Raw genomic sequence first — 72089 nt, 5'->3', positions numbered from 1 at the left:
TTGTCAGCGACTAAGTTACTGCTGTAAAGATAGGTTAAGCTTTGCCATATGACATATTTTGACCAATGGAATGTGACCAGACACAACACCTAGTATGTTCAGATAAGCCATCAGGATGCCGTTGTGAGCTTTGCCATGGTCTCTTTCCTCTGACACAAGAATGCAAAGCCATAGATGGGGGCTGTGCTTTCATTTTGGTTATAAGACTGAGGAAACATGCAGAGCAAAGCTACATGCTCTGTTCACCCAGAGCCAACATTCCAGAGAGTGAGAAACAATCTTTATTGTAAGCACTCATGTTTAGCGGTTGTTACCACAACTTACTGAGAGAAAGAAAACTGTCCTGTTCAGTCTTCTACCCACGGGGAGAACCTCCCTCCGCCACCTTTCATGGTCACCCACAAGGAGCGTGATAAGTTTCTCCACAGTCCGCTTCTAGCTGCCAACATCACTGTGGTGAAGAACTGTCTGTAAGTCAAGCTTACATCTTTCCCTCCCCAGAGGAAACTCCCGGAGGCCGTCAGCGAGGGTTGAGGAAGAAGTGGCAGGAGGAGGCCCGAGTGAGTCCTCAGCGAGTGCAAACTGCTCCCGCAGTCAGGTCAGTGCCTGTAAGATCTGTCTCAGTTGGTTCTCTCTCTCTCTCTCTCTCTCTCTCTCTCTCTCTGTCTCTCTTAATATTTATAGAGATAAATGTGTCTATATTTGATTTCTGTCAGTATATCAGTGTATATCAATCATTTGATCACGGTTTGTTGAATATGCCTGAGTTTATGGCGATGCTACTGATTAGACAACACTTAATGTGTAATGTTACAGGGAGAAGTTACATGGTCAATGGGTGTCCCATGGTGAGGTACTGAATCTTCACTGGGCCCAAGAGCAAACCAAGAGATGTTTTTCAAAAGTACAATAGCTTGAAAAGGGCATGTTTGTCCCCCAGCCCTAGAGGTTGCCACTCGAATGTTACAGAAGTCCCCACAGAGTAATAATCTGTCACAGGCCCGTCAAGTCCCATTGCATCCGCTAGATCATAAGAGTCAAGGTTTAGGGCTGCCTGCAACATGGCGTGGACCAGCTGGAGAACCTCCACTTGCCCTTAGCCTCACTTAAGTTGACAGCCATTGGAGTCAACAGGAAATGGGTTTGGTAAGTGCACGAAAATGTGGTGGATGCGCCTCTAAAATCCCAAGAGGGCCACTAAACATTGTGACTTTTTCTTCAAGGGGCAGCAAGTTTCTGCCACTCGGAGGGAATGTCTCGTTCTGCCCCAGAGACTAGTTCCCAGAACCTTCCCTGGAGAGCCAGCCCCTGCCTGTCCATGAAATTTCCTGTCCTCAGTCTCGAATGCGTGTGTCTAAGGAATCTGGGACACTTACTACTTTCTGTTCTCCAGGCCCCCATAGAGTGAACCAGAGGCTTACCATGTTTTTAAAATAATTTTCAGTGAAATTTTTGGCAGATGTTTTGCTATTATCCAATGGCTCTGATGGTTATAAAATACTGTTTAGGAGGTGTAGGCTTCACTTGTAATTTTCTTTAAGCCATGTATGATTTCTCGTAGGCATGAAATAAGAAAAGTGAAAGAGAGGTGTTCAGTGTGCAGCTTGACTAAGAAGTCAGGAAGAAGACAGGTAAGTTATGTGTGGCTCTGACAGGATTAGTAGCTTTTCTAAAGAAGCAATCTTGGGTATATGTGCTTATGGCTTGGGCTGTCAACACACAAAATCCAAGTAGACTATTTAATCTGTGACTGTGATCTCAGTATTTAGGGGGGTCTTGGAACCCTATACAAATCTAATTAAATCTGTAAACCCCCTACCCAGAAATTTTACAAACTTAAAACTCTTTAAACAAATATAAGGATTTAATCAATTTGCTGAAGGTCTTCATAGAGGTCTGAGGATCCAAATTAGAATCCATGTTCCATGAGGCTGACAGAGGTACCTATTTGAATGGGAAAGGCTGTGGGTGGCTTTATAAAGCTTGGCTTAGGAGGCTAGAAATCATTCATTCTCTTGATGATTAAGGCTGCTTATTTCTCTCAAAGGTATTACTTTTTATCACTGTCAACATTTTGCCCATGGGTCCTTCTTTCTTCCCTTAAATTTGATTATTGTAATTCTTCATTATGTACACACTCTTCGGGAACAAAATACCTTAGGTTAATTCTTTAAATGAAGCCAGATACTTTTTATTTAGAACCTGACAGATAAAAAACTTTAGTTCAATTATGGAAAAATAAAATATTTATTTCCCTTTTGGCTAGTTAATATTGAGTACACAAAGTCATTGTGATTTCTGGAAGCCAAGCTGGGTGGTATGATACCAATATTGCTCACAAAAGTTTTGAGAAAATTTGGTATGGCTAAAACTGGGTTGGAATTCATCCTAAAGGGACAAAGTGAACAATTTTTCTCTTCTTTTGCCAGTAGTCACATACAAAATCCCTGGAAAATAGCAATATTTTAACATTTCATTTATTAGTGGGGATAGGCTGGTTATTCAGATAATTTAATTTCAATAAATATTGACTGAAAACTTATTATGAGGTTTATGGTTCAGGTAAGTTCATCAGAATCTTGATGAAAGGCAAAATTGACTTTTCAACAACACAAGGAAGTTGTGGTCACATAAGCAGCAAAGTGAAATGTATCAGGGTTTGAGCAATTAGGGCATGAGGGAGGGAGGAGGAAGGACAGAAAACTTGGTTGACCTTGTCACTAGGAGCTTTGCTCTTGAAGTGGCGCAGAGATTATTATGTTGCAATCTCAGGAAAGAAAATTTTGCCGTAGTTTGCTACCTAGCTATGCTATGAACAACTGAGTAATAGTAATGGAAATATTGTCTGTTGGTTTTCAACACTGAGAGTTAACCTATAGACTAAGTGCAAAAATATAAATTTTCAGGACAGAATATAAATATTGTCAACCTTGACAATTGAAAAGTCAAAATATTCCTAATTGTAGCTGAGAAAAAGAAAGAGGGAGAAAATGTGGAAGGAAGATAGGGTTGCTAAGATCCATATCTTACAAATGTAGGGAGTAAAGAGATTCTATCTCTAGTTGGTGGAAAAAGAACTATATATATTAATGAGCTAAACTTATAAAGGTAACCCAGTAAAAAAACAAAAAATAATGACATAAGCATCAACGTCTTTGAAGTTTGGGGTCAGGAAATGATATCTAGATTTGATAAATGAAGATTTAGTGGTATCAATGTATTATTTAAAATGTGGAGGCAATCTTTAGAAGAACTCAAAACATAAACTGTTGAAAGTAGTTCACTCTGTCGAGTGGGGCAGTAGACTACTGCTTTTTTGGTCATTAATATTTGGGGTATTTAACTTTGTGCATGCTTTAATTTGATGAAAAGGTAGAATATTTTTAAAATAAACTAGTAGTGAGGAGAGATCTGAACTAGGTTGTTATTATTTAAAATATTATTTGTAATCCCTGGAGCAACCACTAAGAAAATAACTTTAAAAATATATCGTAGGGACTTCCCTGGTGACACAGTGGTTAAGGCTCCACGCTCCCAATGCAGGGGTCCCAGGTTCAATTCCTGGTCAGGGAACTAGATACCACATGTATGCTACAACTGAGAGTTTGCATGCCACAACTAAGGAGCCCATGTGCCACAACTAAGACCAGCACAACCAAATAAATAAATAAATATTAAAAATATGTATTGTAAAAAAACCAAGGGTATTAAAATGGTACACTAGAAAATATCTATTTAACACTAAATGAGACAGTAATAGAGGAACAGAGGAACAAAACAATCATAATACATATAGAAAACTAATAACAAAACAGCAGATATGAATTCTATCTTATTAATAATTACATTAAATATAAATGGATTAAGCACTCCAATCAAAAGGCAGAGTGTGACAGAACGGATAAAAAAATGATCCGTTATATTCTGTCTACAAGAGACATGCTTCATATTCAAAGACACAAATAGGTTGAAAGTAGAAGAATAGATAAAGGTATATCATGCAAACAATATGCAAAATAGAGCTAGGGTAGTCATGCTATTATTAGAAAAAAATAGACTTTAAGACAAAAATTGTTACTAGAGAAAAAGAAGCGTATTTTAAAAGATACAAGATCTATCCATCAAGAGAAGATAACAATTATAAACATGTATTCACATAACAACAAAGCCCCAAAATACATGAAACAAAAACTGACACAATTGTAGGAAGAAATAGACAATTTAAAAGTAATAGTTGGAAAATTCAAGATCCCATTTTCAATAATGGATAGAACAACTAGACATAAGATTAACAAGGAAATAGAAGGCTTGAACAATACAATAAACCAACTAGTCCTAATAGAAATGAATAGATCACTGCACTCAACAATAGCAGTATACACATCCTTCTCAAGTGCACATGGGACATTCTCTAGGATAGACCATATGTTGGATCATAAAAAATAATGACTCAATAAATCTAAAGAGGTTGAAGTCATGTAGTGTATGTTCTTTGAACACAATGGAATAAAATTATAACTCAGTAACAGAAGGAAATTTGGGAAATTCACAAATATGTGGAAGTCAAACACACACTCCTAAACAACCAATGGATCAAAGAAGAAATCAAAAGGAAATTAGAAAATAAGATGAGTGCAAGTGAAAACACAAAATACCAGAAGTTTTGGAATAGAGCTTAGCAATGGTGCTTAGAGAGAAATTTATAGCTGTAAATGTTTATATTAAATAAAGAAGAAAGATCTCAAATCAGTAATCTGATCTTTTACCTTAGGAAACTAGAAAAAGAAGAACAAACTAAACCCAAAGTAAGCAGTAGAAAGGAAATAATACAGATTAGAGAGAAAATAAATGAAATAGGTAATAGAAATACAATGGAGAAAACCAAAAGTTGATCCTTTGAAAAGATCAACACAATTGTCAAAACTTTAGCTAGACTGACAAAGAAAAAAGAGAGAAGATTCAAATTAGTAAAGTCAGGAGTAAAAGAGGCAACATCCCAGAAATAAAAAGGCCTAAAAGTAAATACTATGAACAATTGTATGCCAAAAAATTAGATAACCTAGATAAAATGGACAAATTCCTGGAAAGTCACATCTTTCAAAACTGATTTAAGAAGACAGAAATACTGTATGCAGAAAAACTGTTTGGGCCTATAATGAGTAAAGAAATTGAATTAGTAATAAAAAAAACTACACACAAAGAAAAGGTCAGGATTAGATGGTGAATTTGCTAGAGAATTCTACCAGATGTTTAAAGAAGAATTAACACCTATCTTTCACAGACTCTTCCAAAAAATAGAAGGGGAGGGAACATTTCCCAAACCATCTCTATAAGGTCACTATTACTTTTATACCAAAACAAGACCAAGATATCACAAGGAAAAAAAAACTATGTTATGAATATAGAAAGAATATAAATTATAAATTTAGAAGCAAAAATCCTCAACAAAGTACCAGAAAATCAAATCCAACAAGATATAAAAAGAATGACAAAGTGGGTTATTCCAGAAATGCAAGCTTGTTTCAAGATATAAAAAAATCAATCAATGTAACACACCAATTAATAAAGATAAAAATAATACGAACTTCTCAATTGATACAGAAAAGGTATTAATATTTAACAAAATCCAACACCATGTTATGATAAAAACATTCAACCAACTTGTAGAAGGAAATATCCTCAACTGATAAAGTGCACCTATGAAAAACGCACTGCTAACATCATACTTAAACGTGAAGGATTGAAAGCTTTTCTGCTAAGATTAAGAAGAAGGCAAGGATGTCTACTCTCACCACTTTTATTCAGTATTGTACTGGAGGCTCTGGCCAGGGCAGTTGGGCAAGAAAAAGAAATAAAACCATTCATATCAGAGAAGAATTAAAACTATCTCTATTCACAGATGACATGATTTTGCATATAGAAAATCCTTAGGAATTCACAGACAAAAAAACTGTTACAGCTAATAAACAGTACAGCAGAGTTGCAGAATACATGATCAGTGTACAAAAATCAGTTATATTTCTATACGATAGCAACGAACAACCCCAAACAATAATTACAAAAAATAATTCCTTACATAAAAAAACCCAGTTAGGAATAAATTTAATAAAATAACTGTAAGACTTGTACACGAAAAACAACAACACATCTTTGAAAGAAATTTAAAACTACCTAAATAGGAACTTCTCTGGTGGTGCAGTGGTTAAGGATCCGCCTGTTGGGACTCCCCTGATGGTGCAGTGGTTAAGAATCTGCCTGCCAATGCAGAGGACATGGGTTTGAGCCCTAGTCTGTGAAGATCCCACATGCCATGGAGCAACTAAGCCCGTGCACCACAACTACTGAGCCTGTGCTCTAGAGCCTGTGAGCCACAACTACTGAAGCCCATGTGCCTAGAGCTCATGCTCCGCAACAAGAGAAGCCACCACAATGAGAAGTCCACGCACCGCAATGAAGAGTAGCCGCTGCTCGCTGCAGCTAGAGAAAACCCATGCACAGCAACAAAGACCCAATGCAGCCAAAAATAAATAAGTAAATAAAATCTCTGTAAAACAAAAAAAGAAGAATCTACCTGCCAATGCAGCGGACACCAGTTTGATCCCTGGTCCGGGAAGATCCCACATGCCGCGGAGCAACTAAGCCCATGCACCACAACTACTGAGCCTGTGCTCTATAGCCCACAAGCCACAACTACCGAGCCCACATGCCACAACTACCGAAGCCCACGTGCCTAGAGCCTGTGCTTCAAAAGAATAGAAGCCACAGCAATGAGAAGCCCCCGCACCGCATCGAAGAGTAGCCCCCGCTTGCCGCAACTAGAGAAAGCCTGCACATAGCAATGAAGACCCAACGCAGCCAAAAATAAATTTAAAAAATAAATAAATAAATGGAAATAATAAACATCCCAATTTCATGGTTTGAAAGATTTAATATGGTTAAAATGGAATAATCCCCGAATTGGTCTATGGATTCAATATGGATCCATTGCAATCCCTTTTTAAATCATAGCTGCTTTTTTTTTGTTTTCCAGAAATGGGTAAGCTGGCCATAAAATTCATCTGGAAATGCATGAGACCCAGATTAGACAAAACATTCTTGAACAACAATAAAGTTGGAGGACCCACACTTCCCACTTTCAAAACTTACTGCAAAGCTACAAGATCAAGATTGTGTGGTACTGGCATAAAGATAGACATACAGATCAATTGAGTAGAATTATGAGTGCATTAACAAACCCTTACATTTAATGACCGTTTGGTTTTTGACAGTGGTGCCAAGACAATTCAGTGGGGGAAAGAATAGTATTTGCAATAAATGATGATAACTGAATATTGACATGCAAAATAGTGAAGTTAGACACTTAGCAAACATCATACACAAAAATTAGCTCAAAATGGACCAAAGACCTAAATGTAAAAGGTAAAACTATAAAAATTGTGGAAGAAAACATAGGTAAAAATCTTTGCATCCTTGGATTAGGCAATGGTTTCTTAGAAATGATATCAAAAATACATGCAGCTAAAGAACAAAAAATCTGTAAGTTTGACTTCACCATAATCAAAAACATTTGTGCTTCAAAGGACAATATCAAGAAAGTGGAAAGATAATCCACAGAATGGGAGAAAATACCTGCAAATTATGTATCTATGAGGGACTAACATTCAAAATATATAAATAACTCTTGCAACTCAACAATAAAAGGACAAAAAATCCAGTTAAAATCTGGGCAAATGATTTAAATTGATATTTATCTAAAGAAGATTTAGAAGAGGCCATTAAGCACATGGAAAGGAGCTCAGCATCATTTATCATTAAAGAAACGCAAATGAAAACAAAAATGACATGCTGCTTCACATCTACTCAGATGGCTGTAATTTAAAAAGATGGAACAATAGCAAGTGTTGGTGAGGATGTGAAGCCACCATTGGTGCCAGGGTTAGTGGATTGATTAGAATTTCTTTTCCTTCCTTTCTTTCTTTTTTTTTTTGTTCATGGCATTGTAAGGAGGACCAGTCCCCTTTGGGTACTAAGACAATTCTGGATGGTGATGGGGGACCTAAGAAAGGAATGTATACTTCCTGATAAAGCAGGTGAGGGTTTGACTGATTATTTGAAGGAACCCAAGATGTCCTAATTGTACTCCAAGTTGATGAATATAGGGTCAAAGTGATTGCAGGGAGTAGAATTGGAACATTAAAAGATGGTGGTAGGACATTAATAAATCCTCTGCTCAGAAAACTGCAACAAAGATGCACAAGATACATGGCATTACCAAATGGCACAAGATACACGGTGTTAAATGGCCTAATACCCTATTTTCATGTAAATCAGTTTCTTTGTCGTGATAATTTATTCAAACTAGTTAAAGTGGAGATAGAGGATTTTGGTATAGAAGCTGGTGAGGGCGTCATTTCTGGTCTAACACCCATGTAGTTCGCTGACTGTCAGTCTGGTACCAGACTGTTCCCTTTATTTTTCATAATGTCAGAGCCAGATATACCATTTGAGTGCATGTGTAAACATACATAGAAACCACTTCCGCTGGCAAAGGTGTGATGAATCAGATGGCATTAATAGTTTGGGAGAGTATTCTTTTCTTTTTCTACCTATGTCCTTCCTTTTGAGAAACTGCAGACAATTTTGAAATCAGAGACTGTCACACAACCCAGCAGCTTCAGCACCTTTTCCTCTTTTCCTGGCAGACAAACCTCAGAGCTCTGGGGGCACCTGCTTTTGTGGTGCCAGTTGCAATTACAGCAGACACATCAAGTGCAGAAGGAAATGCCTGACCTTGAACAAAGACCTCTGATTGTGTGGTAAAAAACAAGGCTGCAATTTTATCTCTTCTAAAGGCCAGTGATAAGGTCTTTTGTTCCTTTGTGGTTTCTAGAGATTTTCTGGGAGGAGAATTTATGGCAAATGCTACCCGAGGATTATAGGACATTTTAAGGACACAGTGATTTTCACATAGGCTTGTAAGTAGGTGGTGAAATTTTTGCAGAGATCTTTTCACATACTTATAACTAATTTTTTTTAGTTCATTTTCAATACTGACTTACCCTGGCTCTTTCCCAAATCTAGTATAGTATCAGAAGGAATATTGATCTACAGCAAAGGTTTTTACATAATTAAACATTGGGAGAGCTTGAAACGGGTTGATTAAAGTGGATTGATCAGTGGATTTTCTAACCGTTATTCAACTGATTTTAATATCTATAACTTTTGCAATAACTGTTGCATGTTTTCCTTTGTGGAAAGCTGCAGTAGCTGAATTCCCTGACGTCATGTCCCATGGTAGGAACTTGGAGTGGTGCTTTGCCCTATACCAGGATTGGTGGACCCAGCCTGTCACAAAACATGTCAGTTTATTTTATCTATTTAATATTTATTTATTTATTTGGTTGCACTGGGTCTTCATTGCAGCAAATGGGCTCCTTAGTTGCAGCTCAAGGTCTCCTTAGTTGCGGCATGCATGTGGGATCTAGTTCCCCAATGAGGGATCGAACGTGGGGCCCCCCCTCATCGGGAGCTCGGAGTCTTATCCACTGTGCCACCAGGGAAATCCCATCATATCAGTTTAGAATAGTTCTCCCTAAAGGCTGTCCAAACCGGGGACTGAGGGCTCAACTTAAAGGAATAGTAAGTGCTTTTCCGCCTCCCCCTTTCTTTGTTATTCTGCCAATCTTCACCACTGTAGCATTTTTTTTTTTTAGAATCTCATTCTATAAATTGATGCCTTGAAGCTGCCTTTATCTCCTTCATGTCATTTGTAAAAAAGACAAGCAGTAGATTTTTGTGCAGAGGAGTAATCAGCATGGTTATTACGGATGTTTTTGTAGTTTGTCCTTCCTATGGCCCCAAATCAATAATGTACACAGGCAAAACCCAGCTTCAACACATATCCTTCAAGCTGAGGCCTCTCTCAAAGTGCTCCTTAGCTTCTGTTGACAAGGATGCTTACGTGTGTGTAGCTGTTAGATATCAACTAGAGTGTTCCTCCTCCTTCAGATCTGGGAGAGATTGGTCCAGCTCTCAAATAGCTTATCCTACAGCAGTCTACAAGGTTCCTGCAGATCTCCAGGTCTTTCACTCTGTAAAAATCCTGACTTTGAACGTCTCTGACCCTCTCTTTGTGGACAGCGTGCTATCCCACAGGTGCCTCCCTGTTTTCTACATGTGGACCCAGGCACGGATCTCTGTGCTTGTCTTGATTTCCACAAAAGCTTCTTTCCACGAAGCAATTTCTGTGCCTAGTAGACTTAAGTGAGGCTTGGGGAGTGGGAATGGTTGTGGGGATTCGGAATTGGGGTACGTGTCTCAGCAACACAGCTTCCAGTAGAAGGTTACCTGCTGGCTTTCCCCCTCCTCCTCCCCCCTCCCTCCCTCTCCCCTCTGTCCCCTCCAGGCAGGAGCAAAACCATTTTCTTCCTGTTTTTAAACATTCATAGCTTTAGGTGTCACCTACTTCTCCAAGTGTCACGTTGCAAATAAAGACACTTTCCTTGAAAGAAGTTTTTGTATCGACTGTTAAGATAAGATATGGTTTTCCAGATCTCACCCAAACAACCAGGTTTCCTTGGAGGTAATTATTAGAAGGGTAAAGCCCTCTGAGTGGTGCCTGTGTAACTTTGGTGAACATCAGAATCCCTTGGGGAGGTTGTCAAGCATACAGACGCCCAACTCCTGGTACAGCCAGACATAACCAGCATCATTTCTGAACATGATATGCAATATAATTTCACTGAAGGTCAAGTGCCAGTGAACCCACTACGATATCTTTCTGCTCACTTTTTGTTTCCTCCCAAGAACAGGAAGTTATCTGAGAACTAATCTTTTGGTTGATCAATTTCTTGGATTTTTCCCCTTGTGAAACATAGTCTATCTAAAAAGTGACCTCACACAGGTATTTGCATCTTACATCTTTTGACTCAATGGGTTAAAGTCCCATCCCCCACCCCCACAGTCAGGTAAAGGGATTTCTAGGCATTCAGAAGAAGATGGAGAAATAGAAATTAACTTATTAATGGGCAGTTTGAAATCATACCAGACCTACTCTCTTGGCCTTGAAAATAAACCTTATGTGTATATTTACATATACATATTTTATTAGGTGGTTGGGCAAAGAAATAACTACTGAGATAGTCCCAGGTCTGTAAATTCTGGGAAGGCCGCAGGGCTTAGTCCTTGAAGATAAAGAAGGAACTGGCATTCATTGGTAACCAGGTTCTTTCAGGAGCCAGAGCTGACCTTGCTCTAGGATGGGTCTAGCTGGGTATCACCTCAAGACCCTCTCCACACCCTGCCCACTGTTAATTTATCCCAGAGTTCCCAAATTATATTGACTGGCATAGTTATCAGCCTATAAATTAATATAATGATGCTTTATATGGTGGCCTACCCACGTCCCCTTACAGTCTAGAATATATTTGGTATCTCTAATGAAAAGCTTATAAAAGGGCACACTGCATGGAGCTGACCTAAGACTTGTTAATGATCTTATGAAATAAACCATACATTTACTGAGCTTTTATTTTGCAGGGACTGTGCTACATGCTACTTTTTTTAGAGAAGTTTTAGATTCATAGCAAAACTGAGGGGAAAGTAGAGAGAGTTTCTGTCTATCCCTTTCCCCACACAGGCAGAGCCTCACCGACCATCAGCAGCTGGCACATCTGTTATAATCACTGAACCTACACTGACATGTCATTATCACTCAAAGCCCATAGTTTACATTAGGGTTTAGTTTTAGTGTACATTGGTTGGTTTTGATAAACGTACAATAACACGTATTCACTGTTATAGTATCATGCAGAATAGTTCCACTGCCCTAAAAGGCCCCCGAGTTCTGCCTTTTCATCCCTCCCTCCTCCCAAACATGACAACCACTCATCTTTCTACCCTCTCCGTAGTTTTGCTTTTTCCACAGTGTCATATAATTGGAATCATACAGTATGTAGCTTTTACAGACTGACTTCTTTCACTTAGTAATATACATTTAATATGCATTTAAGTTTCCTGTGTGTCTTTTTGTGGCCTGGTACTTCATTTCTGTTTTTGCTCCGAGTAGTACTGTATGGATGTACTACTGTTTATTTATTTATCCACTCACTGAATGAGAAGGCGATTCACCTATGGAAGGGCATTTTGGTTGCTTCCAAGTTTTGGCAAATTTGAATAAAGATGCTCTAAACAACTGTGTGCAGGTTTTTGTGTGGACATAAGTTTTTAATTTCTTTGGGTAAATACCAAGGGGTGTTGATCATTATTGGTTTTCTGTGTCCTACTTAAGAAAAGTTAATCTACCCCAGGCAAATATTCTCCCATGTAATCTAGAACTTTCATAGTTTTAGCTTTTACATTTAGGCTTATGATCAATTCTGAGTCAATTTTTAGTATAGGGTGAGGTAGAGATTAAGGTTTATTTTTTCCATATGGATATCTAGCTCTGGAAAAATTTTCCTACCTTCATTAGATTGATTAGGTGCACTTGTCAAAAATTAAATGACTGTACTTGTGAGGTTTGTCTAGGCTCTCAGTTCTGTTTTATTAATCTATTTGTCTATCTTGATGCCAGTTCCACACAGTTTGAAAACTGTAATTTCAGAATAAATCTGGAAGGCAGGTAGTGTAAGTATAAGTGTTTTTCCTTTTCAAATTGTTTTTAGATATTCTAGGTCATTTGCAGTTCTACCTCAATTTTAGAATCAACTTGTCAATTTCAACAGAAAACCTGCTGCCTTGTGATTTGGGCTGTATTGATGCATAGATTGATTACTTATAAGGCAGAGGCAACTGACTTTTCCATTCCATCAACATGTTATGTAGCTCACTGTTTACAATGTTGCATAGTTTCAGCATAGAGGTCTTATATGTCTTTGGTTAACTTTATTCCTAAGTATATTATGTTTTTTGATGGTATTGCAGAAAATTTGTTTTAAAAATTTCATTTTCCCATTTTCGATGCTAGCATATATAATTTGAATGTTAACCTTATATGTCGTGGCATTGATCAGTTCAGGTATTAGTTTTACTAGTAATTTTATTGATTCTTTAGGAATTGCTATATAAAAATTCATGTCATCTGCAAATAGAGACAATTTTACCTCTTCCTTTCTGATCCTTATGCCTTTTATTTCTTTTTCTTGACTTTTTGCACTGAAGATCTCATCTTAAAATGCAGAGCTGATAGCGTCATTTTTTTCTCAAAAACTTTTGAAGGTCCCACCATTGTCCCCCAAATCGAGTATAAACTCTTGCTCCCAGACCTATCTCTTGCTTTCATGCCCCTGCACAATATTGCTTCCTCTGTCATACTTGACTTTCCTTGATATCATGATACACCTTTCTTTTTTTACTTCATCCACTCAAAGTGAGTTGCATTTCAAACTTGATCTGTACATTTAATGTGTTAACTTCCAACTCCTGTTTTGTTGATCATGAATCTAATGTTAAAGGCGAGAAGAAATGTAATAAATCCTCAGCCTTCCTGGTATATGGCAGGTACATCCACATACCTGTGAGGTTTTGTGAAACCACTTCATCAACCTGGAATGTCTCTTTTACAGATGTGCCTGTTGAAATTCTGCTCATTCTTCAAGGACCATTCAAGGTCACAACTTTTTCTGAAGTCACTCTTCTGGTAGGTTGGAATTAATCTCCTGTTCCCTTATCTTTTGATAATCATTTTTTTAACCTTATTGTAATACTTATCAATTTTGCTTTGCAAATGTTGTGTTACATGTCTTATTGATCTCTATATCCTTGTTGTTATCTGGCGTAGCACATGTAGATACTGGGTGATTGTTTCCTAAATCCCACTGCCAATGATTCATTGATTTCAGTGTCTGGTGGAATATAGTCTCAATGTTAATATATTGACCTATTGTGTTAATAAATTGGGTGTGTGAGGCCGTTTAATCAAATGATCATTTGAATTACTAATTATCTCTAGGCCCAGAGGATCCAATGGACCATGACAGGAACTTGGGGGGTGAACCTTGAATCCTCCTTTTCCCTCAGCCCCTTATCCAATCAGTCTTTAGTTCTAATTCCTGTCTCTCAGATCTATCCATTTATCTCCATTTTACAACCCTGCGTTCAGCCCCCCTGAACATAACAGCGCCCTGGATTATTGTAACAGATGCTCTGCTTTCAGGCCAGTCTTTCTTCAATCCCCTTTTTCCATGCTTCCAGATGGATGTTTCTATAGTTCAAATCTGACCATGTCACTGTCTTGCTTAAAGCCACTTAATGTGCCTGGATCCCAAGGGTCATTTTGACAATAGCTTTCCAGCCGTGGAAACTCCATAAAAGACCCAGTCTTTCCAGATTTCTTGCTCATTTTGGATACAGGGTGGAGTGTTTTTCTTTTTTGGTGACAGGGAGATCTGGTGATGGAAATAAGATGAAGACAGACGAGGGGGAAAGGGATACCATCACTAACGCTGTGTCTGCCCTGCAGAGTCTAGTTTCTGGCAAGGCAGTTAGCATGCAGATCAGCTGCATGGGGTCCTGCAGGCCTTGGCAATTGAACACCAGCTTTCCAAGCCCTTCTCTGCTTCTTCACAAATTCACATACCTTCTGGCTGCTCTCACACAGCCCCTGTTCAGAATCCATTAACTGAAGATTTAGTCCATGAACAAAAAATGATTCTGCATGCTTATGATTAATGAGAAAGCTGTTTCAAAATCACAAGGCGCCATATTGGCTAACCACTATTAATTATTTTTATCCTCATAATACTGAGAAACTGTTTCATCATGCCAGAAACAGTCGTTCAAGTTGACTTGCTTGGATAGAAAAGGCACGGTGTATCATTTTGTAAAGCAAGGATTTTCTGATGTCTTTGATTTATGAAAATAATCCTAATAACCATAGCCAACTGTGTGTGCTTATAGTAAGTACTGCATTGCAGCAAGTTATTTGTATGTCTTTTTTTTTTTTTTTTTTTTGCGGTACGCGGGCCTCTCCCGTTGCGGAGCACAGGCTCTGGACGTGCAGGCTCAGCGGCCATGGCTCACGGGCCCAGCCGCTCTGCGGCATGTGGGATCTTCCCGGACCGGGGCACGAACCCATGTCCCCTGCATCGGCAGGCGGACTCTCAACCACTGAGCCACCAGGGAAGCCCTATTTGTATGTCTTAATTTATTTAATCCTCACAACCATGATATGAGTAGATATGGTTACTATCTCTAGTTTGTAGATGAGAAAACTGAGACTCAGAGGTCAGGTCCTGCATAGGTGGTAACAGGTAGAGCCTAGATTAAAACAGGTAATCACATGCCAGAGCCCACACTTGAACACTCACCCTATACTGTGTTAGGAGAGGAAGCTACTTGTTAAGAAGGCTTTTATTGTCATAGTTAGGAACACCTTGGGCCAAGCTGTACATTGAGAACTTCTAGTGGGGCAGATGGATTGAGTGATATTATGCTCTGCAGGGTTGCAGGAAAGAGCCAGGGCAATATATCCTACCCCCGTCTAGGATGAAATTAGCAGTTAATATTATGATCAGGAAAGTTTAGTGAAATCTAGTTAACTTTGGAACTTTCCAAGGGTCTCATTTGAGGGAGGGAGCGTGCAAGGATGGTAATGAGGTTACCAGCAAACAAAGTTTCTCCCAGAAGGAAAGTGAGAGCACCAGGAGCAGGGGCCTGAGGGGACTTGGCTTCGGTAGACAGCACCGTGGTCAGTGTGCTGGGGTTGGGAGTCACACAGAACAGAGATCTATGTCCTGGCTCAGCCATGTACACTGTGGAGTTGAGCAAGTTCCTTCACTACTTCAAACTTCAGTTTCCTCATCTGTAAAAAGAGGTTAAATCTCCCTGCCTGAAAGGGTTATTGTGTGGACTAAAGGAGATGAAGTATATAAAGTATCCAGCACAATCCGAAGCAGGAAGTAGGCACTTCTCAGTTGAAAGTGACTTAACAGCAATGAAGGTGACGATGATGGAGATGATGAAATACTGGATCCCCAGTTGACTGGCTTGGGTTTCAAGCCTGGATCTCAATCCCGAAGTAGAAGCAGTGTAGGTATTGTTAAGGGGTATGGCAAAAGGCCAGGCAGGCAAACCTAGTGGACATGGGTTGCATGTCCATCTGAGGGTTGCACCCTGACCTCCCATAGGCATCCCAGGGCCCCAACTCCATCTCCATCTCCATCAGCATAAGCAAGATGGCAGGTTCTGTGTAGGTACTGGCCACCACTGGAGGAATATCACCTCTGATACTGTCAAGCAGTGCTTGGTTCACGAGCTGGGTTGTGTTTTCAACTCTGTACAGTCACCACACCCTTCTGTGTCTGGGGTATATGTTTCCCCAAATCCTTCTTCCTTTAGAGTTCTGGATTAGAGTTTACCACTGAGAGGAACTTGCAGAGAGTCGGAAAGAAGAACAAGGGAGAAGCTCTCACCGTTGGTGGTCAGGAGATACTGTCTTGAAGGATGTGGCAGCTTTGCAGACCTTTCCACCTGCTTCCTGCCTGAGGTCATGCATCCAGATGTAGTGGTACCTCAGAGACCTCCATGAGCTCCATTCTCTCCAGCGCCTCCAGTACTTCAAGTTGAAGCCCATAGTGGCTGTTTTCTTAATCCTCTGGCTATACCCTCCCGATCTTCCCTCATCCAGCTCCTTTCTCATTCTCGTAAGCCTTGATTCATGTATCAAACTCTCTATTATCACAGTATGACAGTAGCTCCGTTTTGCTGATCAGACATAGAATGAGACCATGTCTGTTACATAATGATACTATGTCTGATACATAGCCTGTTACTCATTTAGTGTCTGCCTGTTGCTTGATTACCCAGAGAGGGGTTGGGAAACTTTATCTTAAATGACAATAGTAAATACTTCAGCTTTTGTGGGCCATTTGGCCTCCACTGCAGCTACTCAGTCTGCTGTTGTAGTATGAAAAGAGCCAGAAAATACATGATGAATGAGTGTGTCTGTGGTCCAGTAAAACTTTATTGGCGCTGAAATTTGAAATGTATGTGATTTTTATGTGTCCTAAAAGACTATTCTTTTTCTTCTTCTTCTACTATTTAAAAACATAAAATCCATTCTTAATTTGTAGGCTATATAAAAACAAATGGAGAGCTGGTTTGGGCTGTAACTTGCCACCCACTAATCTGGAGGAGGGGATGGAGTCAGCCAGATCTGCACGTAAACCTTTGCTCGCCACTTCCTATGTGGTGTTGGGGAATATATTTAATCTCTGGGCCTCACTTCTAAAATGGGGACATTTACATGAACATGTTAGAGTGGGGTTGTTGTGAAGATGAGATAAGATAGTGGATGGGAGGGTGGGGTTAGCAGATGGAAGCTATAATATACAGGATGGATAAACAGCAAGGCCCTGCTGTATAGCACAGAGAACTACATTCAGTATCCTGTGATAAACCATCATGGAACAGAATATAAAAATCAGTATATGTATGTATAACTGAATCACTTTTCTGTACAGCAGAAATTAACACAACGTTGTGAATCATCTGTACTTCAGTTAAAAAATAATAACGTATGTAAAATCTTGAGTTGGCTGCTGGGCATGTATCTCATGGTCAGTCATTTGTCACCTCTACTGTGGTGATGCGGTGTTTGTAGTTCACTCACACAGTTAAAGGGGAACTGAGGGGTTTTACAGCCAATGGGACTCATACTGGTTTTTCCACAGGCAAGGTGAAATGATATCTGGACAAAAGAGCAATGAGAGAACTCCAGAGGCTTTGCAAATTATCCACATACTTGAATTAAGAATATAAGAATATTGGTAAAGGGTCAGTAATGAAATCATCCGTCAGATTGTTACTCGTGATTCTCTCTGGTGCAGCAGCGGGAATTAGCCACAGGAACAGAGAGACCGGAAGGATGGGAGCAGAAAAATGGAGAACTTGAACTTCATTATGTCATTGTGTGTATGTCATGGGATATGGGTGATATTTAACTTCTTAGTGTTATAAAATATATAAGCCCATTAAGAAATATATAAAAAACATTCTAAAGTGTTCAAAGTAGTTTGGCTACTACTTATCTTTCAGTTTTCATCTGAAATGTCACCTTCCATAACAGGATTTTCTTGATCTAGCAGCAGCATGGATGCAACTAGAGATGATCATATTAAGTGAGGTAGGTCAGAGAAAGACAAATATCATACGATAACGTTTATATGTGGAATCTAAAATATGATACGAACCTATCTACAAAACAGAAACAGACTCACAGACATGAAGAACAGACTGGTGGTTGCCAAGGGGAAGGGGCCTGGGAGGGATGGACTGGGAGGTTGGGGTTAGCAGATGGAAGCTTTTATATATAGAACAGATGAACAACAAGGTCCTACTGCATAGCACAGGAAACTATAGTCAATACCCTGTGATGAACCATAATGGAAGAGAATATAAAAAAAGAATATGTATATGTATAACTGAATCACTTTGCTGTACAGCAGTAATGAGCACAACATTGTAAATCAACTACATTTCAATAAAAATAGAGAGGATTTTCTTGATCTAAAATATCCAAAATAACCACCCACCTCCATCCCTTAATGTCTCATTGCTCTGTGTTCTTTTCTTCATAACACTTTTTACTGTCAAATATGATTTGTTTGCTTGCTAGTTGTCCATCTTTCTTACACTAAACTGGGAGTTCTGCGAGAGGCACCCTCCCTCTGTCTCTTTGGAACTCAGAATGGCATCTTCGATTGACAGGCTGCCCCTTCTTTTAGTAGACAAGGAAGAAAGTAAAGCAACAGTGTTCTCGAAGGTCAGACTTCTGCTTGGGCCAGCAGTCTTCTTGGGGCCCGGCTATATTCATATTTTTTTCCCCCGCTAATATTTTTTTTTGAACATCTTTATTGGAGTATAATTGCTTTACAGTGGTGTGTTAGTTTCTGCTTTATAACAAAGTGAATCAGCTATACATACACATATATCCTTATGTCTTCCCTCTTGTGTTTCCCTCCATCCCACCATCCCTATCCCACCCCTCTAGGTGGTCACAAAGCACCGAGCTAATCTCCCTGTGCTATGCGGCTGCTTCCCACTAGCTACCTATTTTACATTTGGTAGTGTATATGTGTCCATGCCACTCTCTCACTTCATCCCAGGTTACCCTTGCCCCTCCCCGTGTCCTCAAGTCCATTCTCTACGTCTGCATCTGTATTCTTGTGTTGCCCCTAGGTTCATCAGAACCTTTTTGTTTTTTAGATTCCATATATACGTGTTAACATATGGTATTTGTCTTTCTCTTTCTGACTTACTTCACTCTGTATGACAGACTCTATGCCCATCCACCTCACTACAAGTAACTCAATTTCGTTTATTTTTATGGCTGAGTAATATTCCATGTATACTTGTGCCACACCTTCTTTATCCATTCATGTACCGATGAACACTTAGGTTGCTTCCATGTCCTGGCTACTGTAACTAGAGCCACAATGAACATAATTCAAAAAGAGTCATTGTACGTGACTCTTTTTGAATTATGTTTTTTTTTAGGTTATATGCCCAGTAGTGGGATTGCTGGGTCATATGGTAGTTCTATTTTTAGTTTTTTAAGGAAACTCCATACTGTTCTCCATAGTGGCTGTATCAATTTACATTCCCACCAACAATGCAAGAGGGTTCCCTTTTCTCCACACCCTCTCCAGCATTTATTGTTTGTAGATTTTTTGATGATGGCCATTCTGACTGGTGTGAGGTGATACGTCATTGTAGTTTGGATTTGCATTTCTCTAACGATTAGTGATGTTGAGCATCCTTTCATGTGTTTGTTGACAACCTGTATATCTTCTTTAGAGACAGGTCTATTTAGGTCTTCTGCCCATTTTTGGATTGGGTTGTTTGGTTTTTGATATTGAGCTGCATGAGTTGCTTGTAAATTTTGGAGATTAATCCTTTGTCATTTGCTTCATTTGCAAATATTTTCTCCCATTCTGAGGGTTGTCTTTCATCTTGTTTATGGTTTCCTTTGCTGTGCAAAAGCTTTTAAGTTTCATTAGGTCCCATTTGTTTATTTTTGTTTTTATTTCCATTTCTCTAGGAGGTGGGGCAGAAAGGATCTTGCTGTGATTTATATCATGGAGTGTTCTGCCTATGTTATCCTCTCAGAGTTTCATAGTGTCTGGCCTTACATTTAGGTCTTTAATCCATTTTGAGTTTATTTTTGTGTATGGTGTTAGGGAGTGTTCTAATTTCATTCTTTTACATGTAGCTGTCCAGTTTTCCCAGCACCACTTATTGAAGAGGCTGTCTTTTCTCCATTGTATATTCCTGCCTCCTTTATCGAAAATAAGGTGACCATATGTGCGTGGGTTTATCTCTGGGCTTTCTATCCTGTTCCATTGATCTATATTTCTGTTTTTGTGCCAGTACCATGCTGTCTTGATTACTGTAGCTTGGTAGTATAGTTTGAAGTCCGGGAACCTAATTCCTGCAGCTCTGTTTTTCTTTCTCAAGACTGCTTGGCTATTCGGAGTCTTTTGTGTTTCCATACAAATTGTGACAGTTTTTGTTCTAGTTCTGTGAAAAATGCCATTGATAGTTAGATAGGGATTGCCTTGAATCTGATTGCTTTGGGTAGTATAGTCATTTTCACAATGTTGATTCTTCCAGTCCAAGAACATGGTATATCTCTCCATCTGTTTGTATCATCTTTAATTTCTTTCATCAGTGTCTTACAGTTTTCTGCGTACAGGTCTTTTGTCTCCTTAGGTAAGTTTATTCCTAGGTATTTTATTCTTTTTGTTGCAATGGTGAATGGGATTTTTTTCCTTAATTTCTCTTTCAGATTTTTCATCTTTAGTGTATAGGAATGCCAGAGATTAATGTGCATTAATTTTGTATCCTGCTACTTTACCAAATTCATGGATTAGCTCTACTAGTTTTCTGGTGGCATCTTTAGGATTCTCTATGTATAGTATCATGTCATCTGCAAACAGTGACAGCTTTACCTCTTCTTTTCTGATTTGGATTCCTTTTATTTCTTTTCTGATTGCTGTAGCTAAAACTTCCACACCTGTGTTGAATAATAGTGGTGAGAGTGGACATCCTCGTCTTGTTCCTGATCTTAGAGAAAACAGTTTCAGATTTTCACCATTGAGAACAATGTTGCCTGTGGGTTTGTCATATATGACCTTTATTATGTTGAGGTAAGTTCCCTCCATGCCTACTTTCTGCAGGGTTTTTATCATAAATGGGTGTTGAATTTTGTCAAAAGCTTTTTCTGCATCTTTTGAGATGATCATATGGTTTTTCTCCTTCAGTTTGTCAATATGGTGTATCACATTGATTGATTTGTGTATATTGAGGAATCCTTGCATTCCTGGGATAAACCCCACTTGATCATGGTGTATGATCCTTTTAATGTGCTGTTGGATTCTGTTTGCTAGTATTTTGTTGAGGATTTTTGCATCTATGTTCATCAGTGATATTGGCCTGTAGTTTTCTTTCTTTGTGACATCTTTGGCTGCTTTTGGTATCAGGGTGATGGTGGCCTCATAGAATGAGTTTGGGAGTGTTCCTCCCTCTGCTATACATTGGAAGAGTTTGAGAAGGAGAGGTGTTAGCTCTTCTCTAAATGTTTGATAGAATTCGCCTGTGAAGCCATCTGGTCCTGGGCTTTTGTTTGTTGGAAGATTTTTAATCACAGTCTCAATTTCAGTGCTTGTGATTGGTCTGTTCATATTTTCTATTTCTTCCTGGTTAAGTCTCAGAAGGTTGTGCTTTTCTAAGCATTTGTCCATTTCTTCCAGGTTGTCCCTTTTATTGGCATAGAGTTGCTTGTAGTAATCTCTCATGATCCTTTGTATTTCTGCAGTGTCAGCGTTACTTCTCCTTGTTCATTTCTAATTCTGTTGATTTGAGTCTTCTCCCTTTTTTTCTTGAAGAGTCTGGCTAATGGTTTATCAATTTTGTTTATCTTCTCAAAGAACCAGCTTTTGGTTTTATTGATCTTTGCTGTTGTTTCCTTCATTTGTTTTTCATTTATTTTTGATCTGATCTTTATGATTTCTTCCCTTCTGCTAACTTTGGGATTTTTTGGTTCTTCTTTCTCTAATTGCTTTAGGTATAAGGTTAAGTTGTTTACTTGAGATATTTCTCGTTTCTTGAGGTAGGATTGTATTGCTATAAACTTACCCCTTAGAACTGCTTTTGCTGCATCCCATAGGTTTTGGGGCATCGTGTTTTCATTGTCATTTGCTTCTAGTTATGTTTTTGTTTCTTCTTTGATTTCTTCAGTGATCTCTTGGTTATTTAGTAGGGTATTGTTTAGCATGAATATTTGTATTGTATTTTTTCAGATTTTTTCTGTTTGTATTTTTTCAGATAGTTTCCTGTAATTGATATCTCATAATTAGTCTCATAATGTTGTGGTTGGAAAAGATACTTGATACGATTTCAATTTTCTTAAATTTACCAAGGCTTGATTAGTGACCCAAGATATGATCTATCCTGGATAATGTTCCATGAGCACTTGAGAAGAAAGTGTATTCTGTTGTTTTCGGATGGAATGTCCTATAAATATCAATTACGTCCATCTTGTTTAATCTGTTGTTTAAAGCTTGTGTTTCCATATTTATTTTCATTTTGGATGATCTGTCCATTGGTGAAAGTGGGGTGTTAAAGTCCCCTACTATGATTGTGTTACTGTCAATTTCCCCTTTTATGGCTGTTAGCATTTGCCTTATGTATTGAGGTGCTCCTATGTCGGGTGCATAAATATTTGCGATTTTTATACCTTCTTCTTGGATTGATCCCTTGATCATTATATACTGTCCTTCTTTGTCTCTTGTAATAGTCTTTATTTTAAAGTCTATTTTGTCTTATATGAGAATTGCTACCTCAGCTTTCTTTTGATTTCCATTTGCATGGAATATCTTTTTCCATCCCCTCACTTTCAATCTGTATGTGTCCCTAGGTCTGAAGTGGATCTCTTGTAGACTGCGTATATACAGGTCTTATTTTTGTATCCATTTAGCCAGTCTGTCTGTTTTGGTTGGAGCATTTAATCCATTTACATTTAAGGTAGTCATCAATACGTATGTTCCTATTACCATTTTCTTAATTGTTTTGGGTTTGTTATTGTAGGTCTTTTCCTTCTCTTCTGTTTCCTTCCTAGAGAAGTTCCTTTAGCATTTGTTGTAAAGGTGTTTTGGTGGTGCTGAATTCTCTTATCTTTTGCTTGTCTGTAAAGGTTTTAATTACTCCATTGAATCTGAATGAGATCTTTGCTGGGTAGACTAATCTTGGTTGTAGGTTTTTCCCTTTCATCACTTTAAATACATCCTGCCACTCCCTTCTGGCTGCAGAGTTTCTGCTGAAAGATCAGCTGTTAACCTTATGGGGATTCTCTTGTGTGTTATTTGTTGTTTTTCCCTTGCTACTTTTAATATTTTTTCTTTGTATTTAATTTTTGATAGTTTGATTAATATGTGTCTTGGTGTGTTCGTCCTTGGATTTATCCTGTATGGGACTCTCTGCTCTCCGTGGACTTGATTGACTATTTCCTTTTCCAGTTAGGGAAATTTGTAACTATAATCTCTTCAGATGTTTTCTCAGTCCCTTTCTTTTTCTCTTCTTCTTTTGGGACCCCTATAATTTGAATGTTGGTGTGTTTAATGTTGTCGCAGCTGTCTCTGAGACTGTCCTCAATTCTTTTCATTCTTTTTTCTTTATTCTGCTCTGCGGTAGTTATTTCCGCTATTGTGTCTTCCAGGTCACTTATCTGTTCTTCTGCCTCAGTTATTCTGCTATTGATTCCTGCTAGAGAATTTTTAATTTCATTTATTGTGTTGTTCATCATTGTTTGTTTGCTCTTTAGTTCTTCTAGGCCCTGGTTAAACGTTTCTTGTATTTTCTTCATTCTATTTCCCAGATTTTGGATCATCTGTACCATCATTACTCTGAATACTTTTTCAGGTAGACTGCCTATTTCCTCTTCATTTGTTAGGTCTGGTGGGTTTTTACCTTGCTCCTTCATCTGTGTGTGTTTCTCTGTCTTGTCATTTTGCTTATCTTACTGTGTTTGGCGTCTCCTTTTTGCAGGCTGTGGTTTTGTAGTTCCATTGTTTTTGGTGTCTGCCCCCAGTAGCTGAGCTCAGTTCAGTGGGTTGTGTAGGCTTCCTGGTGGAGGGGACTGGTGCCTGCATTCTGGTGGATCAAGCTGGATCTTGTCTTTCTGGTGGGCAGGACCACATCCGGTGGTGTGTTTTGGAGTGTCTGTGAACTTAGTATGATTTTAGGCAGCCTCTGTGCTAATGGGTGGGGTTGTGTTCCTGTCTTGCTAGTTGTTTGGCATGGGGTGTCCAGCACTGTAGCTTCCTGGCCGTTGAGCAGAGCTGGGTCTTAGCATCGGGATGGAGATCTCTGGGAGAGCTTTTGCCATTTGATATTACGTGGAGCCGGGAGTTCTCTGGTGGTCCAGTGTCCTGAACTCGGTTCTCCCACCTCAGAGGCACAGGGCTGACACCCGGTCGGAGCACCAAGACCCTGTCAGCCACACGGCTCAGAAGAAAAGGGAGAAAGAATGAAAGACAGAGAGAGAGAGAGAGAGAGAGAGAAGGAAGGAAGAAAGGACGAAAATAAAATAAAATTATTAAAATAAAAAAATTAAAAAGTAATTAAAAAAAAAAAAAAGAAGGAAAGAAGAGAGCAACCAAACCAAAAAACAAATCCACCAATGATAACCAGTGCTACAAACTGTACTAAAAAAACAAAGAAAACAAAACAAATAAATACTAACAAAAAAAACATGGACAGACAAAACCCAAGGACAAATGGTAAAAGCAAAGCTATACAGACAAAATCACACAAAGAAGCATACACATATACACTCACAAAGATGGAAAAAAATATACATAAAAGGAAGAGAACAACCAAATCAATAAACAAATCTACCACTGATAATAAATTCTGAATACTAAACTAAGATAAACATAAAACCAAAAACATTAGATGCAGAAAGCAAACCCCAAGTCTACAGTTGCTCCCAAAGTCCACCACCTCAATTTTGGGATGATTTGTTGTCTATTCCGGTATTCCATAGATGCAGGTACATCAAGTTCATTGTGGAGATTTAATCCGCTGCTCCTGAGGCTCCCGGGAGAGATTTCCCTTTCTTTTCTTAGTTTGCACAGCTCCTGGGGTTCAGCTTTGGATTTGGCCCTGTCTCTGCGTGTAGGTCGCCTGAGGGCGTCTGTTCCCCGCCCAGACAGGATGGGTTTAAAGTTATAGCTGTTTAGGGGGCTCTGGCTCACTCAGGCCGGGGGGAGGGAGGGGTATGGATGAGGGGCGAGCCTGTGGCCGCAGAGGCCGGCGTGATGTTGCACCAGCCTGAGGTGTGCCATGCGTTCTCCCGGGGAAGTTGTCCCTGGATCGTGGGACCCTGGCAGTGGCGGGCCGCACAGGCTCCTGGGAGGGGAGGTGTGGATAGTGACCTGTGCTCGCACACAGGCTTCTTGGTGGCTGCAGCAGTAGCCTTAGCATCTCATGCCCGTCTCTGGGGTCTGTGCTTATACCCGCGGCTCGCGCCCGTCTCTGGAGCTCATTTAGGCGGTGCTCGGAATCCCCTCTCCTTGCACACCCTGAAACAATGGTCGCTTGCCTCTTAGGCAGGTCCAGACTTTATCTTGGATTCCCTCCCGGCTGACCGTGGCGCACTAGCCCCCTTCAGGCTATGTTCACGCAGCCCACCCCTGTCCTCTCCCTCGGATCCAACCTCTGAAGCCCGAGCCTCAACTCCCAGCCCCCACCCACCCTGGCGATGAGCAGACAAGCCTCTCGGGCTGGTGAATGCTGGTTGGTACCGGTTCTCTGTGCAGGAATCTCTTCGCTTTGCCCTTTGACCCTGGTTGCTGCACTCTCCTCTGTGGCTCCGAAGCTTCCCCTGTCCGCCACCCGCAGTCTCCGCCAGTGAGGGGGCTTCCTAGTGTGTGGAAACCTTTCCTCCTTCACAGCTCCCTCCCAGAGGGGCAGGTCCCATCCCTATTCCTTTGTCTCTGTTTTTTCTTTTTTTTTTTTTGCCCTACCCAGGTATGTGGGGACTTTCTTGCCTTTTGGGAGGTCTGAGTTCTTCTGCCAGCTTTCAGTAGGTGTTCTGTAGGAGTTGTTCCACATGTAGATGTATTTCTGGTATATTTGTGGGGAGGAGGGTGATCTTCACGTCTCACTCCTCTGCCATCTTGACAGTCTCTCCCCCTTGCTAACTTTTAAGGAGGAGGAAACATCTGGAAAATTGTCCTGGCCACAGAAAAATAAAAAATTACTTAAGGCAGATGGTAGTGTCAAGTAACAACATCTGGAGGTGAAAATCCAACTGGCAACAGGGGTAATTGTCAAAATATTTAAAGACTACCCAAGTTGTTAATTTCACAGCATTTATATTCATCCCTGCCAAATTTATACTTCAGTTGGCGGAAGAATGACTTTCCCCTGTGTGCATATAGAGGGTGGATCCCTTTTTTCCATTAGAAATGAGGGTTAGCCTCAGTGCTAGATCCTGTCCAAAATAAGAAGCTTTTCCTGAAAAGTCTTTTTAAGATCAGCATACCTTAGGAAGGAAAATACTTTCAAGATGCAGGTTTCTGTGAGTAACTTCAGCATGTATTTGCTGAAGCCCTAACCTGCTTTTCTTCCAAAGAGACTGTATCTTATTATCTTTAAAATCATCTTCAGATGTCCTGTTAATATGCTGGAAGTGAGGCAGAGTGATGAGAAACAAGAAACGTTTCACCTTAGAAGGCTTTGTCTTGCTAACTAGTACATTTGCTGAATTATGGGAAGGAAGGTGATCCCAAATTCAGTTCTTAATATAGATTATCTCATAGGTATGGATGAGTCTTAGTTGCTTCCCAACAGAAGACACACCATTTATTATATTTTGGCCTTCACACATTCCTGGGCTGTGGACACTTCTGTGGTATCTAGAAGCTGAGTAGTGTTTTTTTGCTCAGATAAAACAGGCTTACAATTTACCTGCTGTTTCTTGCAAATAATAAGTATCTTCTGAAATCTCAAATCTACTCCTGTCCCATGAGGGAGTGGTCTTATATCAAGAGGAAGGTATAAGGGAAGATGATCTTTTGAGGCTGACGAACAAGAACTGGCTTAGACCATATTTTACTCTATGACCAGGTCAAGAAAGACCACAGCTTAAAAATGGAGCTATTGTAATATCTCTTGGAAAAGTCTTAATTTACAGAATGCTCCAGCCCCCAAAGCCTAGAAAATGATGTTTTCCTCTCAGACTGGTTTCAGTTGGGTAAGTGACACTTTAGGAGCAAAAGTCGAGGGTCAGACTGACTGGGCCTAAAGCAATCCCATTTTTTTAATGGCTTATTTCCCAAAAACCTTCTCTTGTTTTAATAAGACGTATTACTTAAAAAGATTGTAGTGTTAATGTTACACATTTTCCTGCAGGAATTTACCTTTCTTCATGGTAGACTCTGAAGCTGGATGTCTGTTTTTTTGTTCTACTGTTTTGTTGCTGTGGGGGAACCTTTCTGAAATGGCAGGTAGAAAGCTGAAACCCTGAGAAGCCAACAAGTTTGTAAAACCTCATGGTCCAAAGAGTCTCAAACCAAAATTGGTCTCCTGGCTCCTCAGTCTACCCACCCTCCTTGCCTTTCATGAGGCAGCAGCTCCCTGTTTTCTGCAAACACTCCTAAGAATACAACTCAGCCTTGAAAAGTATGAAGTCAAACCTTGTGCTTTCCCCATCAATATTACTTGTATTCTTTAATTTAATTTTCCCTTTTCCTATATTCTCAGTTGCTAAATATGGTATTTTTTTTGTTTTGATGTAAATAATGATGAAAGGATGCTTTAAAAATACCAAGATCTCACTGAAGTTTGATAAGGCCCATAGCAAAGTGAAGGACTAGAATTGGGCATTTAAGTTGGGAGTTGCTCAAGACTGCTCCATCTGTGAAATGGGGACCAGTGGGGTCTACACCTACCAGCTTGAGGAAGTAATTAGGATGCCGACCAATGCCTGGGACATGGGACATGAAACCTTCACCACTGATGGATGAGGGATTCCTATTTGCTTTTTCTGTGTGGCATGAGAACTCCTAGCTGAATGATTTACTTATAAAATAATCAAACATTAGGGAGACCCTTAGACAATGGTAGAGACAAACATAAAGCTAACACACAAGGGAACTCCTCAGCCCAGGTTATGTGAGAACCCCTTGGATATCAACTTCTCATTCCATGTTTGAAAGTTAAAAGTTATGAGAATCAGAAAATCAGACAGATTGCAAAACTGACACCTCAATAACTGTAAATTATAGAACAATAAAGAAGGCATTCCAAAGAAAGAATGACTTATGAAAAAACAAAAATTTGGGAAAGAACAAAGAGAACATTTTAGAAATGCTAAACATACACCTTGAAATAGCTTTCATGTATAGTTTACGTAGAAGGGTTTATAGAACTGAAACAGGATTAGAAGATGTATCTTGGAAATCACTCAGAAGACAGCACATAGAGAGAAGGGAATGAAAACATGAAGGAGAGCATAGAGATAGTGAAGTAACATGAGTCTCTCCAGCAGGACAATCACACGGGACAGAACAGAAAGGCTATTAGAGAGGCCAGACTTGAAGTCTTAATGGAGAGAACTTTTCAGACCTGAGAAAGATTCAGTTAGTCTTGAGATTAAAGAATCTAAAAAATAAAAATGATACAAGTGAACTTATTTGCAAAACAGAAACAGACTAACAGATATAGAAAACAAACATGGTTACCAAAGGGGAAAAGTGAGGGGATGGATAAATTAGGAGTTTGGGATTAACATATACACACTACTATGTATAAAATAGATAATGAATAGGGACCTACTGTATAGCACAGGGAACTTTGATCAATATTCTGTAATAACCTATATGGAAAAAGAATCTGAAAAAGAGTGGATATATGTATATGTATAACTGAATCACTTTGCTGTACACCTGAAACTTAACACAACACTAAATCAACTATAATGTAAATAAAAATTAAAAAAATAAAGTATCATAACAATTCTTGAATAGGAAAAACAAACAAAAAATTCACACCCAGATATATCATAATGAAAAAGGAAAACTTCAAAGACAGAAAGATTGAACAAAACTTTCATTACACCAGATTGCCTATGAAATCTCAATAATCAGCCTGAAAACAAACCACTCATCATCAAAATGTACCTGTAAGACCATAAAATAACTTCTGAGTTATAAAGGAGAATAATATGTGTCTAGAATTCTACACTAAGCTAAACTATCATTCAAACTATAAAGACTAATTTGTGTGGAAACACAAAAAACCCCAAATAGCCAAAGCAATCTTGAGAAAGAAGAATGGAGCTGGAGGAATCAGGCTCCTGGACTTCAGACTATATTACAAAGCTACAGTAATCAAGACAATATGGTACTGGCACAAAAACAGAAATATAGATCAGTGGAACAGGATAAAGCCTAGAGATAAACCCACGCACATATGGTCACCTTATCTTTGATAAAGGAGGCAAGAATACAAAATAGAGAAAAGACAGCCTCATCAATAAGTGGTGCTGGGAAAATTGGACAGCTACATGTAAAAGAATGAATTTAGAACACTCCCTAACACCATAAACAAAAATGAACTCGAAATGGATTAAAGACCTAAATGTAAGTCCAGACACCATCAAACTCTGAGAGGAAAACATAGGCAGAACACTCTATGACATAAATCACAGCAAGATCCTTTTTTTTTTTCTTTTTTTTTTTTTTTGTGGTACGCGGGCCTCTCACCGCTGTGGCCTCTCCCTTTGCGGAGCACAGGCTCCGGACGCGCAGGCTCAGCAGCCACGGCTCACAGGCCCAGCTGCTCCGTGGCACGTGGGATCCTCCCGGACGGGGGCACAAACCCGCATCCCCTGCATTGGCAGGTGGACTCTCAACCACTGCGCCACTAGGGAAGCCCAGCAAGATCCTTTTTGACCCACCTCCTAGAGAAATGGAAATAAAAACATAAATAAACACATGGGACCTAACGAAACTTAATAGCTTTTTCACAGCAAAGGAAACCATAAATAAAACGAAAAGACAACCCTCAGAATGGGAGAAAATATTTGCAAGTGAAGCAAATGACAAAGGATTAATCTCCAAAATTTACAAGCAACTCATGCAGCTCAATATCAAAAAACCAAACAACCCAATCCAAAAATGGGCAGAAGACCTAAATAGACATGTCTCCAAAGAAGATATACAGATTGCCAACAAACACATCACTAATCATTAGAGAAATGCAAATCCAAGCTACAATGAGGTATCACCTCACACTGGTCAGTCAGAATGGCCATCATCAAAAAATCTACAAACGATAAATGCTGGAGAGGGTGTGTAGAAAAGGGAACCCTCTTGCACTGTTGGTGGGAATGCAACTTGATACAGCCACTATGGAGAACAGTATGGAGGTTCCTTAAAAAACTACAAATAGAACTACCATATGACCCAGCAATCCCACTACTGGGCATATACCCTGAAAAAACCATAATTCAAAGAGTCATGTACCAAAATGTTCATTGCAGCTCTATTTACAATAGCCAGGACATGGAAGCAACCTAAGTGTCCACAGACAGATGAATGGATAAAGAAGGTGTGGCACATATATACAATGGAATATTACTCGCCATAAAAAGAAATGAAATTGAGTTATTTGTAGTGAGGTGGATGGCCCTAGAGACTGTCATACAGAGTGAAGTAAGTCAGAAAGAGAAAAACAAATACTGTATGCTAACACATATATATGGAATCTAAAAAAGAAAAAAAAGTTCTGAAGAACCTAGGAGCAGGACAGGAAAAAGATGCAGACGTAGAGAATGGACTTGAGGACATGGGGAGGGGGAAGGGTAAGCTGGGACAAAGTGAGAGAATGGTATGGACATATAGACACTACCAAACATAAAATAGATAGCTAGTGGGAAGCAGCTGTGTAGCACAGGGAGATTAACTCGGTGTTTTGTGACCTCCCCTAGAGGGGTGGGATAGGGAGGGTGGGAGGGAGATCAAGAGGGCAGAGATATGGGGATATATGTCTATGTATGGCTGATTCACTTTGTTATAAAGCAGAAACTAACACACCATTGTAGAGCAATTTTACTCCAATAAAGTCGTTAAGAAAAACTATAAAGATTGACAAGATTACAATTTACAGACCATTCCTGAATCAAAACAAAATAAGGCAAACAAAATGACAAAAACTAGTAATGGAAATATTTTCCTAAGAAGGAAATTAATCCCTGAAGAAGGTATATGATGCAAAAAGCAAGGGTGAACAAGACAGTAAACAGGTTGGTAACATGAAATAAATATTGCTATACAAATAATAGCATTAATTTGGGAGAAACATTTGGAAAAAAAGTAGACTCAACTTCTAGGCTGCAGTGTGGATGGTTACAGCTTTCTAATTCTCTTGTTTGGAAGGAGAATAGAGACATTGATTAATTTAAAGCTTATGTAGAGAAGCATATTGAAAAATTAAGGGTTGTCCCTGAAAAGATAGAAATAGAATATATAAACTCTTAACTAGTAGAAGAATTAAAAGGAAATAAGATGGTAGGACAGAAACAAAATCATTTATAGTGGGATGGGCAGACGTATGCTCTAGAGGTAAAGTGGTATATGAAAGTATACTTATGTGAATTAATGAAGTCACGTTCATGTAGGAAGAAATGTTGCCCCAAAGTGTTCAACCTGAGTGCAGTGTTGCCTTAAAAATCATTTTCAGTTTGTTGGAAACATAGGGATAGAGAAACTAGTTAAACAATATAGAGGGGCACTCTATGGGAGAACTGACCTTAGGCCTTGGGGAAAGATAGGCATGGAAAAAACAAGGAAGTTTACTCTAGATTAAAGAGGCACAACAAAATGTACTCTGTGAACCTTGTTAAGAGCCTCATTTGAACAAATCACTTATAAAAAGTCATCTTAAGTTTAATTGGGAAAATTAAATATAAACTGGAATCAGATAATACCAAGGAATTCGTGTTAGTTTTATTAGAAGTGCAAACTGCCTGGTAAATATGTAAAAAAATGTTTGTATTTTTGGAGATGCCTTGGAAGTAAGCAAGGGTAAAATGACCTGAATTGTGGGATTTGTTATAAAATACTGTAGCAAAAAAGAAAAAAGGAATAGATGAAGCAAGTGTGGCAAATCTTGCTAATTAATAGTAGGATCTGGGTGATGGACATAATGGGGTTAGTTATCTCAGGCTCTATACTTTTGTGTATGTGACCAGTTTCATCATAAACACTTAAGGTAATATCTTAATTCACGAAGTTTGAAAATAAATGGATGGAAAATTATATAGTAGGCAAATACTACTTAAAAACAGTTCAACAATTTTTTATACTATATAAGTTAGAGCTTAACACAAAAATTGCTAATAATGATAGCGATATAACCTAATGATCACAATTGGCTGAAGAAGCCATTATGAATTTGTATTCATTACACAACATAAATTCCAAATATATAAAGCAACAACTGACAGAATTACAAGGAGAAAGTTTAAAATCTGTTACCCAGGAGAAGTTTGTAACACATCCATTTCTAAAACTTACGAGTCATGGATGCAAAAAATTATGATGGATATTTCAGGTTTTTAGTAACAGATTTAACAAACTGCTAATAGAGATATATGATTTCTATCCCCAGCACACATACGCTTTTTAAATATATAGGGTACATTTATGAAAATTGGCTACAATGGAAGTCTCTGTGACACTCTAGGAACCTGTATCGTATACACCATGCTCTCTGAACACAAAGTAATAAGATTAGAAATGAATAGTAAAAAGACAATAGAAATTCATGTTTTTGAGCACTAAACTGTACTTGTAAATAATTATGTTTAGAAAATTACAGTGGAAAATTTGAACTGTTTAGAATAAAATACAAATAAAGTATTACATATCAAAACTTGTGGGAAATAGGTAAAGAAATGATTGAGATGATTAACAAAAACTCAAAGCAGAATATGTGAAATATTCATGCAATTGATAGAAAGAGATAAAGTGTAAATAAATAACTTCAGAAATAAAAAGGGAGCATAGCTACAGAGAAGATAGTTGTATTTTATTTCTTTTAATTTTTAAAACATATTAATTTAATTTATTTATTTAATTTTATCTTTGGCTGTGTTGGGTCTTAGTTGCAGCACCCAGGGTCTTCATTGAGGCATGCAGGATCTTTTGTTGTGGTGCGTGGGCTCATGGTTGCAGCACTTGGGCTTCTCTCGAGTTGTGACATGCAGGTTCCAGGGTGCATGGGCTCTGTAGTTTGTGGCACGCAGGCTTTCTAGTTGAGATGTGCGAGCTCAGTAGTTGAGGCGCACAGGCTTAGTTGCTCCGTGGCATGTGGGATCTTAGTTCCCTGACCAGGGATTGAACCCTTGTCCCCTGCATTGGAAGGTGGATTCTTTACCACTGGACCACCAGGGAAGTCCTGATAGTTGTATTTTGAAAATATGTAATATTGAATCATTTTGTGCCAAAATTTCTGATAACTTCGAGACAATAGGTAAATTTTTAGAAAAACAGATTGCCAAGATTGACTCAAAAGGAAATAAAGATTAATCAAATAACTGTTAAAGAGACTGAATTGGATTCTAAATCCTCTCCTTCTACCACTTTTGCCTAATGGTACCAATCATAGACGTTTTTATTTCATCAAACTTTCAAGAATAATCTCATTTTATATAAATTGTTCCAGAGGGAAAACTTTCCAACTAATTTTAAGCTCATATAAACTTGATACCAAAATTGGACAGACTGTGTACGAAAAAAGATACACTGACTTACTCAGAGATGAAAAAGTTCTAAATAAGATATCAGTAAATTAAATCTAGCAGTACATAAGACATCCTGACCAAATACATTTTATCCCAAGAATGGAAGATAGCTTAACTGTAGAAATTCCATTAATGTTACACACATCAATAATACACTGAAGGAGGAAAAAGAAAAAGATCGTCTTCAAAGATGCTGCTAAAATTCACAAATATTCATTATTAAAAATTCTTAGCAGCTAGAAAGTACTTCCTTTACTTGAAAAAAGATTATCAAGAATTCAAACATATGAAAACATCATAATTAATGCAGAAAATTTAGGTTAATTTCCATTAAATTAGGAATAAAATAAAGATGCCTCTATCATTATTATTATTAATTAGTGTCCTGGTGGTCCTACAGAATGCATTAGAGTAAGAAAAAGAAATTGGAAGTGTAAGGTTTGGAAAGGAAGAGAGAAAATTGCCAGATTTGCAGATGGTAAAATTGTTTAGTTAGAAAATCTAGCAGGATGTATTGACAATGTATTAAAGCTATTAAGAAAGTTCAGCAAATTTTCTGGATTTAAATCAATATTTTAAGATCAACAGTTTCCAATATTCCAAGAATAATCAATTAGAAATATAGTGAAATTTTAAAATGACCCTAATCATAATAGCAAGAAAACTAGGAATATTTTTAGCAACACTGGGCAAGATCTTTGTGGAGAAAATTATAAGATTTATTCAAGGGCATAAACAAGTCCTAAATATATGGAAAAACAAGATATTCATAGAGGGGAAGAGTCTATGTTTATCTGTTAGTTCAAAGTAATTCCAGTAAAAGTTATAATAGATTGTATGTGTGTGTATATTTGTGTATGGAACTTGACAAGTAATTCTTGTCATTCATATGGATGGATAAAAGGCCAAGAATAACCTACATAATTTTAAAGAAAAAATGATAGGCATTTTGATGTACCAAATATCAAGGTTTTTAAAGAGATTTTGCAATTAAAGCAATGTGGTATTGGTCAAGTGTCACTGAAGTAGATCAAAGAAACAGCACAGAAGCCAGAAACACATCCATGCATAAATGAGAACTTTTCAGTGAGAGAGAAGCCTTTGCACACCCCTGGCAAGAAACAGAACATACTATAAATTGTATGAAGGCAAAGGTTCCTAAATACGAAAAGTAAAACTTGTGGGGTAAAAAGGAGAATGTGGTTATGAGTGCAGGGTTGGGAATAATATTTTCACCGACTAAAGATGAAAAAATCAGAAGGAAAATATTGATCCATTTGACTAGATTAAAACTTTAAAAACATGTATAACGAAGGATACCATATGCAATTTAAAAACAAACACTAGACCAAGAGAAGAGGATATATACCTGAAAAATATATATAGTATGTATATCTATATACATCCAGAATGTGTAAAGAATTAAGAGGAAAAAAAAGTTGGTGAAGGATATGAGTCTTATAAATTTCAAAAACTTGGTTTTGAATGAAAAGAGCGAGGTATAGAATGGTACCTTATAATGTCAATTTATAAGGTGTCATTCTGTACCTTGCTCTTTTCGTTTATTCCTGATGTCAATTACAGGTTTCTCCCGCTATCCAGAAGTAGAGCATTCCTATGAAACCTTTTGTAAACCATAGACTGAAATGGCATGTAGTTCCTGTTTTCAGTACCTGAAAGAAATCTGAAGAGAATTTTTGTTTTTATGACAAAAAGCCATTATTGTACTGATGTAGGTCTTATGTAAAAGAAGTGGCTTAACGGGAAGTTTCAGAAAGTGGGGGATACCTGTATATAAAATTAAAATCATCCCCCAAACCTGTGTATTGTTCACATGATTCACATGTGAATTAAAAGCATAAACACATGGACTTAATGGCTAGTCACCTACTTCAGAAGAGCAATGTTTTGGAGGAAAGGAAAGAGAGAAAAAACCTAGGTAGAGTCACAAGGCATAATTCAACAGAATTCATAAATTTTAATCCTGAAGAGATAAAAGATCTGAAGCAAAAAAAAAAAAAAAAACAGAATTAAAAACTGACACTGCTTCTGAGTTAATAAAATGTTAATATGTTAATATTTGAGAAGTAACCATCCAAACACAGCTTTCAAATCTTTGGTTCTGAAGTTAGGTCTCAAGCTACATCTCAAAAGTAGCCAGACTGGCTGTAACCTGCAAGCCATAGGTTGCTTTTTTCTCATTGGCTCAGATCCCTACCTGTGTGAACTAGGTCTGTGAACTAGGTCCCCTTCTCCTTGTAGGGGCTAGCCCAGTTCGTACAGTTCTCATGGGACCAAGGCAAAATGTAGGAGTGCCTCTTATTGGTAGTCATGAGTGCGTGAAGCCAGAGAATCTGTATCAATTGAAAGAGCACCATGTGAATATGAATGACATTATGGCATTGGGCAGTGCACAGCCTGTGCAACTGTGCAGTGTAGCATGTCTATGAGAGTGGTGTAGTGTCAAAGTTGGAAGAGAATGTCCAAACCTATTTCACACCAACCAACAAGGAAAGCCTGAGATGGGTTTAGGGAGCCGTAGAAATTCACCAGGAGCGAGAGCAGCACGTGGAGGTGAGAGTTTGGGATGGAAACCTCACAAAATACTGGGTTTCTGCTCTGCCTGTACTTCGTGGCATGGTGCAAGGAACTGGATCCAGTTACAGGATCTGGAGTGGAATGAATACCTCTTCTCCTGTTCTGGCCTTCTATTCTGTGAGGTGGGAGCTGGGTTGAAATTTTCTTAAGATTGCTTTGTTACGGGACTTGAAGAATTAGACCATTGTAGCATATTCTGGAAGCAGAAGGCAGCTTTCCTCTCTAGACCTTACAGCTGACATCCTTTCTGGAACTAGTCATGATGTTTGTAAGGCTCTAGTATTTCTTCCACAGCTTTCTCAGAGGGGTCATCTAACATGGGCAGTGTCAGATGCTGGTGTGAGGGGTGGAGGCTTTTGGTAAGTAGGCAAGGTACAGCAGGGAAGAGTGAAAGATCAAAGTGGAGACAATGGAGTGATGGTTTGAGTTGGAAAGCTGTGCATTTGCCCTCTTAAGCTACTGGAAACAGCTCCAGCCCAGGCAGCGGCATGAATGCCCCTCTTGGATGTGATCTCTGTAGCCATGGTTGCTAGATCCCTAATAGGGTCCCTTGGAGTGCCTGCAGCATTTGGGCATTGTCCTTTGGGAATGTACAACCAGATGTACTTGCCAGGCCAGCAGTGATTTATTTTGCTTGGTTAAGATGGAAGAGACTTGAACGGGATATTTGTTGGGCTGTGATGGACACTCTTGATCCCTCATTCCCAGGAGCAGGCATGGGTGGAGTCACCCTCTGGACACGTGTGGGCAGGGTTGTTGACTTTCCTATCCACTCCCCACTCTGGGAACCCTAGACCTCTCCGGTGATAGAAATGAGTAATCCCAGCCAGGCTACAGGTACCGACTGAAGAGCACCTGACTTTCCCAGACCTTGCTCTTCATTTTGAGGATTTCCTTCTAAGCACTGAGCCTGGAACAGAACTCATACACGGTGTGAGTATATCACCGTAGGACGCGTGGCTTGACTGTGACACCAACTTCTACTGGTCAGGGTTCTTGGCCTTCCCCAGTCAATAGAAATTGATAAGAGGCCAGACAAGAAATTCAAGCAAGGCCCCTGTGAGGGCCCCTACTGCAGCAGAGGGGAGCGAGAACCAGTAACGGTTTCCCTTGCTCGCTTGCTGGAGGAGGGGCGAGCTGGTTCCTTATATGAGGTGAGGGTAGGGGTGGGTCCAGGGGGTGGGGCCAGAGGTGTGGCTTAGATGGTTTGCCCACCCCTTTGGTGGTGGTGTGTGCAGGGGCCATGCGCAGCGCCCTGCTTTTGCTCCTGACTCCCTGCTTTTGCTCCCACCTCTTCAGAAGTGGCAGTTGGGTTTTTTGATCTTTTTGTATCTTGTCCAAAGTTTTGCCCCAACTGTGCATGCAGTTATTTTTAGTCCCTTATAGTTTCTTTGTGTTTTGTTGCTGGAGCAGACGTTTGTCCAGGTGCCAGCACCGCAGCAAAGGGTCCCAGGTCCCATGTCCCAGCCTGTCTCACAGCCAGAGTTAGCAGAAGAAAGATGTATGCAGAAACTGGGAGATCTTCTCAGCCCCGCTGCAAGGGGACATTTTTGCACTCAGGTCAGGCTCTCTCCCCATTTTAACATCATTCTCTGCCTTGTAGCATAAACTCCTCCCAGACCTTCCTCCAAAGGGAAGCGAACTGTGTGGTCCAGCTCCTAAAAACTCTGTTTTTTATATATATATATATATATATATATATATATATATATAAAAAGCATAAATATATCATATATATATATATATATATATATATATATATATAATGCTGTTTCCATAAGGTGAGGATCCTTATCGTAATGACAGCTAGAAATGGAATCTACCTGGAGCACTTAAACTTTATTGGGTTATTGTTTTATGGTTAAAATGATGTTCTTTTTCTTCCCCTGTTTTGTCTCTCTTCTACCACCAGGTCTGACTCACTTTAACAACAAGTTCTTTCAAATTTAGTCATTTAACTCATTTGTTTTAGCTAGGCTTATGCCCTATTCCAGATTCTCTTTCTGATCAACATTTCACCCTTATAACATCTACCCACCTTTTACAAGTGTTCTTTGAAATTTTTATCTTATGAAAAGGATCCAATTTGTGATTTTTTTCCCCATGTTTTTCTTGCTTCATTTTTCTTTCGTGTTACTTTGCTGCCTTAATACACAACTGTCACAGGAATAGCTATATCCTCTATTATTAAAACTCCTCTCACTAAACCATGTAAACCTGCAACCTCTAATCCTTTCTTTCCAGGGTAACCGTCTCTTAACCGGGCCCAGGTGCTGGATTCAGAAATAACATTTTCCCACTGCCAGGTAGAGCTGTGACCTATTTCCTCATCCCATTGTTCTAAGGGTTGCCATGTTACCACGTCCTTTGTGATTCATTGGCTGCTCTAATTATAAATCTGTGCTATTCCTGTAATAGCACAAGTCTCAGGGTACATCTCTGTATGCCACATCCTGGATATCTCTTCCTTCAGGGACCACTTCTCTTCTCTTCTGTGGGAACGTGGATGTGGGAAGCACCCATCCCAAGAAAGCTTGTTCTCTACATCTCTGTCTTGACCGAAATAATTCCATGTGCAGTTTTAAAATGTGTCCCTCCTGGGGCAATCCAAGACCTAATATCAAAATCATTACTCTAATTTCTAGCTGAAGGACTTTCTTTCCCTCTCTCTCCCATTTACTTTTTTGGCCGCTCTGTGCAGCTTGTGGGCTCTTAGTTCCCCAACCGCGGATTGAACCCAGGGCCCTGGCAGTGAAAGCGCCAGGTCGTAACCACTGGACCGCCAGGGCAGTCCCCCTTTTTCCCTCTCTAATGTAAGCCACATTACAACACGTTCCTCATCATTGAACCCGTTGCCACTTCTCTGTATTTCTTTTTTTTTTAATTGAAGCATAGTTGATTTACAATGTTTTGCTAATTTCTGCTGTACAGTAAAGTGACTCAGCCACACACACATGTATGTTCTTTTCTATATTCTTTTCCATTATGGTACCACTTTCCTATATTTACTGGTTTGATCCCAGACAACTCAGCATGTAATCTGTATAAACAGGACTCCACAGCCCTATGGGCATCAGTCCCTAATGGCTCTCCCACAGCTTTGCAGATCATGTACCCCAAGTACATGGTAGCCTGGGCTACCATGGTTCACTTCTAGGAAACATGACCAGCACCAAACACGTTACTCAGCTCTGGGAGATTCTCTTTATACTGCATGCCACCACCGTGGGCAGAGGCCTTGGATTTCAAATATAAGAATTCAGCAGAATCAAAGTCCTGCCGATACCAGAGAAGAAGTAAATAGATTTTTAAAAATATTAATTTCACATTGAATCTTGAATACATTTTCCCTATAGATGAGGTGAAATTCCCCATTAACCTCCATCCCCAGTACCCCACTAACTCCCCAGTTTTAACAATGGTCATCTTTTTTTAAATTTTGGTGTATATTTCCAGATCTTTGTTTATACATTTTTATACTTCAGCATATTACCCATAAATAATGAATACTATCATTCTGCATTTTGCTGTTTTTTTCTTTAACCTAATAACATGCTGTCTTAGTTTGCTAGGGCTGCCATAACAAAACACTGCAGACTGGGTGGCTTAAACAACAGAGATTTATTTTCTCACGGTCTGGAGGAGTGAAGTCCAAGGTCAAGGTTTGCTTTCTCCTGAGGCCTCTCTCCTTGGCTTGCAGATGGCTGCCTTCCTCCTGTGAGCTCACAGGGTCCCACACACTGTGTGCACTTATCCCTGGTGTCTGTGTATGCTAGTCTGCTCTGCTTGTAAAGACAGTAGGCGGTGTGGGTTAGGGCCTACCCTAACAGCCTCATTTTTGCTTAATCACATTTTTAAAGGCTCTATTCCAAATAGTCATATTCTGAGGTACTAGGGGTTAGGGATTCTTTTTATTATTTAAAATTTTTTTAATTTTAATTTAATTTTTTTATATTGGAGTATAGTTGATTTACAGTGTTGTTAGTTTCAGGTGTACAGCAAAGGGATTCAGCCATACATATACATATATCCATTCTTTTTCAGATTCTTTTCCCATTTAGGTTATTACAGAATATTGGGTAGAGTTTCCTGTGCTATACAGTAGGTTCTTGTTGATTATCTGTTTTATATAGAGTAGTGTGTATATGTTGACACCAAACTCCTAATTTATCCCTACCCCTGACCTTTCTCCTTTGGTAGCCATAAGTTTGTTTTCAAAGTCTGTGAGTCTGTTTCTGTTTTGTAATTAAGTTCATTTGTATAATTTTTTTGGATTCCACATATAAGTGATATTATATGATATTTGTCTTTTTCTGACTTACTACACTTAGTATGATAATCTCTAGGTCCATCCATGTTGCTGCAAATGGCATTATTTCATTCTTTTTTTATGGCTGAGTAGTATTCCATTGCTACTAGTAATGCTACTAAAAGTAGCATTACTAGTAGTAGATAAAGAAGATGTGGAATACTACTGTACTAATAGTATTCCACATCTTCTTTATCTGTTCATCTGTTGATGGACATTTAGGTTGCTTCCATGTCCTGGCTATTGTAAATAGTGCTGCAATGAACATAGGGGTGCATGTGTCTTTTCAAATTATGCTTTTCTCTGGATATATGCCCAGGAGTGGGATTGCTGGATCATATTGTAGCTCTATTTTCAGTTTACTAGGGGTTAGGGCTTCTTTATATGAATTTAGGTGGGTGGTGGTGGCATAATTTAACACTTAATGCATGCCTTTGCTGATTTTTCCATGTTAGAACTTAAAGATTATGTTAGTCATAATTAGATTCAAGCGATAGGAACCACGAAATAAATGGCTTAAGAATATAAGAATTTATTTTTCCACCCACTTACAAAGTGGAGAGAGAGTCAACCCAGGGTTGGTCTCGTGTTCCCTGGTGTCAGAAGTGCAGCCTCCGGGACTTCCCTGGTGGCACAGTGGTTAAGAATCTGCCTGCCCATGCAGGGGACAACGGTTTGATTCCTGGTCCGCGAGGATCCCACATGTCATGGAGCAACTAAGCCCATGCACCACAACTACTGAAGCCTGTGCTCCTAGAGCCCGTGCTCCACAACAAGAGAAGCCACCGCAATGAGAAGCCCGCGCACCACAACGAAGAGTAGCCCCCGCTCACTGCAACTAGAGAAAGCCCATGTGCAGCAATGAAGACCCAACACAGCCAAAAATAAATAAATAAAGTTTTAAAAAGTGCAGGCTCCTTCCAGCTTGTTGCCCCTGCAGTGTGATACAATCCTTGTCAAAATCAGCTATGATCCAAGACAGCTCAGAATGCCAGCCACTTTGCCTGAATTCACAGTCAGCTGGAAGGAGGTGCTTTAAGAACCATCCCTGTAGTTATGGACATCACTCATACTTGTGTACCATTGGCTAGAACCTAGTCACATTGTCTACCTAACTGTACAGGAAACATATCTGCCAGGTGTGATGAGCACACTCCCAGCTAAATAAGAAGACAAGGCTGTTCTTATCTTCTTTACTGATAAAGAAGATAAGAACAAGCATTAGGGAAAACTAGCAATGAAATACAACTATTTTCTGGATGGCTGAGTGGTTTGGGTGTTTGATACCTTTTTGAGAAGAAAGCAATTGGAGTACAGAAGAGGGAGAAGAATTTCTAGTTTTTGCTGTGACTTCCAGAAATCTCTGGCCATTCTTGACTATTGTGTCAAACAGCTCCCATATACCCTTGCAAGTTCACCTCCATCTTTTCCCTCACCCCACTCTCTGCCTGGGGAGGCAGCTTATGTGGATTATACCCACGAGTTCCTTTGCCTTCTGGCTTCCAATTGGGTTGACCCAGAAGGAAGCCCTGATACAATCAGAGGGAGTGTGGAGAGTGAGGTCAGAGATTTTTGACACTTCGATTCCTCCCTGTGAGACGGCCTCAGGCTGGCTGTGTCCCATGAGTAAAATCATTGCACTTATTTTCTTTCTTTCTTTTATTTTTCCTTTCCAATCTGGATACCTTTTATTTCTTTTCCTTGCCTGATTGCACTGGCTAAAATCTCCAGTACAATGTTTTTGTTGTTGTTATTTTTTGTTTTTGTTTTCAGCTTTATTTATTTATTGAAGTGTAGTTGATTTACAATGTTGTCACTGCACTTTTGAAGGCCTCCTTGTCTACATGGCTTCTTCCCTTTGTCCCTTTCCCCCTTTAGGCCTATGAGTGGTACCTGCTTTTCTGATCTTACCAGCTCTAAGTTATTACACTACCTCTTGAGGTTTCCTTACACTTCAACCCATATGTGTATAAATACACACACACACACACACACACACACACACACACACACACAGACACACACACACACAAAGTTATCCAGTTTAACAGGGTCAAGTAATTCCTGTGAAAAGCTTGACTAATAAAAATACTGAGGCTTGAGGTGGTGGTTCTCTGGTATTCCAGTAGCAACCTTATTTTGTGCTGTGTGAGATTTCCACCCGGTTCTTGTCATTCTTTTTGGCCCACTTGTTTTACCTCTGGGGATCACTGTGGTCATCTCCAAAGTAAGAAACTACCTAGATCAGTGGTTCTCAAACTTGAGTGTGCACCAAAATAACCTGGAGGGCTTGTTAAAACACAGATTGATGGACCCCCACCTCGAAGTTTCTAATTCGGTGGGTCTGGGATGGGACCAAGAACGTACACTTCTGACAAGTTCCCAGGTGATCCTGCTGCCGCTGCTGCCAAGACCTCACTCTGTGGAACCCTGGTCTAGAAGATGGTCTCTAAGACCTGATCCACTTCAGTATTCAGGGACCTCTTATCAGCCAGTGTGGCATCGCTCTGCTTTACTGTTCTCGTGGGTGAAATGATTCTACTTGTTGTCTTTTGGAGGAATCCTCCCAGTAATAGCTACCATAGATGCTGGCCATAGCCGTCTGAATCAGATGGCCATCATGTTGAATTATTCAGCAAATAATAGAAACTGGGTCAAAGCATACACACTTGGAGAAATAAAGTCATCAATGCCAGGCCCACTTTTACAGCACACATTCAAGGATTTCCCATTTGTGTCATTCCTTAATAGATTTCAATATCCAAATGTTTTCATTCGTCTCTCATTTTCACATTTGGCTTGCCTCTGAATTTTACATTTGGTCAAAAGTATGTGACAATTGGTGAATATGTCTTAGCCGTCTTCTAGAGTATTAGTTTGCAGACTGAGATCTGTACTCGATTTTTCTTCTCTGCCCAACAACTCCTATTATAGTTCTCAGCCTATGTTAGGTAGTCAGTAGTGTTAAAGAATAAAACATATATAATGCCATTCAAGGAACCTTCTCAGGCCAGTTGGATAAACTGTCCAGAGAGGCAATCTTTTATTTTGTTTTAGTATACTGATGTCTCAACCTGTCATGCACATTGACTTATATTGTGCATTTTTTCAATAATGATGGAATTCTCAGTAAGCTGTGTGTTTCATATCTGCTGGGGGATTTGCAAGTTATTCAATCCCTGGACATTACATCAAACCACTGCCAATCCGAGCTCATTCATGTGAATTTCCTACTGACAGTGAGCTCAGTGCCAGCCTCTTAGATTTCCGCCAGTCTCTAACAGCGTGGACAGTTATTTATATGTTGATCCATTGAAGGATAAATAAGAAGACATATACAAATAGGAGGGATGGAGGTAGGCAAATGGCAGAGTGGTGTTTTTTTGTTTTGTTTTTGTTTTTACATATATCCACTCTTTTTTAGATTCTTTGCCCATACGGTTCATTACACAGTATTCAGTAGAGTTCCCTGTGCTATACAGTAGGTCCTTATTAGTTATCTATTATATATATAATAGTGCATATATATTAATCCCAATCTCCCAATTTATTCCTCCCCGACACCTTACCCCCTTGGTAACCATAAATTTATTTTTTACATCTGTCACTCTGTTTCTGTTTTATAAATAAGTCCATTTGTACCTTTTTTTAAAAAATTTCACATATAAGCTATATTATATGATATCTGTCTTTTTCTGTCTGACTTACTTCACTCAGTATGACATTCTCTAGGTCCATCCATGTTGATGCAAATGACATTATTTCATTTTGTTTATGGACAGACTGTCTTTTGATTTCCAGTTTCTGAAATCTGTGGTCTTGGAAACCAAGTAGACAGACCTGTGGTTTATTAAACCAGACTGAATCCTACATGAGAGGTTTTAATAACCCAAACTCGAAATACCTCTGGGTTTGTTGTGGACAGGACTCTGACAGGATCTGGTCTGGAGCTGTATCTGGAGCCACAATCCGAGTGGCCCAGGATAGCATTCTGAGGTATATTTCCTTACTCCTTGCCTCCCTTTCTCTTCCTTCTAAGGTAGGATTGTAAAAAATTCCACTTTACCAAGAATAATTCTGGATTTGGTTGCAAGGAAAGAATAACATTTTAACTTGCTTAGAAAAAAGAGGCATCTATTACAGGATCTTATTCATCCATTCAGGAAATATGTAGTGAATGCGTACTTTGTGCCAGGCATTGTTCTAGATGCTAGGGATACATTAGTACATAAAAACATATAGAATCCCTGCTGTCATAGAACTAATGATAATCCCATGCCATCACCAAAAGGCAGGGTTGAGGCTGGACCTCCAGAACCAGGACTCAAATCCCATCATGTCTTTCTTTGTTTTTGCTTCTGCTCTTGTCACTGTGCTCCTGCAAAGAGCATCCAAGCCTCCCATCTGATGCCTTTGCCATTAGAGAAGATCCACCCCTTTCCCTTCGTTCTTAGCGTGAAAAATTCTCTCATTGGCCTGGCTTGGGTCACATGTCTAAGTCACATGTATATTTCCTGACCTATCAATTGTGGCCAGTTGATATCTATAATTGACTCTCCTCACATCAGTGTTGGGATTGGAGGAGGAACACTTCTTCCAAAGAAGGGGGATGCTATTTCTCAAAGGAGGGTGTAGTGCTGGGCAGATAAAATAGTAGCAGTCTATTATGACATCCTCTTATGCTACTTTTTACTACATTCCTTTTTAAATTAAGGTTAGTGTGGAAATGATTTATATTACCCAATATATTCCCAGGACCCTCAAGGACAAAGATTGTTTCATTCACCTGTGTTTTCTTCTAATCAGGTAGCATGAAACCTTGTTCATATAATAGAAGCTTCATAAATGACTGACATTAATAAGTGGCCTTGAGTTGTTCAAATATCTCCACCATCTTGGGACACATTAAGAATTATAATGCAAGCTAATATTTATTGAGCACTTACACTGTGTCAGGTGGTGCACTAAGTACTTTGTAACTATTCTATCATTTAATCTGTACAGCAACTCTATGCTGTAGATACATTTAAAAAATATTATTTCCACATTGAAACTAAGGCTTGGAAAAGTTAAGTAAACTTTTAAAAGTTACACAAAGTTACACTCTTCCTTGTTAGTATATCTAGATCCGCCTCATTTTTTTAATCAGTTACATAGCATTCTTTAGGTATTTTATGATGTATTTTGCCATTTCCATAGATGGATGCAGACTGTTTTCATTGTGGAACTCGGACTGAGGTTTGAGCTCAGGAATCTTTGACTTTTAAGAATCTGCACCAAATCAATCTGCTATAGCTTTCTGGTGCTCTTTGGGAAGATTGTAATTTTATTTCTTTTATTCCAACAGGTGCCTACATGCCGTTCTTCACTCTTTGCTATTTTAGCACAGTGATTAAAAAGCACAGACATAGAGAACAAAATGTATGGATACCAAGGGGGAAAGGGGTGGGGTGGGAGGAATTGGGAGACTGGGATTAACACACATACATTGTTGATACTATGTATAAAATAGACAACTGATGGGAACATGCTGTATAGCACAGGGAACTCTACCTAATGCACTGTGGTAACCTATAGGGAAGTCCAAAAGGGAGGGGATATCTATATGTGTACGGCTGATTCATTTTGTTGTGCAGTGGAGGCTAACACAACATTGTAAAGCAACCATACTCCAATAGAAATTAATTAAAAAAAAGCGTAAGACATTTCTCTTGTCTGTCTGTACTCTGGAAGAAACATGCTGAGGGGTGCCCAAGGAGGCATGTGAAAAGGTGCTCATTGAAGAGTTTTCATAAGAGCAGATAACTATAAAAAACTTGTGTCTGCCAATGGAAGATGGCAAAATACATAGTAAAATTCACAAGAAATACTATGCATTGATCAAAAAGATTGAGGCAGGTCTGTTTGTATGAGCATGGAAAGTTCCATATCCCATGATCAGTAAACAAAAACAACATTCAGAAAAGTATATATAATATGATTCCACTTGTGAAACACAAACACCACAAAATACCTGTGTCTAATGTGTATGTGCTGGAGACAAGGGATCAAATACCCAGGCAAACTAGCAGGAGTTGGCAAGAGCCTGGTTTGGGTCAAAGGTCAAAGAGAACTTTAGGCATTTATATAATGATCTGATTTTCTAGCAAAGAGAGTATTTTTCAACTGTTCCTGTTACTTATTTAAAATAATATAGAAGAACTTAGAAGTTTTGTCGGAGTTTTGTTAATGAGCACACCAGTGAGACCTTAGGGCCTATATTAGCAAGAATTATTTAGGACAGATATTGGTTGACTCAGAGTTTTCTTCTGAATCAGGTTGACACTTGGAAAACTATACCAATCTTACATTCTTAGGTTAAAATAGCCGATCAAAGGAAATGGGAGAAAAGGCAGTTTTCCTCTACCAAACAGTATAGATTTGTCATTCATAAGCATATAGCTCTCTCCTTGGTGACTCTGTAACCCAGTGGAACAGATGAGTGTCATTAGGAAACTCAGGATGTTCACTTGTGACATTTTCTCCAGCCAGTGCTGTAGTTCTAAGCCATGTGGACAGATCCGCATGCTAAAGAGCTGCTTTTTTTTTTTCTTCAATAGAAAATGAAATGTTATTTTAGGACTTTTTTCCTTTAATTATCTGTTTAGTTTATTGGTTATCCACTGGCTTCTCTCTTTGGTGTGGATCTGTAGTTTTCTCTAGTACTTCTGGGAATTTTAATCTAATTTTTTTCATTTGCTCCAATTTATATTTCCCAGAGCTTATGTCTCTAATTGATTTTTGGTGTGAGTTTTGCACCTCTGTGATTTTTGTACTAGGTTTTCCTAGTGTGCCTGTTAGGAATATTGGCAAAGATGCCTCACAACTGAATAAAGACAAACACATTTATTGACTTAGCACGGCTTTTTCTCACTTCAGCCCCATTTCCCAGCGGTCCTACTTGGCATTTTGAAACCATCTGATGATTCAAAGGCCCTTTGAAGTAAGCTGAAATCATTAAAATGAATCTAAAAATCTGTTGGCATTTCCACAGCAGTTTCTTAACTCTATTGTGCAGTTCCAATCCTCCACTAAAACCTCAACTCTAGATGCAATTTTCCAGGCAAGACCAACCCTGAAATTACCTTTTTTTTTTTGAGGAGGAGGATGCCAAGGTAGGAAGGTGCTTTCTGGCAGCCTGGCGCTGCCATCTCCAGCCGTGAATTCTTGCAGGGGTTTCACATTTCCTGTTTGCAGCTCTATCCTTCCCCTCACATTGGCTCTACTGTGTGAAAATGGAAGCTGGCAAACACCACAGGATTCTAATAAGTTTCTCAGTATTGCAAGCTGTGTGACTTTCCTTACTGTGGAACAAGGTAGCAAAATGAAGCTAAACAACAAACACATTTCCATCAACAAAATCTGTAAAACTGCGATGGAAACTTCAGCTCCAGAAGCCTTAATTTAGCCCACTTGAGAAACTCACCTCCTGCTTCTTTACTTTGGAGAACACAAATTTATTTCTCCTTTTTTGATTTCTCTTACTTGCTAAAAAGGCTGATGGGTTTCTAGCACAGAAAATATTTTAATAGAAGGACTTAGACCCCTTTTTCCTTCTTAGGACGTACATGGCTAACGGGCTTTAGGCAGAAGAATGAACAAAATGAGCACAGGACAAAATATATTTCATAAGAATGTCTATTCTTGGAGAGTTTTCCTCCCAAGGAACATACTCATAACAGTTACTTTATAAAAGAGGTAGAGTCAATGATCACTGAATTAATTGAAGTTCAAAAAATGCTATTACATTTATTGAATAAAAAGAGATGCAAAAATATCTTAATGAAGCCAGGTGTGGTGTGAATTCTGGGCATTCATGCAAAGACTATAAAATAAAAGTGTATACATAAGAATATGGTTTTGAAGAACAATGAACTTGCACTAAGTTATCTCAGCCAGCACTTCCATTAAATGATAGAAATTTGTTTAAGAGGTAGAAGTGACTAAAAGCACCTGCTAAAGGTCATCTTGTTTGGGAGGTTTCTCTCCACTTCTCTATGGTCACACCATCCTTCGTGCACCTTTGGTATTTCCTTAACACCTGTGTTAGGCCTTTATAACAAATGTCATAGACTGTGTGGCTTAAACAACAGACATTTATTCTCACAGTCCTGGGGGCTGAAGTCGAAGATCAAGTCACCACTGATTTGGTTCCTGGTGAAGGATCTCCCATACTCCTTGCTCATTCTGCTGCTCCGGGTTATTCCTTATACACATCAAATGAGATATGCCCCAGGGCCTTTGCACTTGCTGTTCCCTCTGTCTGGGTGCTCTTTACTTGAGCACTGCTGGCTCCCTCACTGTTTTCAAGTTTCCATTCAAATGTCATCTGATCACACTCTGTCTCTTTATTCTCCCATTTTTCTCTAGTTCCTTTCCCTAATTAATCTTTCTCCATAGCACAGATCGCAACATGATTATCATTACTTATTCATACAGGTATTGTCTTATTTCTCCTATTGGAATGTCAGCTCAATCAGGGCAGAGTTTTTGTCCTATTCACCACAGTAATCTCAGAATCTAGAACAGCACCTGGCACTGTTATGAAAAGGAAAGAAAGACACCCTTTTCACGAAGATGGTGCTGAAGGCGAAGAAGGAAACCCCGCCCCTCTCAAAACTGCAGCCAAAGCAAAGGCTTTGAAGGCCAAGAAAGCAGTGTCGAAAGGCATCCACAGCCACAAAAAAAAAAATCCAGATGTCACCTACCTTCCGGCAGCCCAAAACGTTGCAGGAGGCAGCCCAGATATCCTCGAAAGAGCGCCCCTGGGAGAAACAGGCTTGACCACTATGCCATCATTAAGTTCCCCGTCACCACCCAGTCAGCCATGAAGAAGAGAGATGACAGCAACACACTTGTGTTCGTTTTGGTTGTCAACACCAACAAGCACCAGATTAAACAGGCTGTGAAAAATCTCTATGACATTGACCCGGCCAAGGTCAGTGCCCTGATCAGGCCTGATGGAGAGAAGGCATATGGTCCACTGGTTCCTGACTATGATGCTTTGGATGTTGCCAACAAAATTGGGGTCATCTAAGCTGAGTCCAGCGAGCTTATCCTAAATATGAAAATTTTCACTCTTGAAAGAAAGAGAGGAAGGAAGGAAGGGAAGAAGGAAGGAAAGAGGCACATTTCCAGCCTACTTAGAATGACAGGTGATCTGATCTGATAAACATCATCTGGTGGAAATTATGGTCATTTTGATGATGAAGAAAAAAAGAAGTGGTTCTATGTTAAGAGATTCTTTCTTGGACTTTGTGAAAGACTCAGAAACTATCTTTTCCTCAAGTGGAGTTTCTTTCTTCATGGATATTAGCAGCATGAATTTAATTGGCAAAGTGTTAATGGAGGTAAATGCACATTTCTTTTGAATAGTAAAAGAAAATTCTTTGAGCCTTTTGTTTTTTATTGCTTGTGTCTTGCCAAATGTCTCTGCATAACCTCCAGCCTTGGGTGGTGGCGATTAAGAGGACTTGGTGGCGTGGCCTGGAGCTAAAGCTGTAGGTGATAGGAAGTCATCCCAAGAGAGCTGGTGTCCTCAGGGGTTTATGATCTGGGTGCAGAGAACAGACGTTCACCTGCAGCATCTAAGACAGTGCATGTAGGATGCAGAACTAAGATGAATCCTGCAGTTTAAAAATACTGCAGAGGGCTTCCCTGGTGGCGCAGTGGTTGAGAGTCCGCCTGCCAATGCAGGGGACACAGGTTCGTGCCCTGGTCCAGGAGGATCCCACATGCCGCGGAGCAGCTGGGCCCGTGAGCCATGGCCGCTGAGCCTGCGTGTCCGGAGCCTGTGCTTCGCAACAGGAGAGGCCACAACAGTGAGAGGCCCGCGTACCGCAAAAAAAAAAAAAACAAAAAAACTTATATCTGCTAACCCCAACCTCCCACTCCAACCCTCCCCCAATCCCCTCCCCCTTGACAACCACCAGTCTGTTCTCTATGTCTGTGATTCTGTTTCTGTTTCATAGATAGGTTCATTTGTGTCATATTTTAAATTCCACATGTAAGTGTTATCATATGGTATTTGTCTTTCTCTTTCATAACAGCATTCTTAATCTCTGTCTCTAGGGGATGATGTGGGGAACTCGCCCAGCCAGCAAGGTCACCCAGTGTGGAAGGGGTGATGGAGCGCCTCAGAAGTTGTAGGGAGCTCTGAAATCAAGGGCATCTCAAAGCTCCTGCTGTTCTGTGATTCAGGGCCTCCTGCCGGGCTCTCGGGCCAGCTAGATCAAGCTTCGCTGTCACACACCTCTTCTGCCATGGAGCGTTAAAGCATTTCTTAGCCTGACATTGCAATTTCCCTGACAAGGTTCTGGCTGACAGATGTTCCCCAAATTAAAAAGTAGTGTACCCTGCCTATTCACTATTTCATCTTTTCAAGGAAGGAGAACAATTACTTATTTATTTTTAAAGCAAAATCACTAACCCCGCACATTGTCATCTGCAATACAAGTTGGGTAATTTAGGAGCAATCTTGGCTTCAGTGATGATGTTGGAACCATAAAGTGGATTCAATTTCAGATTTACAAGTTTCAGAGGGAGGTTCAAGAAACTGTCATATATCCTGACTTCCCTTCATCTCTTCACCTAGGGAAGTTTTTCTGCTTGTCGTGGCATCCTTGTGCTCTCGCTACTCACTTCCCAGCTGCTTTGGGGAGGTAAGTGATACCCATGAGACCTGGATCCTCTGGACAGTTCCAAATGCCACCAAAGCAGCAGATGGGATAGGATTTTGAGATCACGTAGAAGATGCTGTCTCACCTGCATCTGCTCAGTCAGGGGCGAGTTGGTGGTTGAAAACATTTTGCATACTAACTCTGTTGTAGGTGTGAGACCTTGCCCTGGAGCAGAAAGGGAAGAAAAAAGATCTAAGAACAGATGGAATTCTTTTTACTTGACACTGTAGAAAGCTGTGCAGAAATGAGCACTTTTGGGAGAAAGGTATTTTAATTGAATGAGTCTTTGAGAAGGGACAGTATTATAAACAGACCATTTCATATGGAAGATCATTTCCCCTTTCTTGAACATTTTTCTTCTGTATTTTTCATGACACTGTATTATCTTAGTTCACTTCCTATTTCTCCATCCACCTCAGATTTCTTTAGATATGTACCCAGGAGTGGGATTGCTGGATCATATGGTAGTTCAATTTTTAGTTTTTTGAGGAACCTCCATACTGTTCTCCGCAGTGGCTGCACCAACTTACATTCCCACCAACAGTGTACAAGGGAAGGTTTAAGGACAAAGTCTTATAAAAACAGTCTTAAAATATGTCTCTTATTATGGGCTTATGTTTGGGATTTTTTCCCCCCTGTTAGCTTTGGATATTTAATGCATTTCAGGATCCTGAAACCCAGAACTGGAGGTATTTTGAGGTGAACCTACTAAGAATCCATTTTCTGCTTATTTTGCTCTATTTTTCATGAAATGAAAAATGAGAACATAAGGCCAAATTTTAGTGCATTGTATTAACATTAAGATTCAATAAAATCTCATGTCTTATAAATAAGAGGAAAGATCTCAGTGGCAAAGGAAGAAAAAGCAACAGATGACGGATGCTGTTCCTACAAGATGAATGACCAAGTGTACTCACTGAATCCCATTTTCCATCGCCTGCCAGGCTTGAGAAATGGAAATGCCACACAGGCCACCGTGTTGGCTTGGGCCATGAAATTCCACACAGTTACCCCAGAGCCAAGGGTAACAGCTGAGAGAAACCTGAAAAGAATGACATGTGATTGATTACACTTGGGAGAAATAGCAAGTCTTGTTGAAACTTGTATAAAAACATAACAGAGGGATTGGTTCAAGATGGCAAAGTAGAAGGACGTGCACTCACTCCCTCTTGCGAGAGCACTGGAATCACAACTAACTGCTGAACAATCATCCACAGGAAGACACTGGAACTCACCAAAAAAGATACCCCACATCCAAAGACAAAGGAGAAGCTGCAATGAGACGGTAGGAGGGACGCAATCACAATAATACCAAATCCCATAACCGCTGGGTGGGTGACTCACAAATCAGAGAACAACTATAACACAAAAGTCCACACACTGGAGTGAAGGTTCTAAACCCTAGGTCAGGCTTCCCAACCTGTGGGTCCGACAATGGGAAGAGGAATTCCCAGAGAATCAGGCTTTGAAGGCTGGTGGGATTTGGTTGCAGGACTTTGACAGGACTGGGGGAAACAGAGACTCCACTCTTGGAGGGCACACACAAAGTAGTGTGTGCATCGGGACCCAGGGGAAGCAGCAGTGACCCCATAGGAGACTGAACCGACCTACCTGTTAGTGTTGGAGGGTCTCCTGCAGAGGCGGGGGTGGCTGTGGCTCACTGCGGGGACAAGGACACTGGCAGCAGAAGTTCTGGGAAGTGCTCCTTGGCATGAGCCCTCCCAGAGTTTGCAATGAGCCCCACCAAAGAGCCTGTAGCCTCCAATGCTGGGTCACCTCAGACCAACAACCAACAGGGAGGGAACTCAGCCCCACCCATCAGCAGACAAGCAGATTAAAGTTTTAAGGAGCTTAGCCCCACAGAGCAACACCCAGCTCTACCCACCACCAGTCCCTCCCATCAGGAAGCTTGCACAAACCCCTTAGATAGCCTCATCCACCAGAGGGCAGACAGCAGAAGCAAGAAGAACTACAATCCTGTAGCCTGTGAAACGAAAACCACATTTACAGAAAGATAGACAAAATGAAAGGCAGAGGACTATGTACCAGATGAAGGACCAAGATAAAACCCCAGAAAACAATTAAATGAAGTGGAGATAGGCAAATTTCGTGAAAAAGAATTCAGAATAATGATATTGAAGATGATCCAGGACCTCGGAAAAAGAATGGAGGCAAAGATAGAGAAGATGAAAGAAATGTTTAACAAAGACCTAGAAGAAGTAAAGAACAAACAGATAAACAATACAATAACTGAAATGAAAAATATACTAGAAGGAATCAATAGCAGAATCACTGAGGCAGAAGAACAGATGAGTGACCTGTAAGACAGAATGGTGGAATTCACTGCTGTGGAACAGAATAAAGAAAACAGAATGAAAAGAAATGAAGACATTTCTAAGAGACCTCTGGGAAAACATTAAACGCACCAACATTCGCATTATAGGGGTCCCAGAAGGAGAAGAGACAGATAAATGACCTGAGAAAATATTTGAAGAGATTATAGTCAAAAACTTCCCTAACATGGGAAAAGAAATAGCCACCCAAGTCCATGAAGCGCAGAGAGTCACAGGCAGGATAAACCCAAGGAGAAACACGCCGAGACACATAGTAATCATATTAACAAATATTAAAGGCATTTTTCACAGAACTAGAACAAAAAATTTCACAACTTGTATGGAAACACAAAGGACCCTGAATAGCCAAAGCAATCTTGAGAAAGAAAAATGGAGCTGGAGGAATCAGACTCCCTGACTTCAGACTATACTACAGAGCTACAGTAATCAAGACAGTATGGTACTGGCACAAAAACAGAAGTATAGATCAATGGAACAGGATAGAAAGCCCAGAGATAAACCCATGCACATATGGTCACCTTATCTTTGATAAAGGAGGCAAGAATATACAGTGGAGAAAGACAGCCTCTTCAATAAGTGGTGCTGGGAAAACTGGACAGATACATGTAAAAGAATGAAATTAGAACACTCCCTAACACCACACACAAAAATAAACTCAAAATGGATTAAAGACCTAAATTTAAGGCCAGATACCATCAAACTCTTAGAGGAAAACATAGGCAGAACACTCTATGACATAAATCACAGCAAGATCCTTTTTGACCCACCTCCTAGAGAAATGGAAATAAAAACAAAAATAAACAAATGGGACCTAATGAAACTTAAAAGCTTTTGCACAGCAAAGAAAAGCATAAACAAGACGAAAAGCCAACCCTCAGAATGGGAGAAAATATTTGCAAATGAAGCAACTGACAAAGGATTAATCTCCAAAACATACAAGGAACTCATGCAGCTCAATATCAAAAAACCAAAAAATTCTATCCAAAAATGGGCAGAAGACCTAAATAGACATTTCTCCAAAGAAGATATACAGATTGCCAACAAACACATGAAAGAATGCTCAACATCATTAATCGTTAGAGAAATGCAAATCAAAACTACAATGAGATACCATCTCACACTGGCCAGAATGGCCATCATCAAAAAATCTAGAAACAATAAATGCTGGAGAGGGTGTGGAGAAAACGGAACCCTCTTGCAATGTTGGTGGGAATGTAAATTGTTACAGCCACTATGGAGAACAGTATGGAGGTTCCTTAAAAAACTAAAAATACAACTACCATATGACCCAGCAATCTCACTACTGGGCATATACCCTGAGAAGACCATAATTCAAAAAGAAACATGTACTGAAATGTTCATTGCAGCTCTATTTACAATAGCCAGGACATGAAAGCAACCTAAGTGTCCATCAACAGATGAATGGATAAAGAAGATGTGGCACATGTAAGCAATGGAATATTCCTCAGCCATATAAAGGAATGAAACTGAGTTATTTGTAGTGAGGTGGATGGACCTAGAGACTGTCATACAGAGTGAAGTAAGTCAGAAAGAGAAAAACAAATACCGTATGCTAACACATATATAAGGAATCTAAAAGAAAAAAAGAAAAAAAAGGAAAATGGTCAGAAGAACTTGGGACAAGACAGGAATAAAGATGCAGACTTACTAGAGAATGGACTTGAGGACACAGGGAGGGGGAAGGGTGAGCTGGGACAAAGTGAGAGAGTGGCATGGATATATATACACTACGAAACGTAAAATAGATAGCTAGTGGTAAGCAGCTGCATAGCACAGGGAGATTAGCGCAGTGCTTTGTGACCCCCTAGAGGGGTGGGATTGGGAGGGTGGGAGGGAGGGAGATGCAAGAGGGAAGAGATATGGGGACATATGTATATATATATCTGATTCACTTTGTTATAAAGCAGAAACTGACACACCATTGTAAAGCAATTATACTCCAATAATGACGTTAAAAAAGAGAGACAAAGAAAAAATATTAAAAGCAACAAGGGAAAAATGACAAATAACATACAAGGGAACTCCCATAAGGTTAACAGCTGATTTCTCCACAGAAACTCTACAAGCCAGAAGGGAGTGCCACAATATATTTAAAGTGATGAAAGGGAAGAACCTACAACCAAGATTACTCTACCTGCCAGGATCTCATTCAGATTCAAAAGAGAAATCAAAAGCTTTACAGACAAGCAAAAGCTAAGAGAATTCAGCACCACCAAACCAGCTTTACGACAAATGCTAAAGGAACTTCTTTCTAAGTGGGAAACACAAGAGAAGAAAAGAACCTACAAAAACAAACTGAAAACAATTAAGAAAAAGGTAATAACATACATATAGATAATTATCTTAAATGTGAATGGATTAAATGCTCCAACCAAAAGACACAGGCTCGTTGAATGGATACAAAAACAAGACCCATATATATGCTGTCTGCAAGAGACCCACTTCAGACCTAGGGACACATACAGACTGAAAGTGAGGGGATGGAAAAAGATATTCCATGCAAATGGAAATCAAAAGAAAGCTGGAGTAGCAATACTCATATCAGATAAAATAGGCTTTAGAGACTGTTACAAGAGATAAGGAGGGACGCTACAGAATGATCAGAGGATCAATCCAAGAAGAAGATATAACAATTATATATGCACCCAACATAGGAGCACCTCAATACATAAGGCAAATGCTAACAGCTATAAAAGAGGAAATTGACAATAACACAATAAGAGTGGAGGACTTTAACACCTCACTTACGCCGATGGACAGATCATCCAGACAGAAAATTAATAAGGAAACACAAGCTTTATATGACACAATAGACCAGATAGATTTACTTTTCAGACAATCCATCCAAAAACAGCAGATTACACTTTCTTCTCAAGTGCACACAGAACATTCTCCAAGATAGATCACATCTTGGGTCACAAATCAAGACTGTAAATTTAAGAAAATTGAAATCATGTCAAGCATCTTTTCCAACCACAATGCTATGAGATTAGAAATCAATTACAGGGAAAAAAACCACAAACACATGGAGGCTAAACAGTACGTTACTAAATAACCAAGAGATCACTGAAGAAGTCAAAGAGGAAATTTAAAAATACGTAGAAAAAAAGGATAATGAAAACACAATGATCCAAAACCTATGGGATGCAGCAAAAGCAGTTCTAAGAGGGAATTTTATAGCAACACAATTCTACCTGAAGAAACAAGAAAAATCTCAAATAAACAATCTAACCTTACACCTAAAGGAACCAGAGAAAGAAGAACAAACAGAACCCAAAGTTAGTAGAAGGAAAGAAATCATAAAGATCAGAGCAGAAATAAGTGAAATAAAAACAATAACAAAGATCAATAAAACTAAAAGCTGGTTCTTTGAGTAGATAAACAAAGTTGATAAACCTGTAGCCAGACTCATCAATAAAAAAGGGAGAAGACTCAAATCAATAGGATTAGAAATGAAAAAGGAGAAGTAACAACTGACACTGCAGAAATATAAAGGATCATGAGAGATTACTACAGGCAGCTATATGCCAATAAAATGGAAAACCATGAAGAAATGGACAAATTCTTAGAAAGGTATAACCTTCCAAGACTGAACCAGGATGAACTAGAAAATATGAACAGACCAAAGACAATAATGAAATTAAAAGTGTGATTAAAAATCTTCCAACAAACAAAAGTCCAGGACCACATGGCTTCACAGTTGAATTCTATCAAACATTTAGGGAAGAGCTAACACCCATCCTTCTCAAACTCTTCCAAAGAATTGCAGAGGAAGGAACACTCCAAACTCATTCTACAAGGCCACCATCACCCTGATATCAAGCCAAAGATACTACAAAAAAAGAAAATTACAGACCAATATCACTCATGAATATAGATGCAAAAATCCTCAACAAAATACTTGCAGACAGAATCCAACAACACATTAAAAGGATCATACACCATGATCAAGTGGAATTTATCCTAGGGAGGCAAAGATTCTTCAATATATGCAAATCAGTCAATGTGATACACCATATTAACAAATTGAAGAATAAAAACCATATGGTCATCTTAATTGATGCAGAAAAAGCTTTTGAAAAATTTCAACACCCATTTATGATAAAAACTCTCCAGAGAGTGGGCATAGAGGGAATCTACCTCAACACAATAAAGGCCATATACGACAAACCCACAGCAAATATCATTTTCAAAAGTGAAAAACTGAAAGCATTTCCTCTAAGATCAGGAATGAGACAAGGATGTCCACTCTCACCACTATTATTCGACATAGTTTTGGAAGTCCTAGCCATGGCATTCACAGAAGAAAAAGAAATAAAAGGAATACAAATTGGAAAAGAAGAAGTAAAGCTGTCACTGTTTGCAGATGACATGATACTATACATAGAGAATCCTAAAGATGCCACCAGAAAACTAGTAGAGCTAATCAATGAATTTGGTAAAGTAGCAGGATACAAAATGAATGCACAGAAGTCTCTTGCATTCCTATACACTAACAATGAACAATCAGAAAGAGAAATTAAGGAAACAATCCCATTTACCATCGCAACAAAAAGAATAAAATACCTAAGAATAAACCTACCTAAGGAGGTAAAAGACCTATACTCAGAAAACTATAAGACACTGATGAAAGAAATCAAAGATGACATAAACAGATGGAAAGATATACCATGTTCTTGGATTTGAAGAATCAATATTGTGAAAATGACTGTACTACACAAAGCAATCTACCGGTTCAATGCAATCCCTATTAAATTACCAATGGCATTTTTTACAGAACTAGAACAAAAAATCTTAAAGTTTGTATGGAGACACAAAAGACCCCAAATAGCCAAAGCAATCTTGAGGGAAAAAAAACGGAACTGGAGAAATCAGACTCCCTGACTTCAGACTATACTACAGAGCTACAGTAATCAAGACAGTATGGTACTGGCACAAAAACAGAAATATAGATCAATGGAAAAGGATAGAAAGCCCAGAGATAAACCCATGCACATGTGGTCACCTTATTTTTGATAAAGGAGGCAAGAATATACAATGGAGAAAAGACAGCGTCTTCAATAAGTGGTGCTGGGAAAACTGGACAGCTACATGTAAGTGAATGAAATTAGAAGAGTCCCTGACACCATACACAAAAATAAACTCCAAATGGATTAAACACCTAAATGTAAGACTGGACACTATAAAACAGTTAAAGGAAAACATAGGCAGAACACTCTATGACATAAATCTCAGTAAGTTCTTTTTTGACCCACCTCTCAGAGAAATGGAAATAAAAACAAAAATAAACAAATGGGACCTAATGAAACTTAAAAGCTTTTGCACAGCAAAGGAAACCATAAACAAAACGAAAAGGCAACCCTCAGAATGGGAGAAAATATTTGCAAATGAAGCGACTGACAAAGGATTAATCCCCCAAATATATAAACAGCTCATGCAGCTCAATATTAAGAAAACAACCCAATCCAAAAATGGGCAGAAGACCTAAATAGACATTTCTCCAAAGAAGACATACAGAATGTCCAAGAAGCACATGAAAAGATGCTCAGCATCATTAATTATTAGAGAAATGCAAATCAAAACTACAATGAGGTATCACCTCACACTGGTTACAATGGGCATCATCAGAAAATCTACAAACAACAAATTCTGGAGAGGGTGTGGAGAAAAGGGAACCCTCTTGCACTGTTGGTGGGAATGTAAATTGATACAGCCACTATGGAGAAGAGTATGGAGGTTCCTTAAAAAACTAAAAATAGAATTACCATACAATCCAGAAATCCCACTAGTGGACATATAACCTGAGAAAACCATAATTCAAAAAGACACATGCACCCTAATGTTCATTGCTGCACTATATACAATAGCCAGGTTATGGAAGCAACCTAAATGCCCATCGATAGGCGAATGGATAAAGAAGATGTTGTACATATATACAGTGGAATATTACTCAGCCATAAAAAGGAACAACATTGGGTCATTTGTAGAGACGTGGATGGACCCTAGAGACTGTCGTACAGAGTGAAGCAAGTCAGAAAGAGAGAAACAAATTTCATATGTTAAAGCATATATGTGGAATCTAGAAAAATGGTACTGATGAACCGGTTTGCAAAGCAGAAATAGAAACACAGATGTAAAGAACAAATGTATGGACACCAAGGGGGGAAAGCGAGGGGGGGCCGGGTGGTAGTGGTGGGATGAATTGGGAGATTGGGATTGACATATATACACTAATATGTATAAAATAGATAACTAATAAGAACCTGTTATATAAAAAAGGTAAAATAAAATTTAAAAAAAAATAGCATATAACAGCCCCAGAAATAATCACAGTGTTGAGCCTGGGCCACACTGTGTAAAATAACTCAAGTATTTCTGATTAATTTGGTCTCTGGCTGCATTTGCTAGAAAGTCTTGCTGTGCGTGTGTGCGTGCGTGCGTGTGTGTGTGTGTGTGTGTATGCTGTATGCTGTGTGTACTTATTACGGATTCAGTTACTCTGGTTGGCCAGCAGAGAGCTAAAGCCTGTGACTGATTTATGGAGTATTTCTTTCTCTTAATTGACCAGCCATGGTACAAATCCCATTCTGTGAACGTAGAGGCTTATGCATAAGCAATAAGCACAAAAGGATCTTTTGGCTAAGGTCAAAGTCTGTTCCTTTTACATTCTACAACCCCATCCGCATCTCCCAGGGCACTTTATAAAGGCTGAATTTTTCAAATCCAGTACCTTTTTCTTTTTTTCCCCTGGAGCTGCCTCCTTCTGAATCAGACTATTTTGCTTAGGGAGGATTAGATGTAGATTTCTTTCAATAGACAGATTTATTCCAAACATCCCCAGTCATGTGTCTTTCACTGTACAAGTAACTGTACTTCAGTTGCCAACAATAGATACTGACACAGGTTACCCTGAGCAAAAAAGGAATTTATGGAAAGGATGGAGTGCTTGATTGAATTAAAGCAAAGGCAGCATAACCAGGTGTCAGAAAGAAAGCAGAGGTTTTCTGAGAATCTAGGTAGAGAAAACAAACTTTTTTCTTGGCCTACCATGGACAGGGTGGATGAACTACACAGTCTTCTCTTGTGAGGTTCACCACTTGTGGTAAACTCGTAGTGATGGTAGGGATGCAAGGTAGGTGGAAAGTGCTGCTTCTTAGAACCCAAGCTCAGACCCGCACTCTCTGCCACCTTCACTCACACGCATTGGCCAGAGCAAACCACACAGCCCAGCCGTCGACCCACGAGGCTGGGAAACATTTCTTGCTGGCAGCAGGGTAGCAGGAGGAACAGCAAAGTCACATAACAAAGGGCATGCATATAGGGAGGGGCAGACAGCTGTGGTCAATCATTCAATCTCCCTCGAGGTCATTTCTTAAAGAGAACGTGGAGTAACAATATCAAGGGGGAGAATGGATGCAAGGCAAGCAAGTGAAGGTCTTCAGTGGGACGGCGGTGCCATTTAGGATTTGGCACATCGGCAGTGCTGGCAGACGTCTCTTGATACATAGGATTGTGGGTATGAGGAGAAGTTTGGGGTGAGCTTTGGAGAGCATAGTTTCCAGTCCATACGTGTATCTGGAAAATTGCTACTCCAGCCGGGCAGTGGCAAGGGGTCCTGGAGTTGCCCTTCCCATCTTTGGAAAGGGGAAGAAAGAGCTTGTTCTTCTGCTTAGAATCAAGTGTGCAACCATCTCTTGGAAATACGCTCATGCCACCTGGATGATCATTCAACGCAGCTTTCACCCTCAAGGTGGCTCTTGGTGTTCGTTTTCAGTCTCGTTTGCAAAAAGTTGTTGAAATTATAAGGAGGGTTACACCGCGGGTACCCACATTCTTTATGGATGTTGTGGTTGTCTATAAACGTGTAACAAATTACCCCAAACTTAGTGGCTCAGAGCAACCATTTATTATGCTCATAGATCTGTAGGTCAAGAATTCAGACAGGAAACAGCAGGACTGATTTGCCTCTGCTCCATAATGTCTGGGACTTCAGAGAGAAGACTCAAGAACCGGGAATGGTTGACAGCTGGGGGCTAGAATCATCTGAAGGTTCCATCCCTCACATGCTTGGTGGTTGCTACTGGCCATTGGCCGAGACCTTACCCGCTGGAACTGTTGGCTGGGACATCTATACACTCCCTTTTCTCGTAGTCTGGACAGTCACTCCACCCAGTGGCTGGGTTCAAGGGTGAGCAGCCCAAGGTAACCAGGTGGAAGCTGTACCGTCTTTGTAAATCTACCCTTCGAGGTTGACAGTGCAGTGGCATTTCTGCAGCATTCTGTTCATTGAGGCAATTACAAAGGCTTTCTGAGTTTCAAGGGAGGGGAATAAATTTTAATTCTCGATGGCAAGGTAATGAAAGAACATTTGGAATCCAAAATGTTGATGCAGCGTTTTAATTTTTAACTTTTTTAAGGTTTTCCCTAAAATGTGTATTTCCTGCTGTCCAGAAGTTGTTCTTGATGCAGCTTTTTTAGACAATACTATTTGCTACTATAGTCTGCCATCTGGCTACAAGTATACACATCCCTCCCACAAACTCATCCTTCTGTCAAAATCCCTAGTTTCATCTGATCATGGCATCAGGCTTGAGGCCCAGGACCCTGTCATCTAAATCAGTTCCAGGGTTGGGAAGGGCATGGTACAGGAGCAGCCGTGTTGGGCAGTGCTTACTTTCATACCCACACCCAGGGACCTGCCCTGAGGTTCATGTGTTGATGAGTCAGCAGCCTGGTCTAAACCAAGTGTGGCTTCTCTCAGAATTCAATATGGGTTCCAGGTGAGCCCGAGACCCAGACTTCCTCAGCAGAGAACTGGGGTGAAAATGCGGTACAAGGCAAATAAACTGCTGGGGGCAAGCCACAGGTACTGGGATCGTGAGCGATAGGTCACGTGCTTTCATGTTTGCCTCAGGGACTTAGGAGCTGCTGGGCATATTAGATACAGACGTGGCGGAGACAGACTCTCTGAGGCCAGGCAGGAGCTGTGCCACACATGCCTAAAGCCCAACCCTTGTGGGAATGAGGACAAGTCCTGAGCAAACAGGAGCTGTTGCTTTGCTTAGATTACTATCAACGGTCATTGTACCTGCTTTGTGTTTTCACGTGGGCCTGCTAGGTGTGTCACTGCTCCAGCGTTTTAATAGAATTTCCTAGGTGAAGGAACTACACAGAGATAGCTTTACAAGGCACTGAAGTATTTCCCCGACTCACGCTCAACAGTAAAGATACTGTTGTTCCCCTTCAAATAAATGACTCTGCTGTCACCCTTTTTCTGGATCCTTCCCACTTCTCTGACTTATCCATAATCAAACCTACCCAGAACCACTTAACTAAAATCAAAGAATCTCGGTGTGAGCTCAGACATCACTGAGCTCATAAAAGTTGTAGTGTTCCCCAAAAAAGCTTGAGGGCTTACAGGTCTGTATGCATGTAAGAGATGAGCAAAGGATTTGAACAGACAGTTTTTCCAAGGAAGATATACATCATTAGGGAAATATAAGTCAAAACCACAATGAGTACCACTTTACAGTCACTAGGATGGCTATAGTCAAAACCACAGCTGAAACATGTGTTGGCAGGGATCTGGAGAAACTACAACTCTCATACGTTGCTGGTGGGAATGTGAAATGGTGCAGCCACTTTGGAAAACGGTCTTTTGAGGCAGTTCCTCAAAAGGCTGAACATACAGTCTCCCAGAAGTTCTACTACTAGGCATGTACGCAAGAACAATGAAGCATGTCCACAAATGTTCACAGCAGCATCATTGATAATAACTAAAAAGTGGAAGCAATGTGAATATCCATCAACTGATGAATGGATAAACAAATGTGGTCTGTCCATATAATGGAACATCATTTGGCAATGAAAAGAAATGAAGTATTGGGACATGTTACAACACAGATGAACCTCAAACACATTGTGAAATGTTTGAAAGAAGCCAGTCACAAAAGGCCACAGATTATGTGATTCCATTTATACAAAATGTCCACAATAGGCAAATCTATAGAGACAGTAAATTAGCAGTTGTGCAGGGCTGGGGGTGGGAAGAGGAAAGAGAGCAACTATTAATGGGCTTAAGGTTTTTTTGGGTGGGGAAGGGTAAATGCAAATGTTATAAAATTGATTGTAGTGTTGGTTGCGCAACTTAAAACACATTGAATTGTACACTATAAATAGGTGAATTGTATGGTATATAAATCATATCCCAGTAAAGGTGTTTTTTTAAGATTAAAAGAAGACTTCAAAACTATCTTATTATATGTCTTATGTCTGGAGTAAGTCCAACTGCCTCTCTCCACCCTTTCAGTTGCTCTGTCTGAACTGGAAGTTGTCAGGGGTCAAGGGAGGGAAAGGTACTTCAGCCTTGGTAAAGTCTTTAAGCAAGATCACAAGAGAGTCAGTTTTCTTTGTTTTTAAAATTGTCCTGCTCTATTCCTTGTTCTGTTCTGTGTTCATTTAGTTCAGGAACCCTAAATGCCAAGACTCTTTTATTCCATCGAGATTCAACCCTCTTGTCATAGAGAAGAGAGAATGTTATTATTCCTGACTGTCCTCAGTAGAATTAACACATTGACAGAAGCACACAGAGAGGGGACCATGCTTACAATCGTGGTGTGTTTGTTGATAATGCAATCTTAGGCAACGATCAAAGAAGAGTTTGTCGTCTTTTGTTCTTCAAATCACAAGTCTACAGGCAACAGCTACGAGGTAGTAGTGCTGTGCTCTGTAGTGTTTGCTTTTCCATGTTTTTCTCTCTTTCTCTCTCTCCACCCCTTCTCTTTCTCTCTCCACCCCATCTTTTGCCACATATATTGGGTAGGAAAAAAGAAGATATTAAAGGTGTCTGGTACCCCTTTTGTCATCAACCTTTATGAGGCTTTGGAAACGTTTGTTGTCAAAAAGATTACAGGTGTAACAACATGACTCTTTGTCCACAAATTCAAGCAGGGATTTCTTTCCTTCCTTTCAGTCAACACTGTTTAGATGGTGAGCACCCACCTTCTAGGCTGGCAGGGAGTTCAGCCTCTGTCCTCCTTGTGGCCTCCCCACCCAGGGTCATGCTAAGGCTCCAAGGTCATAGGTGCTGCCGAGCCACTGTGGTGGCTTCATCCTCCCCTGTGCTTTGTCCCTTTGTTCATGGTCCCCTAAGGTCCAGGGGCTCTGCCGCTACTCCACTGGTGTTGCAGGAATGATTGACAACGTGAACGTCAGAGCATCGGTTATGGCCTTCCTAGGAACACCACCGAGACATGCTGACGCCGAAAACTCGGCCTCTGTGCACTGGTGCCAAATCTAATCTCGGAGACAGAGTTTTGGGTGAAGTGGAAAAGAATAGCTTTACTGCTTTGCCAGGCAAAAGGGGACACAGTGGACTCCTGCCTTCACAAACTGTGTGTCCCAGTTGGGGGAGATTTGGTGAGTTTTATAGCAATGGTTCAAGGACGGGGTTGCTGATACGGATTTGGGTGTGTGCAGGGCCTGTACTCCTTTAATCTGGTCTCCGGTAGTCTGATGAGTTTCTGTGGTTCCTTTAATCTGGAATGAAGAATGCTGACATCTTCTATTTGGTGGGGATTTTAGTTCTGCAGAAGAGCTCAAAGGTGTTGTTACTGTATCCCTTGAGGGAGAACCAGGGCCCTGCCCCAAGGCTGCACTATTGTGCCTTGGCTTCTCCTCCCTTGTCTCTGCATCCCCTCCCTTCCCTAATTAGCAACTATTTGAACCTGCCCTTTGGAACTCAGGGAAGGTCATGGAGGCTGAAGTCTATTCCCTACAAACAAGAAACGGGGGACGCAGAAAGACTTCCATGCCCAGGAGCCCCAAAGGGTCCTGCTCGGTTTCAATATGGCTGAGGCTTTGCCTTTCAGGAAGCAGAACACCAGTCCCCACTGGTCAGGAGACCCTGCCCTGTGCCCACCTCACTCTGTGACTTTTCTTCTCCTCTCTTGTTGCACTTGGAAAGCCACTTCAACTGACTTAAACTTTTGAAATTAAAAGCGAAGGCATGAAGTGTGTTGACAGTCTCTGCTTTCCAACCTGCTGCATTCCTCTGCCTTCTTGGCTTTGGAAACACAAATATTAATAGAGCAAAAAATCAATCATTCTGCAGAAGAATCTGGGACTTGCTTTGGGGGTGTCTAGCCTACCACCACCTGGAGACAGTGACAGAATTGTGCTCCATGAGAGCAGGGACAGTATGTCTCTGATCCACCATCGCCATGTCCTCTTGGGGCCAAAGGGAATGTTTGCAGGTATAAATTCGTACCTACAGAGAGTTGAATGCTTGCCTCTGTTACAGAGGGGAGGTGGGATGGGGGTGGGCGAGCGTTTTCCACTGCCTGGATGGACCTGGAGTTGCTAATGCTGGGTGAGTGCCCGAGGGGATGGTCTTACCTTATTTTATTTACATTCTCACAGCTCATTGGATTCAAATTCTGCTTTATTTTTTGGACTCAGCTCTCTTTGTCCACTCTTAGGGATGAAAATTGTAGTCTCATTTTGCTTCCATGGCAATAAATGTATAGCATTGTCTTGATCACTCTTTCTATATACATATATATATTTATAATTATATTTATATACTCCTATAATATGCCTCATATAATTATAAATAAGTATATAATTATTTATATACTGCTAATAGTAAAATATTAAAATTACATGTATATAATTTTTTTCCGCCTCAATAGCATTTCTTGGATAAGAGCTTCTCAAGGTGGCTTTTCAGGAACTGGATTCCTGCTGTGTATGCCACTTTCTCTTACCAAGAGAGGCTGTAGGACAGAGTGTGCCGAGCTCAGCATCCCCACTCAGCCGCGTGCTTGCTCTGTGGTTTTGAAAAGGCTGCTTCGCCTCTGTGCTTCAGTTTCCTTTCCCCTGAAATGGGAGCAGTGATGACAGTACCACCTCAGGGGCAAGTGGCGGTCATAGAATGAATGAATATGGTTGTCATCCCTAGAGCCCCCAGAGCACACACGCGTAGGAGGAGGTAACTGTCTTTGGAGCATCTCTATGATTTGAGTTTTATTTAAAAAAACATATACATGGAATAAAATGTTGGGGGGAAACATATAAGTAATTGTCTCGCTCATGTCTCAGAGACATGAGCCAAACAAACAAACCGACCTCAGGGGATCCTCCTTTTACCCAGCAGTGAGAGCCCAAAGCTGTGATGAGGGTGTCCAGGGCCTCCGCAGCCTGGCCTCACCCGCCCCCCAACCTCATCCTCTCTGTGTCGGCACACCACCCCCACCAGACTCTGTTCACACTCGCCCTTCCCTTCACACTCAAGAACATCTTCCTGCCCTTTGTAGGAGGGCACGTGTCACCCTTCTCTGCCTGTGAAAGTCTTTATTGTTAAGGGTCTGTGTAGCACTTCCTTTGTGAAGTCTTCTGTTTTCCCCAGCTCAGAGGTACTCACTCTCTTTAGCCCTGACAACGATAAAACAAGAAAAAACTCAACGTTATATGTTGGCACTTATTTCCTCTACTTTGTTGTATCATTAATTGTACATTTGTACTTCTCACTCTGTTGGAGGGCACACTGTCATTTTTCTTTTTTGTTTTGTTTTTTAACTTTTTATTTTACATTGGCATATAGTTCATTGACAATGGTGTGTTCGTTTCAGGTGTACAGCAAAGTGTTTCAGTTGTACATATACATGTATCTATTCTTTTTCAGATTCCTTTCCCATTTAGGTTATTACATAATACTGAACGGAGGTCCCCATGCTGTACAGTAGGTCCTTGTTAGTTATCTATTTTAAATATAGCAGTGAGTACACATCAATCCCAAATTCCTTCCCCACATGCTATCATTTGCCTATTGCAGTTTTTCCAGGTTTTTAGTATGAGAATTTTCTTTCTTTCTTTTTTTAATATTTATTTATTTATTTGGCTGCCCCAGGTCTTAGTTGCAGCATGTGAGATCTTTAGTTGTAGCATGTGAACTCTTAGATGTGGCATGCGGGCTTTTAGTTGCAGCATGTGGACTCTAATTCCCTGACCAGGGATCGAACCTGCTCCCCCTGCACTGCGAGCGTGGAGTCTTAACTGCTGGACCACAAGGGAAGTCCCTAGTATGAGAATTTTCAAAGGTATAAAGGAGTTGAAGGAATCGAGCAAGGAATGCAATCCACAAACCTACCGCTTTTATTCCACGTTTGTTGCCACGCTGTACATATATATATGTACTTTGTGTATATGTACTTTATTTCCACTGAACCATATAATTGTATGTGTTTGTTGCCACGTTTGTTGCCACGCTGTACATATATATATGTACTTTGTGTATATGTACTTTATTTCCACTGAACCATATAATTGTATGTGTCAGACATCATGACACTCTGCCCCAACTGCTTCAGCACACCACTCTCAAAGATAAGGACAAACTCTCAAAATCATCATGATTCATGAGTCATCATTAGTGATTCCCTAATGTCACCTAAGATGCAGTCCAAATTCAGTTCCTCCAGTGGAGGGAAGACCATGTCTTCATCCCTATTTATATCATCATGGAGAATATCACTTTCTGTCAAAGAAGCTGAGGCTGCTGATGTCATTGGGAGCCATTTTCTTGCAGAAAGTAGTCTTTTCTATTACATTTTGAATGTTGATTCTCTAGGCCTTTTCAGCCTTAGCTTTGATCCCCCCTCTCTTTCTCCATCTCTCTTTCTTTTCCCCCCCAGTAATCTGGTGCTATGGGAATGAGACTAAATGTTTTCCCTTAGAGACAGGAATTTTAGGAATATTGAGTTGCATTTTCTTTCTACTGGCACAGCAATCTTGTTCACTTTTCCAAGAGTTCTAGTGTTTTTTGTTTGTTTGTTTTTGTAAAATCCTGGAGGCTGTGACAATATAATCAACCCTAATCTGTGGATTGGTTGTCGAGCCAGTGGGTTATGTAGAGATTTTGCTTCTCCGGTTTTCTTCTGTCTGCCTCCAGGCCATTTCAGTGAACTCAAGTATTTTCCTGACAGTGAAAAATCAAAGGAGAGGAAACTGAATACATATTCTCTGACTTTTTTAACAGCTCTGGCCAAAGAGTTGGTAGTGATGGATTCTCAGGCTAAATTTAGGTTTGTGGATTGTGACTGAGTTTTCCTTTCCCAGAATCTCCTTGTTGCCATTAGTGAAAAATAACAAGAGTTACTTTTAATAAGTAAAGTGCATTAAGGAACTTAAAGAGTTTGTGTCAGTACAAGAATAATTTTTATAAGAACTGTCAATTGGAAACTGATACTGCCACTAATAGGAAAGAAATAGAGTCTGTCACGATTCAGAGACACCCTTCCCATTTGATGTGTCCAAAGCTAAATCCAGTTCTTTGGTTAGGATTATAATTTGTTTCTCTGCCGCTGTTTTGCTTTTCAGTTTCATGACTTTGTGACTTTGTATGATGTGCTTTAAGCACTATATCCAAAATACATTAAAACTATGAAAAACATACATTTATATCTTCTTGGTTAGCCTAACAAAAATGGATTTTTTTGTTGTGTTGTATTATTTGTAAAAGCAAAGCTTGCAGTCCAGCTTCTGCACCATTGAATTATTTATGCTGCAACTCTTGTCTTAGTTTACTAAAATGTAAATTCTGGCATAAAAAGTATTAAAGTACTTTGAGATTAATTTAGACTCAAACAATCCATCTCAGAAGAAATACACTCATTGTTGATGTTTATTCAGCCCAGAAAAGCAAAACAGATGGCTAAAATGGCAAGAAAGGGAAATGACAGTAGAAAGAAACATGGCAAATAAAACCAAGATTTAGTTCATAGAAGTTTATATGTTAATTAAACATACATTAAAAATATAGGCTTTATCACGTTATACTGTTTTGTTTTCCTTAGTGCTCTGTTCAAGACATGAAAGGTAGCATTAATTGGTTGGTAATATGCCCATTGTCTGTCTTCTGTCCTGAGTATAGATCCATGAAGGCAGAGACTGTCTGTCATGTTTATTACTGTTTATAACTGTATCCCCCATGCCTGGTAGGAGAGGGCCTGGCTTATAGCATGTGCTTACCAAGTGTCTGTTGAATAAATGGATAACTCAATCTTTTTTTAAAAAATTAATTTTATTAACATATAATTTACATACCATACAGTGCACTCATTTAGAAGTGTCTAGTTCAACACAGTTTGACAAATAAATACACTAATGTAACCATCATTCCAATCAAGGGTACCTGGATGACTCAGTCTTTTGTGTGTGTATGTATCTATATATATATCTCTACATATATCTTGTGTAGGTATATCTTGTGTGTGTGTGTGTGTGTGTGTGTATATATATATATATATATATATATAAATCTTAGCAAGCTCAATGATTAAATGAGTCATTGTTTGATTATTTAAGATCGTCCTTAAGTAAGGCTCAGGGTTGTATTTTTTTTTTTTATATTCAGAACCCACTTTATTTTTCCTATTTCAATGAGAATTTAGCAAGAAGTTATTATACCCAAAGTTCTCACAGTTAGTTATAAAATAGAAAGCAGTCAACTAAGAGCTCAGCTCAAGATTCCTTTTCATTGAAAACTACTCGTGGACATTCCTGTCCTTGCAAACTTTGAATGAAACTGTTGATAGTAAGCTCATGAGAGAGAACATTTTTGCCAAAGTTTGTACTTTGAATTACTTTGAATTGTAACATTATCTATTTCTGCCCCATAGTAAGGAGAGGTAAGAATTTGAGCATATCATGAACTATTAGGACACTGAGAAATTCTTCAGTTTTTCCTATGTGAACCTTCTTAATGGAGCTTAATCATGATGTCTATAATAGTTGGTACCTCAAGCATATCCTTTGTGTTATGATCTTAGTTTAAAGCATTACTGAAAAAAGTAGTAGTGATCCTTGAATTATCCAAATTATAGATCCTCTCTACCTACAATTCTCATTATTAAAAAAGAACTGTAGAATTTGTGATGTCTCTGAGGTTGAAGGAAACTTCAGTTCAAGGTTATTGATTTCTAATTCACAAGAAAGAAAAAAGTCTAGGTTGTTTCTCCAAAGCCCTGTGCTAAGGATACAAAACAAGTATATTAAGCTCTGAATCATGGTCATAAAAATAAAATATCTCATTTGAATTTAGCTTTGAGTTGTTTTTCTTTTTAAACAAGGTGATGGTTACTCCTTTTTAAAATTCCATCCTCACCTAGGGAAACATTCAGCTTCTTTGACCAGGGCTGATGATTTCTAGGGTCACCCTCATCTTTGTTCATGTTAGCAGCCTCCTTATTCTTTCAACAGTGAAGTATTTTGAGCTATTACTGTGAGAGACTGAACTTGCAAATGACAGAAATGAACTTAGTGGTTTCTCTAGCTTTTAATCTCACGGCTGAGATCTCATTTTGAACCCAAATGAACATCAAATTGCTCCAACTCCAATGATGTCTGACCCTGTGAATGCCATTGGTCACAGGATCAATGGGGTCAACTGTAAAGGTACAGGTCCTCCAGAGTTTATTTTTTATGTTAAGTCCAAGGAGTGCTTTAAAGATAAAAAGTCCCCTCCTAGATCTCAGAGCCAAGGAAGCTCCAACAGAGAATTCTGGTATCTTGAGAATGGCATTCTCCTTCTGACCCCCAATTACATGATGCTTCTTTTTCTCTCTTTCACTGAAAGAGCACATCCCTTTATATCTGCTTCTTTCAGTAGTCTCTAAGATTCTGAACTAGGAAGAACATCAGACGCCAAGCTCATAGCCCTTTCTTCTAAGAACTGCACAGGTTGCCTTTGGAATCAGGGAGCAGTGTGTGGGTGCTGTGGTTTACTTTCTTTCCCCTGCAAGGGAGGACTCCTTGTGCGTGTTGCCTGCACTCACACAGACCAGCTGGGCTGCTCACTCCAGGGTGATGGGGCCATGCTAACCATGTCTGGATTTCATAAAGAGAAGGAGAGCTCAGGCTGTTAATTCCACTCAGACCCTCAAGCCATGTATGGTTCAGACAGATGAGCTTTGAGAATGACAGACAGGTGCCTGTTCCCCCAGGGGTGCGGGGAGATAGGAGAGGAGTCAGAGTGCTTCCTTTTTTTTTTTTTTTTAATTTTTCTTTCTTTCTTCCTTTCTTTCTCTTTCTTTTCTTCCTTCCTTTCTTCCTTTCTTTCCTTCTTTCTTTCCTTTCTTTCTCTTTCTTTCTTTCTTTCTTTTTCTCTTTCTCTCTTTCTCTTTCTTTCTTTCTTCTTTCTTTCTGTCTGTCTTTCTCTCTTTCTCTCCTTCTTTCTTTCTTCTTTCTTTCTTTCTTTCTCTCTCTCTTCCTCCCTT

General features: G+C 39.7%; 1 long non-coding RNA gene and 1 pseudogene across 1 annotated transcript; one reads left to right on the top strand and one right to left on the bottom strand.

The window, feature by feature from the left end:
• The first annotated feature begins 48936 nt into the window (after positions 1–48936).
• LOC109552299 (large ribosomal subunit protein uL23-like) lies at positions 48937–49865 on the top strand (annotated as a pseudogene).
• A 1273-nt stretch (positions 49866–51138) lies between these two features.
• Positions 51139–53233, bottom strand: LOC109552298 (uncharacterized). The gene is made up of 3 exons (XR_002179096.3): positions 53051–53233; positions 52357–52481; positions 51139–51604 (listed from the first exon to the last, which is right to left on the bottom strand). It is a non-coding gene; the product is annotated as an uncharacterized lncRNA (long non-coding RNA).
• Between the last annotated feature and the right edge of the window lie 18856 nt (positions 53234–72089).

The sequence above is a fragment of the Tursiops truncatus genome, chromosome 4 (genome assembly GCF_011762595.2).
Source record: "Tursiops truncatus isolate mTurTru1 chromosome 4, mTurTru1.mat.Y, whole genome shotgun sequence".
NCBI lineage: Eukaryota > Metazoa > Chordata > Mammalia > Artiodactyla > Delphinidae > Tursiops > Tursiops truncatus.
The sequence above is the reverse complement of the archived record's forward strand: the minus strand, read 5'-3'. Positions and strand labels throughout refer to the sequence as shown.